Genomic DNA, 72,089 nt, shown 5'->3' with positions numbered 1-72,089 from the left:
GTTATGTGTGAACCTCATTTTCTAGCCACTGAAAGACTTAATTCAGAACATTAGTTTTGATTATTGTCTTGCTTTTACCTGTTAACATACATATGATTCTGTCACAATAACAGAAACAATATGAAGAACAATAAGTTGTTGAATTATTGCTCGCCTCAGCTGTGATGGCGGTGCAGATGTGTGGCAGCTGCAACAGCAGTGCAGAAGCATGGTCGAAGGAACTACCCCACGTTCAAATCAGGCGTGGCAGCCCAGAGGAGCTACCTTACTTCCAAGGTAAGGAGCAGTGGCTGCACTTTGCTGAAGCAGCTGTGAAGAGATAACCCACATCCAAGGTAATAGAAACCCAAGTAAGATGGTAGGAACTGAGAGACGGCATCTGAGGGCAGACAGACTGAAACCACAATCACAGACAACTAGCCAACCTATCACATGGATCACAGCCTTGTCTAACTCAAGGAAGCTAAGCCATGCCATGTGGGGCCACCCAAGATGGATGGGTCATGGTGGAGATGTCTGACAAAATGTGGTCCACTGGAAAAGGGAATGGCAAACCGCTTCAATATTCTTACTTTGAGAACTCCATGAACAGAATGATAAGGCAAAAAGATAGGGTACTGAAAGATAAACTCCCCAGGTCGGTATGTGCCCAATATGCTACTGGATAACAGTGGAAAAATAACTCCAGAAAGAATGACGGGATGGAGCCAAAGCAAAGACAACCCCCAATTGTGGATGGGACTGGTGATAGAAGCAAGATTCGATGTTGTAGAGAGCAATTTGCATAGGAACTTGGATTGTTAGGCCCATGAATCAAGGCAAATATGAAGTGGTCAAACAGGAGATGACCAGAGTGAAAATAGACATTCTAGGAAGCAGCAAACTAAGATGGACTGGAGTAGGTGAATTTAACTCAGATGACCAAATGTCAACTACAGTGGGCAGGAATCCCTTTGAAGAAATGGACTAGACATCACAGTCAACGAAAGAGTCTGAAATGCAGTACTTGGATGCAATCTCAATAATGACAGCATGATCTCTGTTCATTTCCAAGGCAAACCATTCAATATCTCAGTAATCAAAGTCTATGCCCCAATCAGTAACGCTGAAGTTGAACAATTCTATGAAGACCTACAAGACCTTCTAGAACTAACACCCCCAAAAAGATGTCCTTTTCATTATAGGGGACAGGAATGCAAAAGTAGGAAGTTAAGAAACACCAGGAATAACACGCAAATTTGTCCTTGGAGTACAGAATGAAGCAGGACAAAGGCTAATAGAGTTCTGCCAAGAGAACACACTGGTCATACCAAACACCCTCTTCCAACAACACAAGAGAAGACTCTATACATGGGCATCACCAGATGGTCGACACCAAAATAAGATTGATTATATTCTTTTCAGCCAAAGATGGAGAAGCTCTATAAAGTCAGTGAAAGCAAGACTGGGAGTTGATGGTGACTCAGATCATGAACTCCTTTTGCCAAAATCAGACTGAAATTGAAGAAAGTGGAGAAAAGAACTAGACCATTCAGGTATGACCTAAATCAAATCCCTTAGGACTATTCAGTGGAAGTGAGAAGTAGATTTAAGGGACTAGATCTAATAGAGTGCCTGATGAACTATGGATGGAGGTTCATGATGTTGTACAGGAGACAGGAATCAAGACCACGCCAAAGAAAAAGAAATGCAAAAAAGCCAAATGGCTGTTTGAGAAGGCCTTATAGATAACTGTGAAAATAAGGGAAGCAAAAAAACAAAGGAGAAAAGCAAAGATATAGCCATTTGAATGGAGGGTTCCAAAGAAGAGCGAGGAGAGATATGAAAGCATTCCTCAGCGATCAGTACAAAGAGATAGAGGAAAACAATAGAATAGGAAAGACTAGAGATATCTTCAAGAAAATTAGAGATACCAAAGGAATATTTCATGCAAAGATAAGCTCAATAAAGGACAGAAATGGTATGGACCTAACAGAAGCAGAAGATATTGAGAAGAGGTGGCAAGAATACACAGAAGAACAGTACAAAAAAGATCTTTACAACATAGATAATCATGATGGTGTAATCACTCACCTAGAGCCAGACATCCTGGAGTGTGAAGTCTAATGGGCCTTAGGAAGCATCACTATGAACAAAGCTAGTGGACGTGATGGAATTCCAGTTGAGCTATTGCAAATCCTGAAAGATGATGCTGCAAAAGTGCTGCACTCAATATGCCAGCAATTTTGGAAAACTCAGCAGTGGCCACAGGACTGGAAAAGTTCAGTTTTCATTGCAATCCCAAAAAAGGCAGTGCCAAAGAATGCTCAAACTACAGCACAATTGCACTCATCTCACAAGCTAGTAAAGTAATGCTTAAAATTCTCCAAGCCAAGCTTCAGCAATGCATGAACCATGAATTTCCAGATGATCAAGATGGTTTTATAAAAGGCAGAGGAACCAGAGATCATATTGCCAACATCTGATGGATTATCGAAACAGCAAGAGAATTCCAGAAAAACATCCACTTCTGCTTTACTGACTATGCAAAAGCTTTTTACTCTGTGGACCACAATAAAATATGGAAAATTCTGAAAGAGATGGGAATACCAGGCCACCTGACCTGCGTCTTGAGAAACCAATATGCAGGTCAGGAATCAACAGTTAGAACTGGACATGGAACAACAGACAGGTTCCAAATAGGAAAGGAGTACATCAAGGCTGTATATTGTCACTCTGCTTATTTGACTTATATGCAGATTACATCATGAAAACGCTGGGCTGGAGGAAGCAAGGATGGAATCAAGATTGCTGGGAGAAATATCAATAACCTCAGATATACAGATGACATCACCCTTATGGCAGAAAGTGAAGAAGAATGAAAGAACATCGTGATGAAGGTGAAAGAGGAGAGTGAAAATGGTAGCTTAAAGCTCAACACTTAGAAAACTAAGATCATGGCATCTGGTCCCATCACTTCATGGGAAATAGATGGGGAAACAGTGGGGACAGTGGTTGACTTCATTCTTCTGGGCTCCAAAATCACTGCAGATGTTGAGTGCAGCCATGAAATTAAAACACACTTACACCTTGGAAGGAAAGTTGTGACCAACCTAGACAGCATATTGAAAAGCAGAAACATTACTGTGTCAACAAAGGTCTGTGTAATCAAGGCTATGGTTTTTCCAGTGGTCATGTATGGATGTCAGAGTTGAACTATAAAGAAAGCTGAGCCCCGAAGAGCTGATGCTTTTGAACTATTGTGTTGGAGAAGACTCTCGAGTGTCCCTCGGACTAAAAGGAGATCCAACCAGTCAATCCTAAAGGAAATCAGTCCTGAATGTTCACTGGAAGGACTGATGCTGAAGCTGAAACTCCAATACTTTGGCCACCTGATGCGAAGAACTGACTCATTTGAAAAGACTCATATGTTGGGAAAGATTGATGGCAGGAAGAGAAGGGGATGACAAAGGATGAGATGGTTGGATGGCATCACAAACTCAATGAACGTGAGTATGTGTGGACTTCAGGAGTTGGTGATGAACAGGGAGGCCTTGTGTGCTGCTGTTCATGGACTCACAAAGAGTTAGACATGACTGAGCAACTGAACTGAACTGAAGTTGTTGAACATAGTTTCAGATTTCTTTCCTTATTTCTTTTGGTTTTCTTTGGTTTTGTTTTTGATGGGCAGTATTTTTGTTTTTCCTTCGAAGATATTCCACTCTGAATGTAGAGTCATAAGTCTGAATTTTAAAGCCACTTAAGCAATGTGTTGTTATAGGTAGCTAGTCAAAAACTTGATGCAATTAGATTTGTCTTTGTTCTCAATTTGTTCAGTTCAGTTCAGTCCTTCAGTTGTGTCCGTCTCTTTGCAATGCCATCGACTGCAGCATGCCAGGCTTCCCTATCCATCACCAACTCCCGGAGCTTGCTCAAGCTCATGTCCATCGACTTGGTGATGCCATCCAACTATCTAATCCTCTGTCTTCCGCTTCTCCTCCTGCCTTCAATCTTTCCTAATATCAGGGTCTTTTCCAATGAGTCAGCATGTTTAGTATGCATATATCTCTTTGTAAATCAACAAACATGAATCAAATTCCTCTCTGTCCCCACTGCACTCCCAACTCTAGGCCAGAAATAAAAACCTGCATAGACTGAAAGCTGATTCCAGCACATCGCTGTGGAGATTTCATTCCCACTGTTTTTTCAAGAAAAAAAAAAAAAGAAGAAGAAGTTGCTAACATTAAAATCAGTAGATTGTACATAAATATCCAAACTTCTGATTCTCTTGAAAGCATGGCCAACTGGCCTGCTTTCCAGCATGGGTGAAGTGGAGGTAAGGCTGCTCCCAGTGGTAAGGCCTGTGCTGCCCAGAGTCCAACATGGCCACCTAGTCTTAGTATCACATTGACTGCCTCCTTGGAACATGAGTCTAGGGAGAACTAGACTGCTAGCTCTCTTAAGCTAAAGACTACTTTTGTCTTGATCAACTTTGACTTTGAAACCTATAACCCAGAACCTAGCACACAGTTCTTCCTTGTACAGTTGTTGAATGATATAAAATATCTTATAGATCCTTATGACATTTCTTCCAATACTGAAACCAAACAATTGACATACTGCCCTGCCCTAAATCTTTGATGCAGACTGGCATCATAGGTGCCCCTGATGTCTGCCATTAGACCTACTAACTAAAGCCGGTTATATGTCCCTGAGCTGTCCCTGAAGTCTTCACTTTGCCATTGGACAATTTATCCTCCTAGCAATCTCCTCTTTAATGAAGACAGCAATGCGTATCTCATGAAGTGGCTAGGAAGATGACATGAAACCATGGGTGTCGAGCATGGCCTCTAGTATCCATTTTATGATATTCTTAGTTTTTCTCCAAGTAGTCAAGGTTCTCCATCTTTGTAGATGTCCATAGAGATCAGTTTGATTTTCCAGCCAAGCTTCAAGGAAGAGATTGCACTTCAATTCTCTCTAGTCTGAGAAGCTTCAAAGGCTACTCGCCAAAGACATTGATGAAGGTAAAGATTTTATCTAGAGCTTTGTGCTTTTTTCAGATCTTTTAGTGGCCTAAAGGGGAAAACTAAGGTAGGTCAGAGCATATATAACTAAGGACTACTGGTCACCACTACATTCTAAGAACCCAAACTTCCCTGAGTACTTGGAGCCAGGAAAGAAGCATGAAGTGGCTTGTGCTCCTTGGGCTGGTGGCCTTCTCAGAGTGCATAGTCAAGTAAGTATGGGGACAGTAAGCCACATCATATTCCTTTCTCGGATTTTTCTTTTCATCTGCTTATTCTTCCACCCATCAGGTTTAGAAGGGAATGGAATATCTCCCTAAGAATCTTAAAGTCCAACTCTTTCTTTTTGATAAGTAACTTGCTATAGGAACTGTGGGTCCCAAGATCTTGATGTAGATTTGCATGGTTGCACAACTCTTGGGTTCCAGTCTTTTCATGACCTGTTGAAAATGCAACTCCTTGCAACTGTTCAGTGCTCAGTCTATGCAGATGTCAGTGTGGCCCTGTGGAACAGCACTTTTCTACATTTTATTCAACATGTCCTCTTTTTTCCCTGTCTACTTCAGTGTGTATATGCCTATGTCTGCATCGCTGTATCACTGTCATTTATCTCTCCATCTCTTTGGAAGTCACTGGGAGTGTATTTCTCTCTATGTTGTTGTCTTTTAATTTCTCATTTGACTCATCCTTCCTTCCCAAGCCTCTGAATTTCCCTTACTTGTTCCCTATAACTTGGATTCTTCTTTCAACTCTCTCTTCTCTTTCAACTTGGGGAAAGATACATTGTTTCATATACACTGTTTTTTATCTGACAAACACTGTGACCACAGCCAACTCAGAAACCTCTTGCATTTCAAACTGCTCCCTTTTAAAAGAAGATGAGTCCCCCTTCTACCTCCTTCCTTGAGGTTCTATGAGACGGATAGAGTGGGATGGCAACAGCAATGCTAATGGCTGTCATTTTTGAAACTTTCTATTTATCAAGTACCTTATATCCGTCACTTTGCTTATCCCCAAGATATTCTATTTGTGGGTTTGTATTGTTACATTCCACCATTTTACCAAAGGGCAGACTGAGATACCACATGGTCATATAGCTTACCCAAGATTGCAGAACAGAACATGTATTCAAATCTATGTCCTTGCCATGGTATATACATAAAATTCTGATAATACTGTGTCTCATAAAAATGATTGGAAAGTATACATGGCCATTACAATGAGAGTTATACCTTAACACTGACAGCTTGTTGTAGCATATTCTTTGTTTTCTTTGTCAAATGCTCGGTGAAAGAATACCTCTAAGGAGAGTGAAGATCATGAGAAAAACCCTCAGTGGAAAAAACATGCTGAACAATTTCCTGAAGGAGCATGCTTACAGACTGTCCCAGATTTCCTTTCGTGGCTCAAATCTAACTATTCACCCCTTGAGAAACATCATGGATGTGAGTATTTTGGGAGGATAGTTCTCCACAGCTCCCCCAGTGCTCTAGCCTAGCACCGGGACTCATCTGGAGGTGTCAGGTGGGATGCTGGCTTTGGGGTTCCTGCAGGAGGTAGAGACACTGGAAAACAGGGACCCCACTCAGAGGAGAAGGACTCTTATCCTTAATTGTTGGTCTTTGTGACTGGGCCCAGCTATTACCAGGTGGCAGGTAAATATCCATTTCTGCATCAAAGATGTGTCATTAGTTTGAGGGCGATGGTTCCTTCTAAACTAAGTGAGCCACTCAGTTACAGATGAAGGGTGAACCATCACTTTCAAAAGGTAGAACCAACTGCAAAGCAATTGCGAATCCTGAGGCAGAGGAATTCAGTTTCCACAGATGCAAGAACCACAGCAGTAAAAATTTATTGAACCTGTATTGTGTTTAAGGCCATAAGAATCTAACACTGGGGTTACTGTTTTTAGATTAGCCAAAGGGCTTAGTTTGTCTTCAAGAATGCCCATGCCAGCCTAAGAGATAGGCAAAGAGTAAATACACGTCAAGTGAAAGGGTCACCTGTGTGGTGTTGATTGGATGTGGTCTGAGTTTAGAGGGAGTGGCTGGGGTTGATCAAGAAGGACCTCCGGGAGAAGGGGGTGCTAAGGCTGGGTTTGAAGAGACTACAGAGCTTCTCAAATGAAGGCACCAGGACTTCCCTGGGTGTCTAGCATTCCTGGAGGTGCAGTGGTTATGCCTCTGGGCTTCCCATGCAGGAGGTACCACTTCAATGCCTGGTCATAGAGTCAATATCCTGCATAAAATGTAGCACCGGAAAAATATATCAAATGCAGACTCCACTGTGACCAAAGTCTTTGAGCTGCACAGTGGCTAGAAAGTGGTCTCAAGAGATATGTGATACCCAGAAGGAGGTATCAGTGTGGGAACAGAGGGTAGCCAGTTCTGCACTAACCCACTTCCTTCTTTTCCCTGTAGAAGCTCTACGTGGGTAACATCACCATTGGAACACCTCCTCAAGAATTCCAGGTTATCTTTGACACAGGCTCATCTGACTTGTGGGTGTCCTCCGTCTTTTGCATCAGCCCAACCTGTTGTGAGTAGACATCCTGTTCCCGGACCATCTTTCACTTGCCCTGTGGCCCTGTTTCCTCTCTTGGCACCTGATGACACTCATCCCTTGTGTCTGCAGCTACACACATTAGGTTCAGACATCGTCAGTCTTCCACCTTCCGACTTGCCAATAAGACGTTCGGGATCATGTATGGATCTGGGAGAATGAAAGGAGTTGTTGTTCATGACACAGTTCGGGTAATGGTGTAAAAAATGCTGAGTCAGGACTGGCTATGGAGTGACCACTGCTTGCACAACAGATGCAGGACCATCTGACCCTCCCTAGCCTATCTCATATAGATATTGGCCATCTTATCCACAGGAACATGTCCCTGGGTAGGCAGTGCTTGTGGTGACACATGAGCAAACAGATTAGCTAACCCAGAGAGTGGCTTGAGGTGTGGACTTGCAGCTCCTCTGCCCATGAGCAGTTCAAGGTTCATTTTGCTGGGTGTGAGAAGAGGTGATAAAAGCACCCACTTTCATCTTCACAGACTGTTCCAGGCACTTTCAGGTGATAACTGGTTTAATTCTGCAACAACCCCACACAGCAGTTATTCTGATTAACTCATGGCATATGAGAAACTGAGGTGCAGACAGCAAGGACCTTGCTGAGGGCACACATGTGGTAAAAGGTGGAGTTAGGCTGGCTTTTCAAGACTGCAGTTGCTGTAAGACATTTGAGGACAGGATAAAACTGATCTGGGGACCCTGGGGGCAGACGAGGGCTTCAGGTATCCAGAATGGGAAACTGGAGGCCTGAGAATTCAAGGAGTCTGATAAATGAGTTCTCACTCTAGACGACCATTAAGAGTCTAATAAAGCTATGTCCTGCCTCTCCCAAAGTACTTGAGTAGTTCCCCCCTCTCTCTCTTTCTCTGTCATACACACTCATGGAAATACACACATATCCCCAAAAGGGAACTTACCAGGCAGTAATTTCATAGAACCCTGCAAGCAAGATTGAGTTTTCGGCTTCTGTCTTCCTGGACGGATGCAGAATTCCCAGTACATTACAGAGAATGCAGTCCATTCCTGTCATTAGGTCACAGTGATGCCAAAGAGAAGGCTATCTTGCTCTCGATTGTTTTGTCCATAAGGAGGCACCAATGGGACCTGGCCCGACTCTTGGTTGCCCCACCTGTACAGAAGCCATGAGGCCAATTTGACTCACTCAAGTGGTGTTTTTCAGAGGGGCAGATGTTTTAAAATTCACAGCTTCTCTCAAATGGAACCCAGATTCCCCTCCCAGCTTGGTCTAACCATCTGTGGGCCACCGAAGACAGAGCCCAGCCTCAATTCTTTTCCAAGGATCTTATGGCAATGCACCCCATCCCAGTCCTAGCCCCATTTCACATATCTGTAGTGGGAATACTCTTCTCTCCCACAGATTGGGGACCTTGTAAGTACTGACCAGCCGTTCGGTCTAAGTGTGGCGGAATTTGGGTTTGAGGGTATACCTTTTGATGGCGTCTTGGGCTTGAACTACCCCAAACTATCCTTCTCTGGAGCCATCCCCATCTTTGACAACCTGAAGAATCAAGGTGCCATTTCTGAGCCTGTTTTTGCCTTCTACTTGAGCAAGTAAGTCTGAGATGGATAATCCCTTTCTCCAAATTAGCTGTAAGATGCTTTCAGTTGCATGAAAATTATAGGATACTTGATAAAAAAGTATTCTGTGAGATAATCTAACCCAGGATAACTATGGCCCGAGGGCCCTACCTGGCTTCACCACTGGCTTTTATAAATAACTTTTTATTAGAACACAACCCTACTCTTGAGCTCAAGACCAGTAACTTGGTCTTGGGGTGGTGGGGGAGGGGCGGTGAGTGAGGAGGAAGACTAATGGAAGGTAACAGGAATAAAGTTGAAGGAAAACGCATTAGGATTTGCTTATGAATTTGATAAGGAAGGAGGGAGAAGGATGGTGGATATCTTTCCTTCCTCATTAGCATTTCACTGGGAGCCCAGGACCAGCTACCCAATTTGTAGGAGCCAGTGAAAAATGAAAGTGTAGGACACAAAATTGTGGGACCCCTTGTTCAAGAAATATTAAACATTTCAAGACAGGGAGAACAGAGGTGGGGTCCCTTCTAGTGTGGAGCCCTTTGGCTAGTAGAGGTCACAGGCCATGGGAGGCAACTCTGAGTGACCTGAACCCACACCGATAGAATTCCTGGGCCTTGATTTTCCTGAAAAATGACAAGGTGGACAAGGAGAAAGCCAAACACTTCAGCACCCTGTCCTCTGAGGGTTTCTGAGCACTCAGGTCACTGGAGGTCCAGAGCTTCTTCAGAAGACATAGTGGGTGGAGCCCAGCCAAGTGATTAGCTTCTAACCTCCTCTGTGCCACTCATTAGCCAGTTAGGGACCTCAGTCTGGATCTTAATTGCCCCTAGACTCTATTTCTGCATCTGTACATGGGGACCTTATTAGGACCTTCATGGGTAGAGAAGTACAGCTCTCAGACAGTGCTGTTATTAATGTCCTCCAAGGAGCAACCCCTCTCTTCTCTCTACAGAGACAAGTGGGAGGGCAGTGTGGTGATGTTTGGTGGGGTGGACCACCGCTACTACAAGGGAGAGCTCAACTGGGTACCATTGATCCAAGCCGGTGACTGGAGTGTACACATGGACCGGTAAGCCTGTCCCTCTGAGGATCAGTCCAAGTGATACTCCTGCTACTGTACGTGGACACAGGCAGACACACACAAATGCATTCTAGACACATAGTCACACAGACATATACACCACCCACAACGACACAGACAGACACACAGACACATGGAAACACTCAAGCAGACACGTATAAACCTACACAGAGACACATAAAAACATGCATAGCTAGTCAGAGACACACAAGCACACACAGAGATACATGCAAACACACATACAAACAAACACACAAGCACATGGATACACAAACAACACATGGGTTCATAATCCCCATGCTTTCTGAGCCAGGCTCAGACCAGGGAACTAAAAGGCACCAGAGAGGTCTGGGCTGCTGGTAGAGGGCTGCACCCACTGCCTTTTGAGGTGGGAAGCATGGTTAGAGGACTTTACAGATGGTGAACAGAGAATCATGGAGAATTTCACCAGCCTGAACAGAGTTATGATAAGAAGACCAACAAGGGCTACCTAAGACATACAGATAAATGTCTGTTTAAAAACAGGGAAGCCCTGAACAAATGGGGAAAACTGGTCTCCTTAGGGAGCAGCTACCCCGAAGTGGAGACAGGTTGGCTGCAGTCTAAAGCGATGAAAGCAACTAATAAAAAAGACACCCCATGTTCATGGGCACACAGTGGGACAGGGGCTATAACAGAGAATCAGGAAGGTGGGATCCAGGAGTGACCTGAGGACAAGAGGCATAATTGATAGGGTTCTGTGTGATACCCTCAGACAAAAGCTGACCTCTTTGGGGGGGGTTTCTGTATGCTAGTCATGTATTTCCTGACCAGGGTCTCAGGGTCTGAACTGGTTGTAGGAGTAGTGCTGGCAGACACCCTCTCCCAGAGGAGCCCCTCTCTCCCACCGCTATGAGAATCTGCTGCCCCGGTGAATCTCCATCTTTACTCTGTGTGTGACTCATATTTGTTCCCCACAAGATACAGCTCTCTGGATGTTTTTCATTGTTTTCTGTCTTCATTCACTCACTGAACAGACAAACATTGGGCATCCACTCTGTGTCAGGCACTTTAGCGAGGCAAGGAGAATAAAACTAGCCCTCACATCTAAGAAGGCAGATGTATATGAATTGACTCGCCCACATAGTGAATTGTCACTTTGGTACATGCTAGACATGAGGAGGAGAAGGCAATGGCCACCAACTCCAGTACTCTCGCTTGGAAAATCCCAGGGACGGCGGAGCCTGGTGGGCTGCCTTCTATGGGGTCACATAGAGTCGAACACGACTGAAGTGAGTTAGCAGCAGCAGCAGCAGCAGACACGAGGAAGGGTCTACAGAGAGTGACCAAGACAGGAGACTGATAAACACGAGGGGAAAGTCTTCCCGAAAACAATACAATTAAGGTGGTATCTGGAAAATGGGAGGAAATTTGCTAGTCAAAGGGAGTGGAGTCTTCTTAGAAAGAAGACCATTCTGTGTCAAGGTGCAAAAGAGCCTGGTGTATTCAAATACTGCCTTCGTGGATGTCAAGAAAGGTGCTGTGTCTAGAGCAAATGAAAAGAGGGCAAGAGATGAAGGGCTGTTTAGGAGACAGTCAGGAAGGGGGCAGCTCTGGGGAGACTCAGAGTGACCTTGATGCCCACTTTCTTCCATCGTCTCTCAGCATCTCCATGAAAAGAAAGGTTATTGCTTGCTCTGGTGGCTGTGAGGCTGTTGTGGACACCGGGACATCACTGATCGAAGGCCCAAGAAGACTGGTCAATAACATACAGAAGCTCATTGGTGCCACGCCACGGGGTTCCGAGGTAAAGGGTCATGCCCCAGGGTCACTTCAGGTTCCACACACCACAAAGGTCTCCAGGCCCAACCTCTCACCCTCTCTCTCTAATAGGACTACGTTTCATGTTTTGTGGTCAATACTCTGCCCTCTATCATCTTCACCATCAATGGCATCAACTACCCAGTGCCAGCTCAAGACTACATCCTCAAGGTGAGGGGACAATACTCAGGGTTGTTTCTCAAACTGGAGCTTGCAGGAACCCCTGGGCTGCTGCTGGGAGGAGGGTGGAGTCTGCAGGCCATGTCATACCATTTCAGATGCTGCTGAGCCCTGTGACTGGGCCAGGGCCTGCCAGAAAACCAACCACTTGAGATTAAAGGACAGTCTGGGAAAGTGATCTTCTTGAAGTAAATGTGGAGACGCCACACCATGCTGGCACGGTGGGAGTCACAAGGAGAGGGGAACACTAAGGTCCTCAGTCCTCAAAGAGCTTCAGTTCAATCTGAGCCCTAAGGTGCATGAACATGGAGGTCAGCTCTAGCAGTCCCTGAAATAGGCCATGTTACAAAGAGAATCGCTGGGAAAAGTCCCAGTCTGATATTCTAGCATAAGTTAATAGTCTCCCTTCCCTTTTCAAAGTTTTCCTGGTTTGGATGATAAATTACATGGTCACCCTAGTTCTCAGCTGCCATTTCCCCTTGCTCTGGCCAGGTGCCTCCTTTGTGAGTTGGGATACCCGACCCCTCTGTGGGGAGGCTGGATGCCAAGGTGAATAAAGGGTGCACTGCTCAACCCCGGCACAGGGTGGAGGCTTCATGTCAGCTTCCTATGGGAGTTCAGAGCAGGCTAATAGGCTCAAAGAAGGCTTTGAGGAAGAGAGGGAATTGCAGGAATTCTAAAACCACACACACATTCAGCCATATGGAGGGTTGCTTGGTTCTAGGCAAAACTGCACAGGATTCCATGCAAATGGCATCTCAAGGTGGTCTGCACTGGGGCACTGGGGCACTGGGGACTTACTAGGTGTGATGAGGGCTATGGACTGACCAGTGGGGATGGGGAACCTGAGTAAGTTACCCAGACAAGCCGAGAGTGGCCGAAGAGGGTGAGTGTGGCCCGAAAGAGGCTTCCCAGAGTTACTTAATTAAGTCTTCAAGAACGTGTTGTGGGCACTGCTATATTTAAGATGGATAACCAACAACAGAATGCTGTGTAGTACATGGAACTCCACTCAGTTATATTACAGCCTGGATGGGAGGAGGATCTTTGGGACCAGGATACATGGATACATATGGTTGAGTCCCTTTACTGTCCACCTGAAACTCAGAATATTGTTAATCAGCTATACTCCAATACAAAATGAAGTTGTTTTTAATAAAGTACAGATTGTGGGGATGCAGGAGGAGAACCAGCATTCTCTGCCAAGAAAACAAGGTGCAGGAGTCAGAAGGAAGGAAACAGGGAGTGAGGGGAACTATGGACACACTTGTTCTTTTTAAATAATTATATTGAAGTTTGGCTAATCTTCAGTGTGGTGTTAAGTTCTGCTGCACAGCAATGTGACTCAGTTATGCTTTCTTATTCTTTTTCATGTGTTTTATCAGTGGATACTGAATATAGTACCTCACGCTCTACAGAAGGACTTTGTGTTTTTCATTCCTCTGTTTCCCCAACTCCCAGTCCTCTGCTCACCACACCCTTCCACCTGGCAACCTCATGTCTTGGTCCTCTTTGGTTTTGGATGAACTCTCATATGCCCTGCTGCTGAGAAAACCCCTTGATACTTACCAAAAGTGGGAAATAAACAAAGAATTGTGCTAGGTCGGGATACTGGGGGGAGTCGCCAGTAAGGGCTCATGCTGACTGGTGTGTGTCTCTGACTCCCCCAGGATTCTAGAGGCCACTGCTATACCACCTTTAAAGAGAACAGAGTGAGTCCATCTAGAGAGACCTGGATCCTGGGTGACGTCTTCCTGAGGCGGTATTTCTCAGTCTTTGATCGAGGAAATGACAGGATTGGCCTGGCACGGGCAGTGTAAATGCTGGGAGTGGTTCAGGAATCAGTAAAGCTGCTTCTAACACAAACTCACTCACAGTTAGGGTACTCCTGCCCAGGATGCTGATGAACTGTATTTGGTGGTCTGCACACCCTATTCTCAGGAAAGAATAAAGTGTTTCACTCTTAATGGTGCTGAAACAAATCGGTGCCTCTGTTTGTGTTTCGGAGTGCAGTATCTAGAACCAAGTCTGAATCAAAATGGAGAGAAGCCCAACTGCAATTGGCTTCAAGAGATTCACTGAAATGATTCTGGGAAACCAGACACAAGAATCAGAGCAAAGACAAAGACCTCAGTGACTGCACCCAAGAAATCAGAAGTCATCAATCCTCTCTTACCCTCGCTCTTTCCCTTCACTCTTTTTCGATGGTCTTAGCCTGACAACTTTCCTCCTTCAGGCTTCTACACCTAGTGAGGGAGTCCAAGCTACCTGCCTTAGGGTTTTAAATCCCAAAGGCATCACTTAGTAAGGAAAGAAGATTGCATACATCAGAGTTCAAGGGTTTTTTCTGAATGACCCACCTCAGTTCACATGTACAGCCCAGATCAGCCATCCTGGCAGGGACAAGGGGTCTTATGACTGGCTTTACATTGTCTTTGGCCCTGACCCAGCAGCACATATGACTGTCAATTTCCTCCAGAACTACGTGACTGGAGCTGGGGAGAGGCAGCCCCAAGGATAGCGACTGGCAGATGGTCTAGGCCCTGGAAGAGTTTGTGATGACCCACCAACTCCAGCACCTACTCATTCAGAGGAATTATAAGGGGTGATGAAATAGACTGTCTTCATCCCATCTCAGACGATCTTATCACTTGGCTTCTCCTCCAGGGGAGTTTGGGTGAGATACTTCATACAAAGCTCGTTACCTCTTGTTCCCACACCCCAGTCACCAGCTCTCTGCCACATACGACTGCTCTGTCCTTTCCAGTCCTAGCTGGTAAGTGGTGGCCCCAGGGGATCCCTGAGCCATCCGCCACTTCCAGGGCCCAGGATGCCCCTTCCTTGGCCTCCAATGCTGCTGCAGAGAATGCAACACATATATCGAGGGACCCAGGGTACACAGAGCCTTCAGCCTTTCTGAGCTTCTTCCAGGGGTGGAGCTACAAACTATTTGCTTGAAGCTGCCATGGTTAGGCACTTCTGCAGTGGAAGCATCCGTTCTTTCCACCTGGAGGCCCTCAGTAGTTGCCTCAGCTGAGACAGCAGGGAGGTTGATTTTCTTTCCGATTGACTGGTTTGATCTCCTTTTTGTATAAGGCACTCTCAAGAATCTTCTCAAGCACCACAGTTCAAAAGCTCAATTTTTTCCCATTCACCCTTTCTTATGGTCCAGATCGCACATCTGTACATGATTACTGGCAAAATCATAGCTGTGTCACTGCAGACCTCTGTAGCAAAGTGAGTCTCTGCTTTTTAATACACTGTGCAGGTTTTTCACAGCCTTTCTTCCTTCCAAGGAGCAAGTGTCTTTTAATTTTGTGGCTGCAGTGAAGGTATGTAGTGCTTTTGGAGCCCAAGGAAATAAAATCTGCCACTGTATGTACTTTTCCCTCATCTATATGCCATGAAGTGGAGTGACATGAGGCCATGAATGTTGAGTATATTTTTGTAAGTAGTTTTTTAAATTTTGAGTTTTAAGCCAATTTTTGCATCTCCTCTCCTCATCAAGCGGCTCTTTAGTTCTTTTTTGCTTTCTGCTATTAGGTCAGTGTCATCTTCATCTCTGTGGATGTTGATATTTCTCCCAGCAATCTTTATTCCAGCTTGGGAATTATGCAATCCAGCATATCGAATGATGTATCCTATATACAAGTTAAAAAACCAGAGTGAGAATGTATATCTTGTCACACTTCTTTCCCACTTTTAAATCTTTCAGTTGTTCCATGTCTGATTCTAACTGCCGCTTTTTGACCTACATTCAGACTTCTCAGGAGACAGGTAAGGTGATCTGGTATTCCCATTCCTTAAGAATTTTCCACAATTTGTTGAGGTCCACACAAGGAAAGGCTTTAGCATAGTCAGTGAAGCAGACAGAAAGGTTTTCTGGGATTCCCTTCTTTCTATGATCCAATGGATGTTGGCAATTTGATCTCTGGTTCCTCAAACCAGTATGTACATCTGGAAGTTTTCAGTTCATGTAGTGTTGAAGCTTAGCTTGAGGATTTTAAACATTACCTTGCTAGCAAGTGAGATGAGCACATTGCATGACAGTTTGAACATTCTTTGGAATTGCCTTTCTTTTGGAAGGAATGAAAACTGACCTATTCCAGCACAGTGGCCACTGCTGTTTTCCAAATTTGGTGACATATTGAATGCAGCACTTTTACAGCCTCATTCTTTAGCATTTTTAAATAGCTCAGCTGGAATTCCATCACCTCTCCTAATATTGTTTGCAGTGATGCTTCCTAAGGCCCACTTCATATTCCAGTATATCTGGCTTTACGTGAGTGGCCCCAGCACCATTCCTATCCTGGTCATTATGACTGGTTTTTTTAACAGTTCTTCTGTGCATTCTTCCTACCTCTTCTTAATCTCTTCTGCTTTTGTTAGGTCTTTGACTTTTCTGTCCTTTCTTGTGCCCATCCTTGCATGAAGTGTTTCTCTGGTAGCTCCTATTTTCCTGAAGAGCTTTATACTCTTTACAATTCTATTATTTTCCTCTAATTCTTGCACTGTTGACTTACAAACACTTTCTTATCTCTCCTTGCTATTCTCTGGAATTCTGCATTCCATTGTGTATATCTTTCTCTTTCTCCTTTGTCTTTCACTTCTCGTATTTTCTCAGCTGTTTTTAAGGCCTCCTCAGGCAACTCCTTTTCCTTCTCACACTTGTTTCTCTTGGGGATGGTTTTGGTGACCACCTCTCATACAGTGTTACAAACCTCCACCCATAGATCTTCAGGCTACCAGCCCTAATCCCTTGAATCTACTTTTCATCTCCACTATAAATTCATAAGGGATTTGATTTAGGTCATAGCTTAATGGTCTAGTGGTTTTCCTTAATTACTTCAATTTAAGCCTGAATACTGTTTGCTTCTGCCTAACCATTGGTGCCAGATCTCCATCCACCACTCCTAGTAGGTATGGAGCAAAAACACACACTTTGAGGACTGTTACCCTGGGTTTGTGCTTGGCTTTTCATGTGCTTAGCTGTGTGACCTTGATCAAGTCCCTTAACCTCAGTTTTCTCATCTGGAAAATGCGCACTATGATGATAGTTCCACCTTCTAGATTGCGTGTGTGTCTGCTAAGAACAAATGGCCCTGAGAGGACTTCTTGGGTTTCTGAGTCTGGAACAATTAGGAATTGTACTGCCACATGGGGAGAAGGAAATCTTCTGTTTAGAGGATATGGCTGCCATCCCCAAGGCTAAATATTGATTCAAGCCAAATGACATCTATATCTGAACCCTGACACAGAACTCTGACTGAGTCGATGCTTCTGTTTTCTGGGCTGTCAAAAGAGCTACTGATTACTGGCTCAGATTACTCCCTTCCTCATACTTACCAGTCAGCCTTTCCTTATCAACTACTTCTAGCCTGAAATCACACTGCAAGGAGAATTGTAAGGTTTTTGGTCTCTTTTCAGATTCCCACATCTCCAGTGTAGCAATAAGTAGCTTTTATGGCTTCTTGTCATAGCAACAACTATGGCAACCTGTACAGTCCAATCTCAGCCTGTTAAATGAAACTGTCCCCATTTGGCCCCTCATGTTTAAATTACCTACAGTTGTCTTAGATACCTTCTTATGCTTGCTGTTTAAGGATGAAATATGTGTGAACCTGATCTAGTTTTCCTTCCCAAGCATGATTCCAAGCATTCAATGAAGTAATCAGACATTTAGTCATCTAACTACCCACAGGAATTGACCAAAGCAAACCACCCATCCTACATTTCTAGCTTGTGCTCCAAGACAACATTGAAGTGATCTGCTGAAACAATGTGATACATTAGCATGTAAACACCAGAAAGGACACTTTTTCTGGATTCATTTTCCACCTAGTGCAGAATGTCTACCACAAGCCTCACCCTCCAGAAGCCGGTCACCTGGTTTTTACAGACTCAGCCCACTCCAGATCCCTTCAACATCCCTCAGTAAAATCTAGAGAACAAACTCAGTCAAAGCTCTCTCTGCTGCAGAAAACAGTTTTTTGTTTTCTTAGCAAATAATGTTTGGTAACACATTCAAAATCTTGTGCTCCTTGCCTTGGTTTCAAGGACCTGCACCAGAGGATGGGAAGCCTCTCCTTCCACCTAAAACTTTCTCCAGTCCCACCAGGACCAGAGCCTTCATTAGACCGTGTGTCCTCATCGGTATCGTTCAGTTGCTAAGTCATGTCTGACTCTTTGTGATCACATGTTCGGCCATAAAGCTGGCTTCCCTGTCTTTCACTATTTCCTGGAGTTTCCTCAAACTCATGTCCTTTGAGTCTGTGATGCCATCTCACAATCTCATCCTTTTATTTCCTCTCCTTCTGCCCACAGTCTTTCCCTGCATCAGAGTCTCTTCCAATGAGCTGGGTCTTCACATCAGATGGCCTAAGTGTTGGAGCTTCATCTTCAGCATCAGCCATTCCATTGAATATTGCTCTACCACTTCCAAAACAAAACTCATGTTTCCAAACAGCTAACAATATTTAGCATTGATAAAGTTTAGTAGAATAGGGATCTTGTCCTCTGAGAAATCCCAGCACTTCCACCCTGCCTTTCTCTTACCATTCTCTCCACCTGGCATAGAATAACTTCCTTACAGTTTCTCCAGCCTTAAACCACTTGCCAACCCATCATTGTCAGCTGTCCAGAAATTGTTCCTTCCTCCTTCCTTAAATACTTCTGCCTGCTCCCTGATTGTCCTCTGTACATCAGTTCAGTTTAGTCTCTCAGTCATGTCCAACTCTTTGCTATATCATGGGGTACAGCACACCAGGCTTCGCTGTCCATCACTAACTCCCAGAGCTTGCTCAAACTCATGTTCAACATGTTGGTGATGCCACCCAGAATTTCGTCTTCTGTCTTCTGCTTTACCTCCTGCCTTTAATCTTTCCCCGCATTGAGGTCTTTTATAATGAGTCAGTTCTACCCATCAACTGGCCAAAGTAATGGAGGTTCAGCTTGAGCATCGGTCCTTCCAATGAATATTCAGGACTGATTTCCTTTAGGATGGACTGGTTTGATCTCCTTGCACTCCAAGGGACTCTCAAGAGTCTTGTCCAACACCACAGTTCAAAAGCATTAATTCTTTGGTGCTCAGCTTTCTTTATGGTCCAACTATCACATCCACTCATGACTTCTGGAAAAACCATAGCTTTGACTATACAGACCTTTGTTGGTAAAGTAATGTCTCTGCTTTTTAGTATGCTGCCAAGTTTTTTCATAGCTTTTCTTTCAAGGAGAAAACGTCTTTTTTTTTTTTTTTTCACAGCTGCAGTCACTATCTGCAGTGATTTTGGAGCACAGGAAAATAAAGTCCGTCACTGTTTTCATTGTTTCTCCGTGTATTTGCCATGAAATAATGGAACTGGATGCAGTTATCTTCATTTTTGGCTCTGTACATAACTCATCAAGACCATCCCCGAGAAAAGGAAATGCAAAAGGCAAAATGGTTGTCTGAGGATGCCTTAGAAATAACTTAGAAGAGAAGCAAAAGGCAAATCAGAAAAGAAAGACATACCAATCTGAATGCAGAGTTACAAAGAATAGCAAGAAAAGACTTTTAAAAAGCCTTCCTATGTGATCAGTGGAAAGAAATAGAGGAAAATAATAGAATGTGAAGGACCAGAAATCTGCTCAAGAAAATAAGAGTGAGGGAAGGATCATTTCATGCAAAGATGGGCCTTACAAAAGACAGAAATGCCATGGACTTAAAAGAAGCAGAATATATTAAGAAGAGGTTAAAAGAATATATAGAAGAGCTATACAAAAAAGATATTTTTGACCGAGATAACCACGATGGTGTGATCACTCACTTAGAGCTAGACATCCTGAAATGTGAAGTCAAGAGGGCCATAAGAAGCATACCTACGAGCAAAACTAGTGGGGGGTGATGGAATTGAAAAGCTATTTCAAATCTTAAAAGATGATGCTGTTAAAGTGCTGCACTCAATATGCTAGCAAATTTGGAAAACTCAGCAGTGGCCACAGAACTGGAAAGGTCGTTTTCATTGCAATCCCAAAGAAAGGCGATTTCAAAGAATGTTCAACTACTACACACTTGCACTCATCTCACATGCTACCAAAGTAATTTCTCCAAGCAAGTCTGCAACAGTACATGAACTGTGAAATTCTATATGTTCAAGCTGGATTTAGAAAAGGCAGAGGAACCAGAGATCAAATTGCCATCATCCATTGGATCATAGAAAAAGCAAGAGAATTACAGAAATATACCTACTTCTGCTTTATTGACCATGCTAAAGCCTTTGACTGTGTGGATCACAACAAACTGTGGAAAACTTACATAATGTGAATACCAGACTATCTTATCTGCCTTCTGAGAAATCTGTATGCAGGTCAAGAAGCAACAGTTAAAACTGAACTTGGAACAGCAGACTGGTTCCAAATCGGGAAAGGAGTACATAAAGGCTGTATATTGTAACCCTGATTATTTAAGTTATATGCTGAGTAAATCATACAAAATGCCCAACTGGATGAAGCACAAGCTGGAATCATGGTTACTTGGAGAAATCTCAGTAACCTCAGATATGCAGAAGACACATGGCAGAATGTGAAGAGAAACTAAAGAGCCTCTTGGTGAAAGTGAAAGAGGAGAGTGAAACATCTGGTTAAATTCCACATTCAAAAAATGAAGATCATGGCATTTTTTCCCATCGCTTCATGGCAAATAGATGGGGAAACAATGGAAACAGTGAGAGGCTTTAATTTGGGGGTCTCCAAAACCACTGCAGATGATGACTGCATCCATGAAATTAAAAGATGCTTGCTTGTTTGAAGAAAAGCTATGACAAACCTAGCAGCATTTTTAAAAACAGAGATATTACTTTGCAGAAATAGTTCAGTATTATCAAAGCTATGATTTTTCTAGTTGTCATGTATGGATGTGAGAGTTGGACCATAAAGAATGGTGAGCAATGAAGAATCAATGGTTTTCAACTGTGGTGTTGGACAAGACTCTTGAGAGTCCTTTGGACTACAAAGAGATCCAACAAGTCAATGCTGCAGGAAATCAATCTTGAATATTCATTGGAAGGACAGATGCTGAAGCTGAAGCTCCAATACTTTGGCCAACTGATGTGAAGAACTTCCTCATTATAAAAGACCCTATTACTGTGAAAGGTTGAAGGCAGGAGGAGAATAGGACAATAGAGGATGAGAATGTTGGATGGCATCACCGACTCGATGGACATGAGTTTGAGCAAGATCCAGGAGTTGGTGAAGGACAGGGAAGCCTGGCGTGCTGCAGTCCATGGGGTTTCAAAGAGTTGGACATGACTGAGGGACTGAACTGAACTGAACTGAACTGAACATACACCATAGCAAATGCTAGTTGTAATTGCCATGTTTCTCCCACAAACCAGGGCTCCCCAAGGCCCCAACACATATTCCTAGTTAGTCTGCACCCATGCACAGTGCCTAGCATCCACAAGGCATTCAGAGAGCTCTGATTGCAGGGGGACGTCCATTTTGGTAGGCATAGAGGATCAAAGGCCACATTTATCCTCTTGTCTCAAACAACTTGAAAGTAGAAGAGATAAATGAAAGAACATTTTTTTACATCAAACATCAGGCAGCAGAGTATGAATTCCTGAGGTGGGGAGCAAGCAAGGTGAGTTCTACAATTGCCCCAACTCTAGAAATAATTTCCAACACATACATGGAAGGGCTATCTATGCAGAGACAAATGGTCTCCTCAAGAAGAGAGATTTGAGACTGTAAATAGGGTTCACAGGAGAGAGCTACACACAGAGAACTGTGCAAGTGTACAGGTGATACCACTTCAGTTCTCAGGAGAGAGTTATAGTACTGGTCAGAATTATAGGGAACAATCCTTGAGTCTCAAATTGAGCCAAGTTTAATGATGTCCCCACCCACCAGCATGGAAATTACTCATAATTCCCATGACATCAGTATAGCCCTGAAGACAATATTGCCTTACTAGTGGGGAATAGTAACCTGGTCTAAAGGCTGGTCTCACATCAGCTAAAAAACCTGAACAGCAAGCCTTCAAAAAATACAATTGTTTCCAAGATATTAACAGTGTTTGCAAATAGTGCCAGAAATAATCTATAAAAATTTAAAAATATCCAGCAGCCAAAGGGAAAATTTACCACATCCAATATCCAACTTAAAATTTCCATATGAATTGTGAATATATTTGTCCTAGGTCAATCACAATATTGTAAAGTAATTATCCTCTAGTTAAGATAAATATATAAATTTAAAAAGAAAAACATTTCTGATGTATAAAGAAGCAAGAAAATATTCATAATGAGGTAAAAATCAATTAGTAAAAACACAGTTAAAATATAAATTACATAATTAGCGGGGAAGGACATTAAAATGTTTACTACATCAATAATCCTTATATTCATGAAGCTGAAGAATATTGAATATGTTAAATAGAGACATGGAAAATAGGAATGAAAAGACTGTGGGAAAAAATTAATAGTGCATCACAGAGATTTGAAACAACTTTAAGAATACTAAAATATATGTAAATGGAACGCTACAGAAAGTGAAAGAAGGAGAATAGAGAAAAGAACTTCATAATTACTGCCTGAAAAATTTCCAGATATGATGAAAGCTTTAAACCCATTAACACAGAAGTTCAATTAATTCAAGGACAAGAAATATGACAACTATTCAAAGGTGCATGATAATTCATTGTTAAAAACAATCAACCAGAGAAATGTAACCAGAAGGAAAAACAAAGTAGAACAAAAAATAGGAAAGACAGCAGATTAGGCATATGAAACAATGTTAGCCAGAGGACACTGGCACCACATCTTAAAATGCTGAGAGAAATCTACTTGACTCAGAATTCTATACACAAGAAAAATACATATCATAAAAAAGATAAAATGCTTTCTCAGACACACAACAAGATTGCATCACCACCAACAGACCAATGTAACAAGAAATGTTTTTTAAAAAGGTCTCAAACGTGAGATCTCCATAATTCTAGCCATCTCAGTCCTTCAGAAGATCTTGATAAAGACAAACACTAAAGTAGAAATAGTCATTGTGTTTCTACCCACTTCTAGAAAGTGTTGCTAACTCCTCAGTACTAGATCTTGCAATGTTGGTGGACTAGATGGAGAAGTGATGTGAACAGAAATAAGGAAGGTGAGACAGGTAGGTCAGAATGTGAGGTAACAAAGACAAGGTATTTAGAAGCTGAAGAATTGAAAGAGATTTGGGACCTGAGTTGGAAATGCAGTTTTCAAACAAAATAGGGTTATGTGGTGTGTGTAATCCTCACTTCAGTCCTTAGAAGATCTCTACTGGCTAGTCTGCCTCTTTTTTCTGGAGCACTGTTCAGGTCCATCTAGCTGTTTCTCATTGCTGTTCCTTCCGCCTAACTCCCACACTGTGCCCAGCCGTTCAGCCTAATCCATTCATAAAAGGTTTGTTCTTTAAGGCAGGTGCTGCAGGCTACCTACAAAACTTCCTTCTCTTTCAAAATTGAAAATAGTTTGTTATATAGCCATGAGCCCAGTAGCTATAGGACTGCATTTCCTGCCCACCTGTGCTCTTAGTCATGACTGGTGACTTAGAGATGCAAGCAGAACTGTAAGAGGGATTTCTTGGAAATCTGCTTTCAAGGAGTTGATTTAGCTGAAAGATGGGACTCTTCCCTCCCCTACTTTCTTCCTAACTGTTGTCTGGATTTTAGTTGTGATGGCTGGAATTCCTGCAGTTGTATTGGACCATCATGTAACCTTGGAGACTGATACCACCCAAGCTCTGGCTGGCCCACCTAAAGCTTTGTTCCAGTGGGAGAGAAAAATCAAGTTTATCTTGCTAAAGTTACTGTTGTTTTAGCTTTTAGCAATGTGCATCCAAACTTAATCCTGATACTACTATGTGTTTAATATGATATAGCCTTTTTATTTTGTTGGGTTTAGTGAATATATTTATATTTTACATTTCTCTAAATTTTTATTTTATAAACTGATTCATCAACCATTATACTTAAATTGTATAAATGCAAAATTATGATTATAAGCATGGTTTCCTTTAGATTTTGCATTTTTAACTTTCTTATCTTCTTTCCTTTCTTGTTTTCTCCATATTTGTACAGCCTGGGCCATGTCCTCTCTTATAACCTCACCCATATCCATATCTGCAGGCTAAAAAAGACTGAGAGCTGTGTGAAGGGAACCAAGAAGAATTAATTAAAGGGACATGAATGAAGGGTGGTGGCCCTTGTTACTCATAGTGAACGTTCTTCAGTAGGATCACATTCCCCTGCCCTTTTGTGTGCCCACCACCTCCAGGTTTGCCATGACCATGGAAGATACTTGGGCCAGTGGAATTTGAGTAGAGGTGATATCTCACTTCCAAATGGAAGTATTATTTTCTGTCCCACTAGCTGGAATGCAGATATAATGACAGGAGCTAGAGCAGCCATGTTAGACCAGAGGTAAGCAGCACTGGGGGAAGATGTGACAAGAAAAAAATGGGCCCTCATCTCTGTGGAGAGACCTGCACTAACATTATATGAAAGAGAATTGAAATTGTGTTATATTTAATACAATGTTATTCAGGGTTTGATTACAGTCGTTGAACCTGTAACCTAACACTCATAATAGAATAACTGATCTTTGTGTTAGCCCTGTCTTGACATTAGGGTCTGAATGAGGCAAAATCTACTGGCATATACTTAGAAGTGAGTCAAGTGACATCCCTGCCCTCTGGAAGCTATGCTCTAGTGTGGGATTCAGAAACTGAAGCAAGAACAAAGCCACATGGCAGGACAGCTTCAAGATCCTATAGGAACCCTTGGGAGGGGACCCTCAATCAGTCCTCATCTCAGGAGGTTGCTTGAAGCAGGGACAATCCTCTCTCAGTCTCCTCATAAATAGGCCATGGTGCCAAGTTTCATGTAAAAGTGATTTATTTCTAATTCCTTCTGGGGTGTTTTCCCTTTTGATCCAGTGCTTAAGATATGCGTTTGAGACCTGGTTTGGAAAGATCGCAAATGCCCCAGGGCAACTAGGCCAGTGGGCCAAAACTGCTGAGCCCAAGTGCCCAAGAGCCTGTTGTCTACATCAAGAGAAGCACAGGATTGAAAAGCCAGTGCACTGCTATTACAGAGTAGTCCCTGCTCGCTGCAAATAAAGAAGTCCTGAGCAGCAATGAAGACCTAGTACAGCCAAAATTATTTTTAATATAAAGTTACTTATTTTAATTAATTGGACAAAAACTTTTTTAAAAAAATTCTCCCAGAGAAACCAGTGAGGTCTCACGGGAAGCAGGACATGAAAAAGGATGAATTCAGTCTGGGTCTGTTTTCATGCAAGTCATGAAGATGGAAGCTATAGCCTGTTTTCACAGGGAAATTGGGACATAAGTTGTGCCTCAAACGTGCCCCAACCCAAGGCTGGGAGCTGGGCTTTCACTCTCCCACTAGTGCCTCCCTCTCATCCTTCAACTAACACCCAGCTGGTGTCTCCAAGCCCTTGTATTAGATCCTCCAAAGACAAAACAAAGGTGCCACTAGAAGCAAAAGATACCAAAGCTCAGGAAAATGTAACCTCAGATAATGTCTGTAATTTCTGCACCCGTTCTGCCATATCCAGCATCATATCTGAAGTCCTGCGAGTCTAAAGAACTCCATGGATGTCTACATGTAAGCATTTTTTTAATCAGCTTTTAATTTATATAGGAATATAGTTGATTTACAGCATTGCGTTAATATCAGCTGTATGAGAAATTAATTCCCATATACATAGGCATGTATCCCTTCTTTCCTAGATTCTTTTCCCATACAGGATATTACAGATTATTGAGCAGAATTCCTGTGCTGTACAGTAGGTCTTTGTTGATTATCTATTAAATAAAGTAGTATATATATATTAATCTCAAACTCTCTATTTATCCTTAGCCCACCTTTCCACATTGGTAACTCTAATTATTGATTTGATGGAGGGAAGTGTCTAGGCACTTTCTGGATGAGGGTCTGTGCTTGTGAGAGTGCAGTGGCCAGGGAAACAAGCCTGACAGAAACTCATTTGAGATGATGCTAAATGTTGAGAAGGATTTGGCCATGCAAAAAGCTGTGAGAAAAACATTCTAAATGTTGAAAGTAGCCCCTGCTAAGGACCAAGGTAACCAAGTTTAATAAATGGCTACCGTTCCATTGCCAATCTTCCTCCCATGCTTGGAGCTTGTACTACAGGTCAACCACCATGGCCTTATCCCATGCTTCACTTGTGAGTTAGCAGCGATGATCCATGTCAGCCTTCCCAAGAAAGGAGAACCTGGGGCTATCATGAGGCTGAATATGCTCTGGATTCAGGGGCATGTCCATAAACTGGTTATCACCAAAAGCATCAGGTGCCAGGGGCACCACCAATGCCTCTGGCTATCTCCATGTACTTGTTCTCAGGAGTAGAAACGCCAAGGAACTGAGAGAGCAAAGAAACAAGTAATGACTCTTGTTTCATCTTGCCCCATGTGATTCCCACTGCCCTTTGACCACACTGCTCTCTGCCCAAAAACTCTTTCCTCTTTTGCTTCCTCAAAGGTGGCTTGTGAATTACATAAGCACCTGACTGTGAAGCCTGGAGGCTGGAACTCAACTCACAGTCAGCTGGGACCCAGAGATGTCCAGCCTTGTCCTGAGTTTCTGTCCTTTTTCTCCAACCAGATTCATAAAGCAAAGTATCTAAAAAACATAAGAGTGATTGTAATTCACTCAAGGCCTTTGAATCTCCAAGGTCTATTTTGAGCATCAAAGAGGGAACACATCCTCTAATCCAGGCTAGTCTCAGACCTCAGCCTTCCTCAGCCAGGGGTTCCCTGAGGAAACATAAAACCATTATCTAAGTTGCCAGAAGGTTGAGAAAAGAATGCTTCTCACTGTGAATGCAGGTTCATGTTACCCAGTCACCCAAGGGTCTGTGTTGTCTGAATGAGGATTTGGAGCTCCTGGGATTCTGAGTTGGGAATGAGTCAGTCACCACCTGCATGACTGCCTCCTAGGGTCACTACAGCTGGGGCTCCCCCACTGTGCCTGGAACCCAAAGAAAGAGCATGCAGTATTGCTTTCCGGCTACTACAAGAAGGCATGTCTGCTAATAAAATCAGAACCAGAGTTGAGGGGCAACGGGAAAGGAACTTCCACTCTGGTGCCTTCAGAAATCTGTGAGCTGCCCAGCAGTGGATGCAATTGAGCTTTCTCTCATTTTTCCCTTCCTAGAAGTCTCCTGGTCTGAGAACCAGAGTTCCTGGGTCCCAACTCTTCTCTAACTTACCTGCAGCTTTAGAGTGAGTCATACACCCCAGGGAGAAGGCAATGGCACCACACTTTTGTACTCTTGCCTGGAAAATCCCATAGATAGAGGAGCCTGGTAGGCTGCAGTTCATGGGGTCGCTAAGAGTCGGACATGACTGAGTGACTTCACTTTCACTTTTCACTTTCATGCATTGGAGAAAGAAATGGCAACCCACTCCCGTTTCCTTGCCTGGAGAATCCAAGGGACTGGGGAGCATGGTGGGCTGCCATCTATGGAGTCACAGTGTTGGACACGACTGAAGCAACTTAGCAGCAGCAGCATACACCCCAGAGTTCACTTTCCCAACTCTTGGATGAAGGAGACTGGACTTGCTCCAGAACACTTGTTCCAGACTGAAGCTCAGTGCCAATCAGTGGACAAGTGGCTCTGAGGTGTGTGTTCCTCAGGATGCCGAGGATGCCTCTGGTGGGCCTGGGGCTATAACTGTCTGGTGATGTTCATGGGTCAGGGATCAGAACTGGGAATGGTAGACCACTTGGCACAAAGCTGCTGTGACACTGAGGACCTTAGGGGTCTTGCCCACTGGAACATACCATCATTTGGGTTCTGCAGGATGAGATTGGGTACTTAAAAGTCAGAAGTTACCCATGGGGAAGTTTGTAGATTCCTCAGCAGAAACCTGAATTAGGCTGATCAATCATCTCTGCTAAAAAACTTGGGGAACTAGATATACCAGGACTCTAAGACAAATTTTGTAGTATTTTAAATACTATTTAAAGTAGGTCATCTTTTGGATGACCTGCCATTTGCTCTCTGGCTTGGGATGATACCCGCAGTTAGAGTGGAATCAAAGGGCGCTGAGGGAGGCTGCCCTGTGACTCAGTAGGAGTGAATACAGCTCTCTCCCATCCACATCTGGAGCAGGAATTCCAGCAGGAAGGATGTGACCTCCAAGTTTAAATGGAAGACTCAGGTAGGTCTGGCCCTCAGGTAGGCACTATTCTTTTCCCAGTGCTTCTTCCTTCCCTCCTGGGTCCTGTGCAAGCTGCCCACCTCCTGGTTTCTGGGTTCTGAATTCCTCCTCCCTTCTCTTGCAAATATCCATGCAGTGCCACTTGTGGCTTCCTCTCTACCCGGGCCCTCCCTCACCTGCAGATGGCCCTAAGGAAGGGAAATCCAAGGACAGGTCTTCCCAGTTCATTCTTTCTAAATGTCCGCATTCCTTCTGCTTCCAGACCTTGTCCTTAATCATCAACATCTCCAGCTAAATGACTCAGCTTAGCAGGGCAATGGACATGCAGATGGTGGGGGTGGGGGGGGGGGCGTAAGGTTCTCAGGTGTGGGGGACTGTTTTCAGATGACAAGAGATGAGTTGGAGTAAGGAGCATGTTGTCCTCCAACCACTCATTCATTGGGGACCTCCCAGAATCTGCTATCTTGGGCTCCTCAGGGTATCTCTAAGACAGAAACTTCAAAATGGACTTTGTATAAACTTCTACTACAAAACTATTTCAAACATAACATAAATAATAAAGAAGAGTGTCATAAGCCCTATATTTTATCATTTGGCATCAAAAACTACAAAACTAACCTCTTAGTCCCACAAGTTGTCATAGACTGGAGACTATGCAACATCAAGGTGATGGCCAAGTGAGTTTCTGGTGAAGGCATTCTTGACTTGCCTCAGTCTTTCTCTTCTGGCTATCTTCTCACATATGTTGGTTGAAGGGAAGGGGGAAGAGGGAGAATAAGAGAAAAATAGGGAGAGGCTAATCCCATCATGAGGGACCACCATCAAAACCACATGTCAACTTGGTTACCTCCCAAAGGCCCTACTTTCTAATACCATCACATTGGGAGTCAAGGGTGGACACAATTCAATCCATAGCAGCTACACAGATCTGTTCTTAAATCAAGACGGACACTCATTTCATTCTCTCTTTTACTTCTTATTCATTTTTCAATAAGTATTTTAAGGATGAGATGAGCATTTCACAAAATGTACATAATGAGTATTAGGGGTAAAATAATGGGATGGCATCTGGTCCCATCACTTCATGGGAAATAGATGGGGAAACAGTAGAAACAGTGTCAGACTTTATTTGTGGGGGCTCCAAAATCACTGCAGATGGTGACTGCAGCCATGAAATTAAAAGACTCTTACTCCTTGGAAGAAAAATTATGACCAACCTAGATAGCATATTGAAAAGCAGAGACATTACTTTGCCAACAAAGGTCCACCTAGTCAAGGCTATGGTTTTTCCTGTGGTCATGTATGGATGTGAGAGTTGGACTGTGAAGAAAGCTGAGCACCGAAGAATTGATGCTTTTGAACTGTGGTGTTGGAGAAGACTCTTGAGAGTCCCTTGGCCTACAAGGAGATCCAACCAGTCCATTCTAAAGGAGATCATCCCTGGGTGTTCTTTCAAAGGAATGATGCTAAAGCTGAAACTCCAGTACTTTGGCCACCTCATGCAAAGAGTCGACTCATTGGAAAAGACTGTGATGCTGGGATGGACTGGGGGCAAGAGGAGAAGGGGACGACAGAGGATGAGATGGCTGGATGGCATCACTGACTCAATGGACGTGAGTTTGAGTGATCTCCAGGAGTTGGTGATGGACAGGGAGGCCTGGCATGCTGCGATTCATGGGGTCGCAGAGTCGAACACGACTGAGACTGATCTGAACTGAACTGAATGGTATGTTAAAAAAAATGCTCTTTGTTCCCAATAAAATTAACATTTAACATCCAGTCCATGTGCACATTTCCCTTATTCTCAAAAAGCAGATGTCTTTTCACGGTTTATTGAGAGAGTGCAGTCATATGGTGCACTTGGTTGTTCTCCTTTAAGATGAAATAACTGTTCCTCTCCCAATTTTAATGCCATTTATTTGTTCAGAAACTGGGAGTAAGCAGGGTGGTTTGTCTTACAGAATGTCCCACTATTGGTGTGTTTTTTTTTAACTTTATTTTACTTTACAATGCTGTATTGGTTTTGCCATACATTGACATGAATCTGCCACAGGGGTACATGCGTTTCCAAACATGAACCCCCCTCCCACCTCCCTCCCCATAACATCTCTCTGGGTCATCCCCGTGCACCAGCCCCAAGCATTGTGTATCCTGCATCAGACACAGACTGACGATTCGTTTCTTACATGATAGTATACATGTTTCAATGCTATTCACCCAAATCATCCCACCCTCTCCCTCTCCCTCAGAGTCCGTAAGTCTGCTCTACATATCTGTGTCTCTTTTGCTGTCTCACATACAGGGTCATCATTGCCATCTTTCTAAATTCCATATATATGTGTTAGTATACTGTATTGGTGTTTTTCTTTCTGGCTTACTTCACTCTGTATAATCGGCTCCAGTTTCATCCACCTTATTAGAACTGATTCAAATGTATTCTTTTTAATGGCTGAGTAGTATTCCATTGTGTATATGTACCACAGCTTTCTTATCCATTCATCTGCTGATGAACAGCTAGGTTGCTTCCATGTCCTGGCTATTATAAACAGTGCTGCGATGAACATTGGGGTACATGTGTCTCTTCAATTCTGGTTTCCTCGGTGTGTATGCCCAGCAGTGGGATTGTGGTGTCATAAGGCAGTTCTATTTGCAACTTTTTAAGGAATCTCCACACTGTTCTCCAAAGTGGCTGTACTAGTTTGCATTCCCACCAACAGTGTAGGAGGGTTCCCTTTTCTTCACACCCTCTCCAACACTTATTGCTTGCAGACTTTTGGATCGCAGACATTCAGACTGGTGTGAAGTGGTACCTCATTGTGGTTTTGATTTGCATTTCTCTGATAATGAGTGATGTTGAGCATCTTTTCATGTGTTTGTTAGCCATCTGTATGTCTTCTTTGGAGAAATGTCTATTTAGTTCTTTGGCCCATTTTTTGATTGGGTCGTTTATTTTTCTGGAATTGAGCTGCATAAGTTGCTTGTATATTTTTGAGATTAGTTGTTTCTCAGTTGCTTCATTTGCTATTATTTTCTCCCATTCAAAAGGCTGTCTTTTCACCTTACTTATAGTTTCCTTTTGTTGTGCAGAAGCTTTTAATTTTAATTATATCCCATTAGTTTATTTTTGCTTTTATTTCCAGAATTCTGGGTTGTGGATCATAGAGGATCCTGCTGTGATTTATGTCGGAGAGTGTTTTGCCTATGTTCTCCTCTAGGAGTTTTATAGTTTCTGGTCTTACATTTAGATCTTTAATCCATTTTGAGTTTATTTTTGTGTGTGGTGTTAGAAAGTGATCTAGTTTCATTCTTTTACAAGTGGTTGACCAGTTTTCCCAGCACGACTTGTTAAAGAGATTGTCTTTTCTCCATTGTATATTCTTGCCTCCTTTGTGAAAGATAATATGTCCATATGTGTCTGGATTTATCTTTGGGCTTTCTATTTTGTTCCATTGATCTATATTTCTGTCTTTGTGCCAGTACCATACTGTCTTGATGACTGTGGCTTTGTAGTAGAGCCTAAAGTCAAGCAAGTTGATTCCTCCAGTTCCATGTTCTTTCTCGAGATTGATTTGGCTATTCGAGGTTGTTTCTATTTCCATACAAATCTTGAAATTATTTGTTCTAGTTCTGTGAAAAATATCACTGATAGCTTGATAGGGATTGCATATAAAAGCCATATGATTATCTCATAGATGCAGAGAAGGCCTTTGAAAAAATTCAACATCCATTTATGATAAAAACTCTCCAGAAAGCGGGAGTAGAAGGAACATACATCAACATAATAAAAGCTATATATGACAAACCCACAGCAAACATTATCCTCAATGGTGAAAAATTGAAAGCATTTCCCCTAAAGTCAGGGACAAGACAAGAGTGCCCACTTTCACCACTACTATTCAACATAGTTCTGGAAGTTTTGGCCCCAGCAATCAGAGCAGAAAAAGAAATACAAGGAATCCAAATTGGAAAACAAGAAATAAAACTCTCACTGTTTGCAGATGGCATGATCCTCTACATAGAAAACCCTAAAGACTCCACCAGAAAATTACTAGAGCTAATCAATGAATATAGTAAAGTTGCAGGATATAAAATCAACACACAGAAATCCTTTGCATCCTATACACTAATAGTGAGAAAGTAGAAAAAGAAATTAAGGAAACAATTCCATTCACCATTGCAATGAAAAGAATAAAATACTTAAGAATATATCTACCTAAAGAAACTAAAGACCAATATATAGAAAACTGTAAAACACTGATGAAAGAAATCAAAGAGGACACGAATAGATGGAGAAATATACCATGTTCATGGATCAGAAGAATCAATATAGTGAAAATGAGTATACTACCCAAAGCAATCCACTATTGGTTTTAGAGCAGGAGTCCACAATACCAGCACAGTGGGTCAGGACCAGTACCAGTACCAGTCCTTGGTCTATTAGGAACCAGACCTCCATAGCAGGAGGTGAGCTGCAGGCCAGTGAGTGAGCCTTCATCTGTATTATAGTTGCTCCCTACCACTCTCTCATCACCCCTAGAAGGGACAGTCTAGCTTGTTTTCCCGGAACTGTTTGTAGTTACATAACCTATGCTTAATAGAAACAAAAATAGCATAAATACTGATGATTATTTTCCTTTCTCAGTGCTCAGAATGGTGAGTTGGTGCCCTCGCAGTGACAAGTTAGATGTTCCTTATTAACATTTGGACACCAAAATTAAATATTAAAAAACTAAGATCATGGGATCCAGCCCATCCTTCTTGGCAAATAGAAGGAGAAAAGGTGGAAGCACTGACAGATTTCTTCATCTTAGCCTCTAAAACCTCTGTGGATGCTGCCTGCAGCCATGAAATCAGAAGGTTTTTGCTTCTTGGTAGGAAAGCTATGAGAAACATAAACAGTGTGTTGAGAAGCAGAAACCTCATTCTGCCCAACAAACTGATAGATGTTTGACCTTTTCATTTGGATTCCTAAAATTTCTGTCCAGTCCCCATTGGTCTTTGAAGTCCCTCAGCTTTCTGGTCCTTCAAGATTCCCAAGATTATTTTCTGCATTTCTTTACCTGGTCCAGAAATCAGCCATCTCTTTAAGAATCCATGCATCGTCTGATGGAAAATGTATTTAGAAGCTCCATGTTAGACCTCAGAATAGTCACTGTTATCAAGTTGTCATTGTTTGTAGGCTTTCCTTTGGTCAGAGCAGGAAGGACACATTTTCCTTAAAAAATAAAATAAAAAGGAATTTAATTATTTGGTACAAACTTATGCTTTCAGTTCAAGATTTAAGACAGCAGGGTTTGAATTAAAGTTCTTCATGTTAGTAGTGAACCTCTTTTTCTAGCCACTGAAAGGCTTACTTCAGAACATTAGTTTTAATTATTGTCTTGTTTTTCATGTTAACATATATATGATTTTGTCACAATAACAGAAACAATATGAGGAACAATAATTTGTTGAATATAGTTTCAGATTTCTTTCCTGTATTTCTTTTGATTTCCTTTGGTTTTTCTTTGGATGGGCAGTATTTTTGTTTTTCCTTAGAAGATATTCCACTCTGAATGTAGTCATAATTCTGAATTTTAAAGCTACTTAAGTAATGTGTTGTTATGGGCAACTAGTCATCAACTTGACGCAATTAGATTTATCAGCCTTTGTTCTCAATTTGTTCAGTTCAGTTCAGTCCCTCAGTCGTGTCCATCTCTTTGCAACGCCATGGACTGCAGCATGCCAGGCTTTCCTATCCATCACCAACTCTCGAATCTTACTCAAGCTCATGTCCATCGACTTGATGATGCCATCCAACTATCTCATCCTGTCTTCCCCTTCTCTTCCTGCGTTCAATCTTTCCTAACATCAGGGTCTTTTCCAATGAGTCAGTTCTTCCCATCAGGTGGGCAAATAATTGGAGCTTCAACTTCAGCATCAGTTTTTCCAGTGAATATTCAGGACTGATTTTTTTTAGGGTGGACTGGTTGGATCTCCTTGCAGTCCAAGGGACTCTCAAGAGTCTTCTCCAACACCATAGTTCAAAGAGTATATATGTGTGTCATTTTTCAGTGGCACCATATTCCCCCATTAGGATTTAACTGCCAAAACTGAATTTAAACAATGTGAAAAACTGAGTGTTAAGACACAGTGCCTGATCTACACATATCTGGTGACTAGGAGAGGCTCCTGTTGTATTCAAGGGACAGTCATTGATAGATCTCATGCAGGAATGGCCCTGGGAGTCCTGGATGAGTCATTAAACATGATTGTCTTTACTTGGCTGCCACATTTGTTTTGTCTTCTTTGATTGGGAAGATATTTCACAATTATTTTTTTGTATGTTTGGTTTGGCAGACAAAATCTATCATGGCATAGACCCTATGGGGAAATTATATCAGAAGTATATCCATTTATCTTCAGCAGTTAAATTCGTTGGTTTGTATGTGCCCAGTGATCTTTCTTTATAAATAGAAAGGAAACACGCATGTTCAGTATGCATTCAGTCTTTTTGTAAATCAACTGACATGAATTAAATTTCTCTCTGTTCCCACTACACTCCCAACTCTAGGTGAGAAATAAAACGTGCAGAAACTGAAGGCTGATTCCAGCACATCGCTGTGGAGTTTTCATTCCCACTGTTCTTTGGGAGAAAAAAAAATTAGTACATAAATATCCAAACTTCTGACTTCTCTTGAAAACATGGCCAACTGGCCTGCTTTCCAGCATGGGTGAAGTGAAGGAAAGGCTGCTCCCAGTGGTAAGGCCTGTGCTACCCAGGGTCCAACATGGCAACCTAGTCCTAGTATCATTTCTCTTGCCTCCTGGGGCCATGAGTTTGTAAGAACTAGACTGCTAGCTGTCTTAAGATAAAGACTACTTTTGTCTTGATCAACTTTCACTTTGAAGCCTTTAACCCAGAACCCAGCACACAGTTCTTCCTTGTACATTTGTTGGATGATATAAAATATCTTGTGGATGCATATGGCATTTCTTCCAATACTGAAAGCATGCAATTGAAGTAGTGCTCTGCCCTAAATCTTTGATGCAGACTGGCATAATAGGTGTCCCTGATGTCTGCCATTAGACTCACTAAATAAAGCCAGTTGTTTATCCCTGGGCTGTCCCTGAAGTCTTCACTTTGCCATTTGACAACTTATCTTCCTAGCAATCTCCTCTCCAACAAAGACAGCAATGCATATCTCATGAAGTGGCTAGAAAGATGACATGAAACCAAGAATGTCGAGCATGGCCCCTAGTATCCATTTTCATGATGGTCTTAGCAGTTTTTTTCTCCAAGTAGGCAAGGTTCTCCATCTTTGTAGATGTCAAAGCAGATCGGTTTGATTTTCCAGCCAAGCTTCAAGGAAGAGATTAAAGTTCTATTCTCTGTATTCTGAGAAGCTTCAAAGTCCACTCACCAAGGACACTGATGGAGGTAAAGATTTTATCAAGATCTTTGTGCTTTTTTCAGACCTATTAGTGGCCTAAAGGACTAAACTAGGGCATGTCAGAGCATATATAACCAGGGGCTTCTGGTCACCACTACATGATAAGAACCTGAACTTCCTTGAGTACTTGGAGCCAGGAAAGAAGCATGAAATGGCTTGTGCTCCTCGGCCTGGTGGCCTTCTCAGATTGCAGAGTCATGTAAGTATGGAGACCGAAAGCAACACCATATTCATTTCTGTGATTTTTCTTTTCACCTGATTATTCTATTCATCTGGTTTAGAAGGGAATGGAATATTTCCCTCACAATCTTAAAGTTCAACCCTTACTTATTGATAAGTACCTTGCTATAGGAACTGTGGGTCCTAAGGATCTTGGTGTAGATTTGCATAGCTGCACAACTCTTGGGTTCCAGTCATGTCATGACCTATTGAAATTGGAACTCCTTGCAACTGTTCAGTGCACAGTCAGTGCAGATGCAGGTGTGGTCCTGTGGAAGAGCACTTTTCTACATTTTATTTAGCATGTCCTCTTTGTTCCCTCTCTAACTCAGTGTGTATATGTCTATGTCTGCATCCCTGTATCACTATCATTTATCTCTCCATCTCTTTGGAAGTCTCTGAGTGCATTTCTCTCTGTGTTGTTTTCCTTTAATTTTTATTTGACTCATCCTTCCTTCTCAAACCTCTACATTTCCCTAACTTGTTCCCCATCCCCTGGATTCTTTTTTCAGCTATCTCTTTTCTTTCAACTTGGGGAGGATTGGGAGAGTTACTTATACACTGTTTTATATCTGACAAGCAGTGTGACCACAGCCAACTCACAAGTTCAGTTCAGTTCAGGTGCTCAGTCTTGTCCGACTCTGCGACCCCATGAATCGCAGCATGCCAGGCCTCCCTGTCCATCCATCTCCCGGAGTTCACTCAGACTCATGTCCATCGAGTCAGTGATACCATCCAGCCATCTCATCCTCTATCATCCCGTTCTCCTCCTGCCCCCAATCTCTCCCAGCATCAGAGTCTTTTTCCATTGAGTCAACTCTTCGCATGTGGTGGCCAAAGTACTGGAGTTTCAGCTTTAGCATCATTCCTTCCAAAGAAATCCCAGGGTTGATCTCCTTCAGAATGGACTGGTTGGATCTCCTTGCAGTCCACGGGACGAATCTTCTCCAACACCACAGTTCAAAAGCATCAGTTTTTTGCTGCTCTGCCTTCTTCACAGTCCAACTCTCACATCCATACATGACCACAGAAAAAAACCATAGCCTTGACTAGACGGACCGTAGTCGGCAAAGTAATATCTCTGCTTTTGAATATACTATCTAGGTTGGTCATAACTTTTCTTCCAAGGAGTAAGCGTCTTTTAATTTCATGGCTGCACTCACCATCTGTAGTGATTTTGGAGCCCCCAAAAATAAAGTCTGACACTGTTTCCACTGTTTCCCCATCTATTTCCCATTAAGTGATGGGACCAGATGCCATGATCTTCGTTTTCTGAATGTTGAGCTTTAGGCCTATTTTTTCACTCTCCACTTTCACTTTCAAATCTCTTGCATATTAAATTCCTCCCTTGTAAAAGAGGACAGGAATCCCCCTTCTACCTCCTTCCCTGAACTTCTATGAGAAGTATACATTGGGAAGGCAATAGCAATGCTAGTGGTTGTCATTGTTGAGACTTTCTATTTATCAGGCACCTTATGTCCATCACTTCACTATCCCCAAGATGTCCTATTTGGAGGGTTTGAATCATTACATTCCACCATTTTACTGAGAGGATACTGAGACCCCACATGGTCTTATGGCTTATCCAACATTACAGAATAGAATCTTTATTCAAACCTATGTCTTTGTCATGGTATATGCATAAAATTCTGATAATATGGTGACTCATAAAAATGATTGGAAAATACACAGGGCCATTTCAATGACAGTTATACCTTAACACTGAAAGCTAATTGTAGCTTCTTTGTTTTCTTTGTCAAATGTTCAACGAAAGAATACCTCTAACAAAAGTGAAGACCATGAGAAAAACCTTAAGTGAAGAAAACATGCTGAACAATTTCCTGAAGGAACATGCTTACAGACTGTCCCAGATTTCTTCTCGTGGCTCAGTTATAACTATTCACCACCTAGGCAACATCATGGATGTGAGTGTTTTGGGTGGATGGTGCTCCACAACTCCCCCTCGTGCTCTAGCCTAGCACTGGGGCTCATCTGGAGGTGACAGATGGGATGTTGGGGCTGGGGCTTCTGCAGGAGGCAGAAACCCTGAGCAAAAGATGCCCAACCCAGAGGAGAAGACACTATCATCCTCAACTCTTGGTCTTGGTAACTGGGCCCAAAACTTACCAGGTGGCAGGTAAACTTCCATTTCTGTGTCAAAGATGTGTTATTAGTTTGATGGAGATTGTTCCTTCTGAGGAGAAGGCAATGGTGACCAACTCCAGTGTTCTTAACTAGAGAATTCCAGGGACAGGGGAGCCTGATGGGCTGCTGTCTATGGGGTTGCATAGATTCAGACACGACTGAAGCAACTTAGCTGCAGCAGCAGCAATTCCTTCTGAACTAAGGGAGTCACTCAGTTACAGATGAAGAGTGAACCATCTCTGATCAAAAGGTAGAACCAACTGCAAAGCAACTGTGAATCCCCAGACAGAGGAATTCAGTTTCCACAGATGCAAGAACCACAGCAGTAAAAAGTTATTGAACCTGTATTCCATGTAAGGCCATAAGAATCTAACACATTGGTTACTGTTCTTAGATTAGAAAAAGGGCTTATTTTGCCTTCAAGAATGCCCATGCCAGCCTGAGAGATAGGCAAAAAGTAAATACATGTCAAATGAAAGAGTCACCTGTGTGGTGTTGATTGGATGTGGTCTGAGTTTGGAGGAAGTGGCTGGGGTTGATCAAGAAGGACCTCCTGGATAAGGCTGGGTTTGAAGAAACTACAGAGCTTCTCAAATGAAGGAACCAGGACTTCCCTGGGTGTCCAGCTTCCTGGAGGTCCAGTGGTTATGCCTCTGGGCTTCCAGTGCAGGAGGTACCACTTCAACACTGGGTCATAGAATCAATATCCTGCATACAATGTAGCACAGGAAAAAATATCAAATGCAAGCACCTCTGTGATCAAAGGCTTTGAGCTGCACAGTGGTTAGAAAGTGATCTCAAGAGATATTTGACACCCAGAGGGAGGCAGCAGTGTGGGAAGAGAGGGTAGCCAGTTCTGCACTAACCCACTCCCTCCTTCTCCCAGTAGATGCTCTATGAGGGTAACATCACCATTGGAACACCCCCTCAGGAATTCCAGGTTGTCTTTGACACAGGCTCATCTGAGTTGTGGGTGCCCTCCCTCTTTTGCCCCAGTTCAACCTGTGCCCTGCCACTCTGTTTTCCACCCTTGGGACCTGATGACACCCATCTCTTGTGTCTGCAGCTACACAAGTTGGTTCAGACATTACAAGTTTTCCACCTTCCCGCCTACCCAAAAGACCTTCAGCATCACCTATGGATCTGGGAACATGAAGGGATTTCTTGCTTATCACACTGTTCGGGTAATGTGTTAACAGAAGCTGAGTCAGGACTGGCTATGGAGTGACCGCTGCTTACAAAACAGATCCAGGACCATCTGGCAGGACCCATCCTAGCTTACCTCCCATAGACATTGGCCATCTTACCCACAGGATCCTGTCCCTGGGGAGGCAGTGCCCATGGTGACACATGAGCAAACAAATTAGCTAACCCAGAGAGTGACTTGAGGTGTGGACTTGCAGCTCCTCTGCCCATGAGAAGTTCAAGGTTTATTTTGTTGGAAGCGAAAAGAGGGGGGAAAAGCACCTACTTTTATATTCACAGACTGTGCCAAGCACTTTCAGGTAGTAACTGGCTTAATCCTGCAATAACCCCACACAGCAGGTGGTCTGATTAGCTCTAGAGACATATGAGGAAACTGAGGTACAGACAGCAAGAGCCTTGCTGAGGTTACACAAACAGTGGAACTGGGCTGGCTTTTCAAGACTGAAGTTGCTGTGGGGTGTTTAGGGACAGTATAAAACTGATCTAAGGACCCTGGGGGCAGTCAAGAGCTTCAAGTATTCAGAATGGGAAACTGGAGGCCAGACATGTCAGGGAGCCTGATAAATGAGTTCTCACTCTAGGATGCCTTTGAGAGTCTAACAAAACCTATGGCCTGCCTCCCCAAAGTACTTGAGTAGTTCCCGTCTATCTCTTTCTCTCTCATACACACTCATACAAATACACACATATCCCCAAAAGTGAATTTCTCAGGCAGTAATTTCATAGATCTCTGCAAGCAAGATTGAGTTTGCAGCTTCTGTCTTCCTGGACAGATGTAGAATTCCCAGTACATTACAGAGAATGCAGTCCATTCCTGTCATTAGGTCATAGTGATGCCAAAGAGAAGGCTATCTTGCTCTAGACTCATTTTCTCCACAAGGGGGCATGAATGGGTCCTGGCCTGATGCTTGGTTGCCCCACCTGTACAGAAGCCATAAGGCCAATTTGATTCACTCAGGTGGTGTTTTTCAGAGGGGCAGCTGTTTTAAAATTCACAGCCTCTCTCAAATGGAACCCAAATTCCCCTCCCAGCTTGGTCTAACCGTCTGAGATCGACCAAAGACACAGAACAGCCTCAATTCTTCTCTGAGGATCGAATGGCAATGCATGCCAGCCCAGTCCAAGCTCCAATTCATGTATCTGTAAGTGGGAACACTCTTCTCTCCCACAGATTGGGGACCTTGTAAGTATTGACCAGCTGTGCAGTCAAAGCATTGTAGAATACGGGTGTGAGGGTGCACCTTTTGATGGCGTCTTGGGCTTGAACTACCCCAACATATCCATCTTTGGAGCTATCCCCATCTTTGACAACCAGAAGAATCAAGGTGCCATTTCTGAGCCTATGTTTGCCTTCTACTTGAGCAAGTAAGTCTGAGATGGACAATCCCTTTCTCCATATTAGCTGTAAGATGCTTTCAGTTGCATGAAAATTATAGAACACTTGATAAAGAAGTATCCTGAGAGATAATCTAACCCAGGATATATAGCCTAAGGGCCATACCTGGCTTCACCACCGGCATTTATAAATAACATTTCATTGGAACACAACCCTGCTCCTGGTCTCAAGACCAGTAACTTGGTATAGCAGGAAGAGTGAGGAGGAAGGCTAATGGAAGGCAACAGGAAAAAGTTGGAGGAAAAGGCAATAGGATTTGCTTATGAATTTGATAAGGAAGGAAGGAGAAGGATGGTGGCTATCTTTCCTTCCTCATTAGCATTCCACTGGGAGCCCAGGACCAGCTACCCAACTTGTAGGAGCCAGTGAAAAATCAAAATGTTGGACACAAAACAAACGGGTGGGACCCCTTGTTCAAGAAATATTAGGCATTTCAAGACAGGAGAGCAGAGGTGGGGTCCCTTCTGAGTGTGGGGCCATTTGAACAGTAGAGGTCACAGGCCAGCGGAGCCAACTCTGGGTGACCTGAACCCACACCCTTAGAACTCCCAGGCTTTGACTTTCCTGAAAAATGACAAGCTGGACAAGGAGAAAGCCATTATGCTTCAGCACCATGTCCTCTGAGTGTATCTGAGCACTCAGGTCGCAGGAGGTCCACGGCATCTTCAGAAGACAGAGTGGGTGGAGCCCAGCCAGGTGACTCAGCTTCTAACCTCCTCTGTGCCACTTGTTAGCCAGTAACCAACCTCAGTCTAGATCTCAATCGCTCCTAGACTCGATTTCTTCATCTGTACATGGGGACCTTATTAGGGCCGTGATGGGTGGACCAGCACAGTTCTAAGACAGTGCTGTTGTTACTGTCCTCCAAGGATCCCCACCCCCACCCCCCAGCTCTTCTCTATACACATGCAGGGCAAAAGGCAGTGTGGTGATATTTGGTGGGGTGGATAAATCCTACTTACCAGGGAGTGCCCAACTGGGTACCATTGATTGAAGTGGGCAACTGGAGTGTACACATGGACTGGTAAGCCTCTCCCTCTGATGGTCAGCCCAAGTGATGCTCCCGCTACTGTACATGGACACAGGCAGACACACACAAATGCATTCTCAGACACACAGTCACACAGACATATACACCACCCACAACGACACAGACAGACACACAGACACATGAAAATACACAAGCAGACACATATAAACATGTGCAGAGACACATATAAACATGCATAGCTAGTCAGAGACACAAAAGCACACACAGAGACACATACGAACACACATACAAACACATATACAAACAAACACACAAGCAAATAGATTGCAAACAACACATGGTTTCATAATTACCCCAGGCCTTCTGACCAGGGCTCTGACCAGGGTCCTAAAAGGGTCTGGAGAGGTCTGTGCAGCTGGGAGAGGGCTGCACCCACTGCCCTGTGAGGCGTGGAGCATGATTAGAGGACTCTACAGTGTGGTGAACAGAGGATCAATGAGAATTTCTCCAGGCTGAACATAGTTATAAGATGACCAACTGTCCAGGGCTACTTGGGGCCAAGGAAGTTCTCAGTACAGATAAATATGAATTTAAAAACACAGAAAGTCCTGAACAAATGGGTAGAACTGGTCTCCTAAGGGAGCAACTTTCTCAGCACTGTAGAGAGATTTGCTGAAGTCTCAAGACGTGAAAGCAACTAATAAAAAAGACACCCCACGTACCTGGGCACACAGTAGGGCAGGGGCTATAACAGAGAATCAGGAAGTTGGGATCCAGGAATGACCTGAGGACAAAAGGCAATAATTGATAAGATTCTGTGTGATACCCTCAGACAAAAGCTGACCTGTCCTTTGGGGTTACTGTGGGCTAGTCATGTATTTCCTGACCAGAGTCTCAGGGTCTGAGCTGGTTGTAGGAACAGCGCTAGGAGACACCCTATCCCAGAGGCACCCCTCTCTCCCCCTACTGTGCGATTCTGCTGCCCCTGCGAATCTCCATGTTCACTCTGTGGTTGACCTGTTATTTGTTCCCCACCAGACACAACTCTCTGGATGTTTCTCATTCATTATTTTCACAGTCTTCATTCACTCACTAAACACACGAGCATTGGGCATCCACTGTGTGCCAGGCACTTTAGAGAGGCAACATGAATAAAACTCGCCCTCACATCTAAGAAGGTAGATGCACAGGAAATGACACACACACATAGTGAATTGTGACTTTGGTACATGCTAGAGAGTACTCTTGCCTGGAAAATCCCATGGGCAGAGGAGCCTGGTGGGCTGCAGTCCATGGGGTTGCTGAGGGTCGGACATGACTGAGCGACTTCACTTTCACTTTTCACTTTCATGCATTGGAGAAGGAAATGGCAACCCACTCCAGTGTTCTTGCCTGGAGAATCCCAGCTACAGGGAAGCCTGGTGGGCTGCCGTCTATGGGGTCGCACAGAGTCGGACACGACTGAAGTGACTTAGCAGCACCAGCAGACATGAGGAAGGGTCTACAGAGACTGTCAAGAAAGGAGACTGATAAACACCGAGGGAAAGACTTCCCTGAAACCATGACAACTAAGCTGGAATCTGGAAGATGAGAAGAAATTTGCTAGTCAAAGGGGTGGGGGCTCCTCTAGGAAGGATGACCAGCTTGTGTCAAGGTGCAAAAGATCCTGGTGTATTCAAGTACTGCATTCAAGGATGGAAAGGAAGGTGCTGTATCGGGAGCAAAGGAAAAGAGGGCAAGAGACAAAGGGCTCTTTAGGAGACAGTCGGGAAGGGGGCACCTCTGGGGAGACTCAGAGTGACCTTGATGCCCTCTCTGTCACACTGTCTCTCAGCATCTCCATGAAAAGAAAGGTTATTGCTTGTTCTGGTGGCTGCGAGGCCCTTGTGGACACTGGGACATCACTGACCTTGGCCCAAGAAGACTGTTCAATAACATACAGAAGCTCCACGCTATGGGTTTCCAAGGTGAAGAAGGGTCATGCCCCAGGGTCACTCCCAGTATCCACACACAAGAAGGATCTCCAGGGCCAACCTCTCTCCTTCTCTCTCTAACAGCACTACATTTCATGTTTTGCCGTCTATACCCTGCCCTCTATTATCTTCACCATCAATGGTATCAATTACCCAGTCCCAGCTCAAGCCTACATGCTCAAGGTGAGGACAGAACCCTGAGGGGTGGTTCTCAAATAGGAACTTGAAATAACCCTTGGCCCGCTGCTGGGAGAAGGCTGCCCTCTGCAGGCCATCTTCCACTGTTGCAGATGCTGCTGAGCCCTGTGGCTGGGCCAGTGCCTGCCAGAAAGAAAAAAAAAAAAACCACTTGAGAGTAAAGGGCTGTCTGGGACACTAATCATCCTAAAATAAATGTGGAGACACCACGCCATGCTGGCATGGTGGGAGTCACAAGGAGAGGGGAACACTCAAGTCTTCAGTGTTCCAAGAGCTTCAGTTCAATCTGAACCCTCAGATGGATGAACACCGAGAGTCAGCTCTAGCAGTCCCTGAAATAGGCCACATTACAAGGAGAATGGCTGGGGACAGTCCCAGTGTGCTATCCTACCATAGGGATTAATAGTCTCCCTTCTCTCGCAGTTTTCCTGGTTTGGATGATAAATTACATGGTCAGCCTAGTTCTCGGCTGCCGTTTCGCCTTGCTCTGCCAGGTGCCCCCTTTGTGATTTAGGTTACCGGCCCCTCTGTGGGGAGGTTGGATACTAAGGTGAATAAAGGGTGCACAGTGACTGCTCAGCCCCAGCACAGGGTGGAGGCTTCATGTCAGCTCCCTGCGGGAGTTTGTAACAGACTGATGAATTCAAAGAAGGCTTTGAGGAAGGGAGGGAATTTCAGAAATTGTAAAGTCACAAACTCATTGAACCATATGGAAGGTTGTTTGGCTCTAGGCAAACTTCACTGGATTCTATGCAAATGGCATCCCAAGGTGCTCTGAGTTGAGGGACTTACTCATGGTGATGAGGGCTAGGACTGACCGATGGGGATGGGGGACCAGAGTATGTTACCGAACCAAGCCTGGAGTGGCCAAAGAGGGTGAGTGCGGACTGAAGGAGGCTTCCCAGAGTTCCTAAGTTAAGTCTTCAAGAACTTGCTGTGGGCACTGCTCTATTTAAGATGGATAACCAACAACGAGTTACTGTGTAGCACAGGGAACTCTGCTCAATTATATGACAGCCTGAATGGGAGGGGTATTTTGAGGACCAGGATTCATGCATACATATGGGTGAGTCCCTTTACTGTCCACCTGAAACTCAAAATATTGTCAATCAGCTATATTCCAATTCAAAATAAAGTTGTTGTTGTTTTTTTTAAAAATTGTGGATTGTGGGAAGCAGGAGGCAAACAGGCATTCTCTGCAGAGAAAACAAGGAGCAGGAGTCAGAAGGAAGGAAACAGGGAGTGAGAACTATGGACACTCTCATTCTTTTCTGAAGATTTTATTGAACTCTGGCTAATCTTCAGTGTTGCATTAAGTTTTGCTGCACAGCAAAGTGACTCAGTTTTAAACATAAAAATTAAATATTATTTTTCTTATTCTTTTCATGTGGTTTATGACTGGATATTTAATATATTTCCTAATACTCTACAGTAGAACTTTGTTGTTTATCATTCTTCTGTATCCACAACTCACAGTCCTTTCCTCCCCCACACTCTTCCTCATGGAAACTGCATGTTTTGGCCCTTTTTGGTTGTGGATGAACCCTCATATTCCCTGCTAATGAGAAAATCCCTTGATACTTACCAAAAGAGGGAAATAAAACCAACAATGTTGCTGGATCTGGATATTTGTGGAAGTCCCACAAAAGGGCTCAGGCTGACTGGTTTGTGTCTCTGACTCCTACAGGATTCTAGAGGCCACTGCTATACCACCTTTAAAGAGAACACAGTGAGGACATCTACAGAGAACTGGATCCTGTGTGACGTATTCCTGAGGCTGTATTTCTCAGTCTTTGACTGAGGAAATGACAGGATTGGCCTGGCATGGGCAGTGTAAATGCTTGGTGTGGTTCAGGAATCAATAAGGCCGCTCTGAGCAAACACTTACTCAGACTTAGGGCACTCCTGCCCAGGATGCTGGTTAACTGTATTTGGTGGTCTGCACACCCTATTCTCATGAAAGAATAAAGGGTTTCACTCTTAATGGTGCTGAAACAAACGGGTGCCTCTGTTTGTGTCTGGGAGGTGTACTAAGATTGGGAAGGATCTAGAACAAAGTCTGAATCACATTTGAGAGGAGACTACTCAAACTGGCCTCAAGGAATGGGGAGACTCATTGAAATGATTCTGGGAATCCAGAACACAAGAATCAGAGCAAATACAAAGATCTCAGTGTCTGGACCCAAGAAATCAGAAGTCATCAGTTCTCAATTTCACACCCTCATATTTCATTCCGTCTTCTTTGATGGTCTTAGCCTGACAACTTTCTTCCTTAAGGCTTCTATACCTAGTGAGGGAGTCCAAGCTACCTGCCCTAGGGTTTTATATCCTTAAGGCATCTCCAATAAGGAAAGAAAAGATTACAGACATCAGAGTTCAAGGGTGTTCTCTAAATGACCCACTTTAGACCACATGTACAGCCACAGCTCAGTCATCTTGGCAGGAACATGGGGTCCTATGATTGGCTCTACATGGTCTTGTGGCCCTGACCCAGGAGCACACATGATTGTCAATTTCCTCCAGAACTACATGACTGAAGCTGGGGAGAGGCAGCCCCAAGGATAGCCACTGGGTGATGGTCTAGGCCATGGAAGAGTTTGTGATGGTCCACCAACTCCACCACCTCCTCATTCAGAGGAATTATAAGGGGTAATGAAACAGACTCTCTTCATCCCATCTCAGATGATCTTATCACTAGGCTTCTCCTCCAGGGGAGTTTGGGTGAGGTACTTCATGCAAAGCTCATTACCTCTTGTTCCACATGCCAGGCACCAGCTCTCTGCACATATGCCTGCTCTGTCCTTTCCATTCCTACCTGGTAAGTGGTGGCCCCAGTGGATCCCTGAGCCATCACCCACCTCCAGGGCCCAGAATGCTCTTCCTTGGCCTCCAGTGCTGCTGGGGAGAATGCAACTCAGGTATCGGGGGACCCAGGGTACACAGAGCCTTCAGCCTTTCTGAGCTTCCTTCAGGGGTGGAGCTACAAAGTATTTGCTTGGAGCTGCCATGGTTAGGCACTTTTGCAGTGGAAGCATCCGGTCTTTCCACCTGGAGGCTCTCAGTAGATGTCTCAGCTGAGGTAGCAGAAGTCAGACGTTGATTTCCTTTCCGAATGACTGGTTTGATCTCCTTGTTGCATAAGGGACTCTCAAGAATCTTCTCAAGCACCACAGTTCAAAAGCTCAATTTTTTGACATCCACCCTTTCTTATGGTCCAGATCGCACATCTGTACATGATTACTGGAAAAATCATAGCTTTGACACTAGAGACCTCTGTAGCAAAGTGAGTCTCTGCTTTTTAATGCACTGTGCAAGTTTTTCATAGCCTTTCTTCCTTCCAAGGAGCAAGTGTCTTTTAATTCTGTGGCTGCTGTCAAGGTCCATAATGATTTTGGAGCCCAAGAAAATAAAATCTTCCCACTGTTTCCACTTTTCCCTCATCTATATGCCATGAATGGGTGGGACTGGATGCGATGAATGTTGAGTATCTTTTTATGAATAGTTTTTTGAACGTTGAGTGTAAGCTAGTTTTTTCATCTCCTCTCCTCATCGAGAGACTCTTTAGTTCTTCTTTGCTTTCTGCTGTTAGGGCAGTGTCATCTTTATATCTGTGGATGTTGATACTTCTCTCAGCAATCTTGATTCCAGCTTGCGATTTATCCAGACCAGCATATTGAAAGATGCATCCTACATATAAGTTAAATAACAAGAGTGACAATGTATACCTTCTCATTCTCCTTTCCCAATTTTAAGTCTTTCACTTGTTTCGTGTCTGATTCTAACTTCCGGTTTTTTAGCTACATACAGACTATTCAGGAGACAGGTAAGATGATCTGATACTCCCATTTCCTTAAGAATTTTCCACAGTTTGTTGTGGTCCACACAGTGAAAGGCTTTAGCATAGTCAGTGAAGGAGATGAAAATGCTTTTCTGGTATTCCCTTGCTTTCTCTATGATCCAATGGATGTTGGCAATTTGATCTCTGGTTCCTCAAACCAGTTTGTATACCTGGAAATTCTCAGTTCATGTACTGTTGAAACTTAGCTTGAAGAATGTTGAGTATTACCTTGCTAGCAAGTGAGATGAGCACAATGGCATGATAGGCTGAACATTCTTTGGAATTGCCTTTCTTTTGGATTGGAGTGAAAACTGACCTTTTCCAGCACTGTGGCCACTGATGAGTTTTCCAAATTTGATGACATATTGAATGCAGCAGTTTTACAGCCACATTCTTTAGAATTTTAAACAGCTCAGCTGGAATTCCATCACCTTCCTTAGCTTTTCTTATAGTGATGCTTCCTAATGCCCACTTGACTTCATACTCCAGTATATCTGGCTTTATGTGAGTGACCCCAGCATCATGCCTATCCTGGTCATTATGATCATTTTGTATAGTTCTTCTGTGCATTCTTGCCACCTCTTCTTAATCTCATCTGCTTTTGTTAGGTCTTTGACTTTATGTCCTTTATTGTGCCCATCTAAGCATGGAGTGTTCCTCTAGTAGCTCCAATTTTCTTGAAGAGATCTATGCTCTTTACAATCCTACTGTTTTCCTCTAATTCTTGCAGTGTTGACTTACAAAGACTTTCTTATCTCTCCTTGCTATTCTCTGGAATTCTGCATTCCATTGGGTATATATTAACCTTTCTCCTTTGCCTTTCACTTCTCTTATTTTCTCAGCTGTTTTTAAGGCCTCCTCAGGCAACCTTTTTCCTTCTCACATTTGTTTTTCTTAGGGATGGTTTTGGTGACCACTTCCCGTACAATGTAACAAACCTCCATCCATTGTTCTTCAGCCTACCAGACCTAATCCCTTGAATCTATTTTTCATCTCCACTATATAATCATAAGGGATTTGATTTAGGTCAAAGCTTAATGGTCTACTGGTTTCCCTTACTTTCTTCAGCTGAAGCCTGAACATTGCTTGCTTCTGCCTAAGCAATAGTGCCAGATGACACCCACCACTCCCAATGGGTATGGAGCAAAATCACACAATTTGAGGACTGTTACACTGGGTTTGTGCTTTGATTTTCACATGCTTAGCTGTGTGGCCTTGATCAAGTCCCTTAACCTCAGTTTTCTCATCTGGAAAATGGGCACCATGATTTTTTCACCTTCAAGATTGGATGTGTGCCTGCAAAGAGCAAGTGGCCCAAGAGAGCTTTCTGGGTTCCTGAGTCCGGAACAAATATGATTTATTCTACCACTTGGAGAGAAGGAAATCTTCTGTTTAGAGGTTATGGCTGCCATCCCAGAGGCTAAATATTGATTCAAGCCGAATGACATCTATTTCTGAACCCTGACACAGAACTCTGACTGAGCCGATGCTTCTGTTTTCTGGGCTCCCACAAGAGCAAATGATTACTGGCTCAGATTACTCCCTTCCTCAGTCTTACCAGTCAGCCTTTCCTTATCAATTACTTCTCCCCTGAAGTCACACTGCAAGGAGAGTCGTAAAGGCTCTTGGTCTCTGGTCAGTTTCCCACATCGCCAGCATAGCAACAAGTAGCTGTTATAGTTACTTGTCATAGCAACAGCTATGGCAACCTGTACAGTCCAATCTCACCCTGTTAAATGAATCTGTCCCCTTTGGCCCCTCATGTTTAAATTACCTACAGTTGCCTTAGATACCTTCCTATGCTTGCTGTTTAATGATGAAATATATGTGGGCCTCATCTTGTTTTCTCTCCCAAGCATAATTCCGACCATGCAATTAAGTAACCAAACATTTAGTCATCTAACTACCCACAGGAATTGACAAAAGCAAACCACCCATCTTGCATTTCTTGCTTGCCCCAAAACATGATTGAAGTGATCTTCTGAAACAATGTGATACATTGACATGTACACTCCAGAAGAGACCTTTTTCTCTGGATTTGTTTTCCATCTAGTGTAGAATGTCTACCGTAATCCTGGCCATCCAGCAGCTGGTCACTTAATTTTTGCAGATTCAGCCCACTCCATATTCCTTCCACATTGTTCAGTAAAACCTAGAGAACAGACTCAGTCAAAGTTCTCACTCCTGCAGAAAACAGTTTTTGGGTTTCTTTTTTTTTTATGGAAAACAATATTTGTTAACACATTCAAAATCGTGTGCTCCTTGCCTCGGATTCAAGGAGCTGCACCAGAGGATGGGAAGCCTCCCTTTCCACCTAAATTTTTCAGCATTCCAACCAGAGTCACAGGCTTGACTGGATCCCGAGGCTTCTGCCTACACCCTAATGTCCTCTGTACATCAGTTCAGTTCAGTCTCTTAGTCATGTCCAACTCTTTGCTGTATCATGGGGTGCAGCACGCCAGGTTTCCCTGTTCATCACCAACTCCCGGAGCTTGCTCAAACTCATGTTCATCAAGTTGATGATACCACCCAGCAATTTCATTTTCTGTCTTCCTCTTTCCCTCTTGCCTTTAATCTTTCCCTGCATCAGGGTCTTTTCTAATGAGTCAGTTCTTCCCATCAGATGGCCAAAGTATTAGAGGTTCAGCTTCAGCATTGGTCCTTTTAATGAATATTCAGGACGGATTTCCTTTAGGATGGACTGGTTGGATATCCTTGCAGTCCAAGGGACTCTCAAGAGTCTTGTCCAACACAACAGTTCCAAAGCATCAATTCTTTGCTTCTCAGCTTTCTTTATGGTCCAACTCTCACATCCACTCACGACTTCTGGTAAAACCATAGCTTTGACTCTACAGACTTTTGCTTCTAAAATAATGTCTCTGCTTTTTAGTATGCTGTCAGGTTTTTCATAGCTATTCTTCCAAGGAGCTAGTGTGTTGTTGTTGTTGTTGTTGTTGTTTTCCACAACTGCAGTCACTATCTGCAGTAATTTGGAGCCCAGAGAAATAAAGTCTGTCACTGTTTTCATTGTTTCTCTAGATATTTTCCATGAAGTGATGGAACTGAATTCCATGATCTTTGTTTTTTGATCCGTACATTCCACATCAAGACCATCCCCAAGAAAAAGAAATGCAAAAAAGCAAAATGGTTGTCTTAGGAGGACTTACAAATAACTTAGAAAAGAAGAGAAGCAAAAGGCAAAGGAGAAAAGAAAGACATACCCATCTGAATGCAGAGTTCCAAAGAATAGCAAGAATACATTAAAAAAAAATTTTTTTAAGCCTTCCTAAATGATCACTGCAAAGAAACATAGGAAAACGTTAGAATGGTAAAGACCAGAGATTTTTTTCAAGGAAATTAGAGATAGGGAGGGAATGTTTCAGGCAAAGATGGGCACAATAAAAGAGAGAAATGGTATGGACCTAACAGAAGCAGAATATATTAAGAAGAGGTTGAAAAAATACATAGGAGAACTGCACAAAAATGATATTAATGACCCAGATAACCACGATGGTGTGATCAGTCACCTAGACCTAGACATCCTGAAATGTGAAGTCAAATGGGCCTTCAGAAGCACCACTATGAGCAAAGCTAGCGGAGGTGATGGCATTGCAATAGAGCTATATCAGATTCTAAAAGATAATGCTGTTAAAGTGCTGCACTCAATATGCTAGCAAATTTGGAAAACTCAGCAGTGGCCACAGGACAAGAAAAGTCGTTTTCATTGAAATTCCCAAGAAAGGTGATCTTCAACAGTACATGAACTACAAAATTCCATATGTTCAAGCTGGATTTAGAAAAGGCAGAGGTACCAGAGATCAAATTGCCAATATTCGTTAGATGATAGAAAAAGCAAGAGAATTCTAGAAAAACACCTACTTCTGTTTCATTGACCATGCAAAAGCCTTTGACTGTGTGGATCACAACAAAATGTATAAAACTTACATAGATGGGAATACCAGACCATCTTACTGCCTTCTGAGAAATCTGTTTGCAGGTCAAGAAGCAACAGTTAGAGCTGAACATGGAACAACGGACTGGTTCCAGATCGGGAAAGGAGTAGGTAAAGGCTGTATACTGTCACCTCACTTATTTAAATTATATGCAGAGTACATCATGCCAAATGCCCAACTGGATGAAGCACAAGCTGGAATCAAGATTGCTGTGTGTAATATCAATACACACAAAACTAAGGACATGCTGAAGACACTACCCTAATGGCATAAATTGAACAAGAGCTAAAGAGCCTCTTGATGAAAGTGAAAGAGGAGACTGAAACATCTGGTTTAAACTCCACATTCAGAAAATAAAGATAATGGCATTTGGTCCCATCAGTTCATGGCAAATACATGGGGAAACAATGGAAACAGTGAGAGACTTTATTTGAAGGGGCCCCAAAATCACTGCAGATAATGACTTCAGTCATGATATTAAAAGATGCTTGCTCATTTCAAGGAAAGCTGTGACAAATGTATACAATTTTTTAAAAAAACAGAGACATTACTTTGCTGAAAAAGTTCAGTATAATCAAAGCTATGATTTTTCAAGTTGTAATGTATGGATGTGACAGTTACACCATAAAGAATGGTGAGCGATGAAGAATTAATGGCTTTGAACTGTGGTGTTGGACAAGGCTCTTGAGAGTCCCTTCAAGTACAAGGAAATCAAACCAGTCAATCCTGAAGGAAATCAGTCCTGAATATTCATTGGAAGGACTGATGCTAAAATTGAACCTCCAATATTTTGGCCACCTGACGTGAAGAACTGACTCATTAGAAAAGACCCTGTTACTGGGAAAGATTGAAGGCAGGAGCAGAAAAGGACCACAGAGGATGAGATGGTTGGACGGCATCACCGACTTGATGGACATGAGTTTACCCAAACTCTAGGAGTTCATGAAGAACAGTGAGCCCTGGCGTCCTGCAGTCCATGGGGTTGTGAAGAGTGGGACATGACTGAGAGACTGAACTGAACTGAACATACCACATAGCAAATGCTATTTGTAATTGGCATGTTTCTCCAGCAAGACTGGGGCTCCCTAAGGCCCCAACACTTAACCCCAGTCAAGTATGCACCCATGCACAGAAGTCAGTGCCTAGCATTCACAAGGCATTCAGTGAGTTCTGATTGCAGGGGGACCTCCATTTTGGTAGACATAGAGGAGCAAAGGACACATTTATTCTCCTGTCTCAACTCCAAAGTAGAAAAGACTAAAGAAAGAGCATTCTTTTACATCAAACATCTGACAGCAGAGAATGGATTCCTGAGGAGGGGAGCAAGCAAGGTGAGTTCTACAATTGCCTCAACTCTAGAATTAGTTTCCAACACATACATGGAGCGGATATCTAGGCAGAGACAGTCTCCCCAAGAAGAGAGATTTGTGACTCTATATAGTTAGAGCTCACAGGAGAGAGCTACATACATAGAACTGTGGGAAAGTACAGGTGGTACCCCTCCAGTTTTAAGCAGAGAGTTGATAGTACTGGTCAGAATTATAGGGAACAACCCTTGAGTCTCAAATTGCACCAAGTCTAATTGTGTCCCCATCCACCAGCATGGAAATTACTCATAATTCCCTTGAGATCAATAAGGCCCTGAAGACAATATTGCCTTGCTAGTGGGAAATTGTAAACCTGGTCTAAAGGCTGGTTTCATCTCAGCTTAAAAAACTGAACAGCATGCCTTCAAAACATGAAATTGTTTCCAAGAAATTAACAGTGTTTGCAAACAATGAAAGGAATAATTTATAAAAATTTAAAAATATCCAGCATCTAAAGGTAAGTGACCACATCCACAATCCAATTTAAGATTTGATTCATGCTGATGTTTGGCAAACCAATACAGTATTGTAAAGTAAAAAAAATAAATTAAATAAACATAAATATAAAAAAATAAAATTTCCCTATAAATTGTGAAAGTATTTGTCCTACTTTCATCTCAATATTGTGAAGTAAGTATCCTCTGATAAAGATAAATAAATTTAAAAAGAAAAAAAATCCAGATGTCTAAGGAAGCAAGAAAATATCCATAATGAAGGAAAAAACAATTAGTAAAAACACAAGTAAAATATATATTATATAATTAGCAGGGAAGGGCATTAAAATTCTTCAGTTCAGTTCAGTCACTCAGTCGTGTCTGACTCCTTGTGACATCATGAATAGCAGCACGCCAGGCCTCCCTATCCATCACCAACTTACTACATCAATAACCCTTATATTCACGAAGCTGAAGAATATTGAGTATGTTAAATAGAGACATGTAAAATAGAAATGGAAAGACAGTGGGAAAAAATTATTTGTGCATCACAGAGATTTGAAGTAACTTTAAGAGTGCTAAAATATATGTAAACGGAATCCCACAGGAAGTGAAAGACAAGAGAATAGAGAAAAGAACTTCATAATTACTGGCTGAAAAATTTCCAGATATGATGAAAGCTTTAAACCCATTAACACAAAAGCTCAGTTAACTCAAGGACAAGAAATATGACAACTATACAAAGGCACATCATAATTCATGGTTTAAGACAATCAACCAGAGAAATGTAACCAGAAGGAGAAACAGACACAGTAGAACAAAAAATGGGGATGACAGCAAATTAGGCATATGAAACAATGTTAGCCAGAGGACAATGGCACCACATCTTAAAATGCTGAGAGAAATATAATTGACTCAGAATTCTATACCCAAGAAAAATACATATCAAAAACAAGATAAAATACTTTCTCAGACATACAACAACTACAAGACTGCATCACCACCAACAGACCAATGTAATAAAGGTTTTTTAAAAGGTCTCAAGTCAGAAGGAATTTAAGACGAAGTGAAAATCTGGATCTACAAGGGGAATGAACAGTACCCAAAATGACACGTATGTAATATGTACTAAAAGGTAAATACTTCCTTGGTGGTCCAGTAGTTAAGGATCTACTTTGCAATGCAAAGCATTTGCAAATGGCAAAGTTTTGTTCCTTTCCCAGATAACTAAGATCCCACATGTCAATAAGCAGCTAAGCCTGCATGTCTCAAATAGAGTTTACACGCTGCAAGTACTGAGCTTGCCATCCTAAAATAGAGAGTCCCTACCACAAAGAAGATCCTGCATGCCATGCTAAGACCCAGTACAGACAAAGAAATGATAAATAAATAAATAATTTAATGATTATCATAATTAATAATGATAGACTGGCAAGTTAAAGATGCATACCATGGATCTTAAAACTACTTTTAAAACATTTCACACCAGTCAGAATGGCTGCAATCCAAAAGTCTACAAGCAATAAATGATGGAGAATGTGTGGAGAAAAGGGAACCCTCTTACACTGTTGGTGGGAATGCAAACTAGTATAGCCACTATGGAGAATAGTGTGGATATTGCTTTAAAAACTGGAAATAGAACTGCCTTATGACCCAGCAATCCCAGTGCTGGGCATACACACTGAGGAAACCAGAATTGAAAGAGACATATGTACCCCAATGTTCATCACAGCACTGTTTATAGTAGCCAGGACATGGAAGCAACCTAGATGTCCATCAGCAGATGAATGGATAAGAAAGCTGTGGTACATATACACAATGGAGTATTACTCAGCCATTAAAAAGTATACATGTGAATCAGTTCTAATGAGGTGGATGAAACTGGAGCCTATTATACAGAGTGAAGTAAGCCAGAAAGAAAAACAGCAGTACAGTATACTAACACATATATGTGGAATTTAGAAAAATGGTAACGATAACTCTGTATGCGAGACAGCAAAAGAGACACAGATGTATAGAACAGTCTTTTGGACTCTGTGGGAGAGGGAGAGGGTAGGATGATTTGGAAGAATGGCATTGAAACATGTATAATATCATATAAGAAACGAATTGCCAGTCTAGGTTTGATGCAGGAAACAGGATGCTTGAGGCTGGTGCACTGGGATGACCCAGAGAGATGGTATAGGGAGGGAGGTGGGAGGGGGGTTCAGGATTGGGAACACGTGTGCACCCATGGTGGATTCATGTTGATGAATAGCAAAACCAATACAGCATTGTAAAGTAAAATAAAGTAAAATTTTTTTAAAAAACAGTTACAGTTAATAAAGTGGCAAAGGATATAAAAGGGAATCATAAAAACTTCTCAGTCACAAAGAAGTCAGGCATAAAAAGAGAAATGGAAAGAAAGAACATGGGACAAACTGAAGATAAAGAGCAAGATGATAGAATTAAACCCAACTAGAGTTAACCCCTCAGATGTGAACCCAGACTGAAGATATAACCCAGGGCCCAGACGACAGCAGATCCCCATACACTGTACTCTGAGCAGAAACAGAGCCTGCAAGGCCCCAGGGCCCCATGTGCCTGGGCACAGAACAGCACCAAAAGTTTATATGGAACAGTAAATTAGAAGACTTAAATCATACAAAGTGCCTCCTCTATTTATAAAGAAATGGCATTAGAAATCAATGTTCACTGGACAGAAGAAGAATAAGGTGCTAGCATAGTGAAGACCTTTCCTTTTTGACAACTCTAATTCTTTGCAGAATGGAGCAGATAAATTGACAGGACTTACATCCCTTCAATACTAGGCATACTTGACCTGGGATACATTTCACTTTCATGGTTCAGTCTCCTCTCTCTTCTCCTCTCTTGCTCATCCGGGGCAACAGGGACTGCTCCTCTAATCCACAGCTCAATCACTACACAGAAATCCAGATATTTGCTAAGTCTTTCACATAAACCAGTGAAAACTTGTTTCCTCCTATTTTGCACTCTTGGCTGTTTTCAACCAACCACGGCTCTTGTCCTACCGCCTGGGATCCTGGTCCTCTGTCACTTGCAGCCATGTTCCCATACACCAGGCCTCAATTACATCCAGTGAAATTCCTATTCAGAGTGGCCATAATACATGCAAAAAGGGAAAGAACAGGCAGCTCCTTACTCTCCTCTCTTGTTCCTTCACTATATACATTCACTGAAAACCTGTGTAGCAAGTTTGTTACATATAAACATTCAAGTTGAAAACTGTCAAACATGTAAAAGTGCATTTGCAAGTGCATTCACATCAGTTAGTTCACAGATCTGACACACATTGTCATGGGCACATCCAAACAAGAGGGTGTGATTTTGTGTACTTTACTATGCAGAACTGTATGGAGTACAATAGTGCAGGACTTTTAGTTCAAGCCTTCACTATCTGAAAGAAAGTATAAACGCAGTGGTAATGTAGACAGTACTACTATTCTATTTTTAAAGGTGTTTTTAGTTGCTTGGCTGTATCTGACTTTTGAAACATATGGACTGCAGTCTGCCAGGGTCTTATTTCCATGGTGATTCTCCAAACAAAAATAGTGGGGTAGGTTGCCATTCCCTATCCAGGTACTACAAGATTAAAAATGATTCTTTTATTGTTTGTGTTTGTTTTTTATGTATTATTTGTGTGAAAAGTGTCATAAACCTATTAATCCACAACAATATATAGCCAATTGTCTTAGTTGGCTACGTAAGTAACTTTGCTGGACTTATGAAGAAATTGGGATTTTTGAACACCCTTTTCAAATGTAATTTGTTCGTACACAAGGGGACTTACTGTTATGCTAAGACCTGTGGATCCAAAAGTGAACACATCCCCTCCAGGTCCAAGGAAATCACATTCCTGGTTGGGATTTTAAGAATGGGATTTTAGAGGAAACGTGAGATGTCCATAATTCTAGCCATCTCAGTCCTTTCAAACAACCTTGATCAGGACAAACAAATACTAAAGTAGAAAGAGTCACTGTGTTTCAACCCACTTCTAGAAAGTGTTGAAAAGTTCTCAATACTGGATTTTGTAATGGTGGTGAACTAGATGAATAAGTGATGTGAACAGAAATAAGGAAGGTGAGACAGGTAGGTCAGGATGTGAGGTAACAAAGGCAAGGTATTTAGAAGCTGAAGATTGAGAGAGATTTGGGACCTGAGTTGGAAAAGAAGTTTTCAAAACAAATTGGGTCATGTGGTATGTGTAATCTTCATTTCAGTCCTTAGAAGATCTCTACTGACCAGTCTGCCTCTTTTTTCTGGAGCACAGTTCAGATCCATCTAGCTGTTTCTCATTGCTACTCCTTCCTCCTGGCTCCCACACTGTGTCCAGCTGTTCAGCCTAATCCATTCAGAAAAGGTTTGTTCTTTAAGGCAGACACTGCTGGCTACCTACAAAATGATCTATTCTCTGCTTCTCTTTCAAAACTGAAAATAGTTTGTTATATAGCTATGAGCCCAGTAGCTACAGGACTGCATTTCCTACCCACCTGTGCTCTTAGTCATGACTGGTGACTTTGAGATGCAAGCAGAGAGATGAGACTCTTCCCTTCCCCACCTACTTCCTAACTGTTGTCTGGATTTTAGTTGTGATGGTTGGAATTCCTGAAGTTGTATTGAACAAACATGTAACCCTGGAGATGGACACCACCCAAGTTCTGGCTGGCCCACCTCCAGCTTTGTTTCAGTGGGGGAGAAAAGTCAAGTTTATCTTGCTAAAGTTTTGGTTGTTTTACTTTCTTGCAATGTGCATCCAAACTTAATCCTGATACTATTATGTGTTTAATATGATCTAGCCTTATTTTGTTAACTTCCCTGGTGGCTCAGATGGTAAAGCATCTGTCTACAATGCGGGAAACCCGGGTTCGATCCCTGGGTTGGGAAGATCCTCTGGAGAAGGAAATGGCAATCCACTCCAGTATTATTGCCTGGAAAATCCCATGGACAGAGGAGCTTGGTAGGCTACAGTCCATGGGGTCGCAAAGAGTCGGACATGACTGAGCGACTTCACTTTCACTTTATTATTTTGTTGGGTTTAGTTAATATATTTATATTTTACATTTGTCTTATTTTTTACTTTATAAATTGATTCATAAACCACAAGTATACATAAATTGCATAAATGAAAAATTATGACTACAAGCAGGCTTTTCTATAGATTTTGCATTTTTATATTTTCTTATCTTCTTTCCTTTCTTGTTTTCTCCTTATTTGTACAGCCTGGGCCATTTCCTCTCTTATAGCCTCATCCATATCCATATCTGCATCCCAAAACAGACTGAGAGCTGTGTGGGGAGAACCAAAGAACAATGAATTACAGGGACATGAATGAAGAGCGGTGGCCCTTGTTACTCATCATGAATGTTCTATAGTAGGATCACATTCCCCTGCCCTTCTGTGGACCCACCACCCCCAGGTTTGCCATGACCATGGAAGATACTTCGGAGACTGGAATTTGAGTAGAGGTGATATGTCACTTCCAAATGGAAGTATTATTTTCTGTCCCACTAGCTGGAATGCACATGTAATGACTGGAGCAGCCATATCAGACAAGAGGTAAGTAGCAGAGGTGGAAGATGTGACACGAAAGAAGTGGGTTCCCACCCCTGTGGAGAGACCTGCACTAACATTGTATGAGAGTGAATTGAAATTGTCTTGTATTTAAGACAGTGTTATTTAGGGTTTGATTACAGTCATTGTACCGGTAACCTAACACTCATAATAGAATAACTGATCTTTGTGTTAGCCTTGTCTTGACATTAGAGTCTGGTATAATGAGATAAGATCTACTGACATATACTTACAAGTGAGTCAAGTGACAGGCCTGCCCTCTGGAAGCTGTGGTCTAGTGTGGATTTCAGAAACTCAAGCAAGATCAAAACCACATGGCAGGGACAGCTTCAAGATGCTGTAGGAACACTTGGGAGGGGAAACTAAATCACTCCTGATCTCAGGAGGTTGCTTACAGTAGGGGACAACACTCTATTAGTCTCCTCAAAAATAGGCCATGGTGCCAAGTTTCATTTAAAAGTGATGTATTTCAAATTCCTTCAAGAATGTTTTCCTTTCTGATCCAGTGCTTAAGATATGGGTTTGAGACCTGGTTTGGGAAGATTGCAAGTGCCCCAGGAAGCAACAGTTAGAACTGGACATGGAACAGACTGGTTCCAAATAGGAAAAGAAGTACGTCAAGGCTGTATATTGTCACCCTGCTTATTTAACTTATATGCAGAGTACATCATGAGAAACACTGGACTGGAAGAAACACAAGCTAGAATCAAGATTGCTGGGAGAAATATCAATAACCTCAGATATGCAAATGACACCACCCTTATGGCAGAAAGTGAAGAGAAACTAAAAACCCTCTTGATGAAAGTGAAAGAGGAGAGTGAAAAAGTTGGCTTAAAGCTCAACATTCAGAAAACGAAGATCATGGCATGAGGTCCCATCACTTCATGGGGAATAGATGGGGAAACAGTAGAAACAGTGTCTGACTTTATTTGGGGGGGCTCCAAATTCACTGCAGATGGTGATTGCAGCCATGAAGTTAAAAGACGCTTACTCCTTGGAAGGAAAGTTATGACCAACCTCGATAGCATATTCAAAAGCAGAGACATTACTTTGCCAACTAAGGTCCGTCTAGTCAAGGCTATGGTTTTTCCTGTGGTCATGTATGGATGTGAGAGTTGGACTGTGAAGAAGGCTGAGCGCCAAAGAATTGATGCTTTTGAACTGTGGTGTTGGAGAAGACTCTTGAGAGTCCCTTGGATTGCAAGGAAATCCATCCAGTCCATTCTGAAGGAGATCAGCCCTGGTATTACTTGGGAAGGAATGATGCTAAAGCTGAAACTCCAGTACTTTGGCCACCTCATGCGAAGAGTTGACTCATTGGGAAAGACTCTGATGCTGGGAGGGATTGGGGGCAGGAGGAGAAGGGGATGACAGAGGATGAGATGGCTGGATGGCATCACTGACTCGATGGACGTGACTCTGAGTGAACTCCGGGAGTTGGTGATAGACAGGGAGGCCTGGCGTGCTGCGATTCATGGGGTCGCAAAGAGTCGGACACGACTGAGCTACTGAACTGAACAGAACATTAAAATCAGTAGATTGTACATAAATATCCAAACTTCTGACTTCCCTTGAAAACATGGCCAACTGGCCTGCTCTCCAGCATGGGTGAAATGTAGGAAAGGTTGCTCTCAGTGGTAAAGCCTGTACTGCCCAGAGTCCAACATGGCAACCTAGTCCTATTACCATTTCTCTTGCCTCCTGGGGCCAAGAGTTTTTGAGAGCTAGACTGCTAGCACTCTTAAGATAAAGACTAGCTTTGTCTTGATCAACTTTGACTTTGAAACCTTTAACCCAGAACCCAGCACACAGTTCTTCCTTGTACGTTTTTTGGATGATATAAAATATCTTGTGGATGCGTACGACATTTCTTCCAATACTGAAAGCATGCAATTGAAGTACTGCTCTGCCCTAGATCTTTGATGCAGACTGGCATAATAGGTACCCCTGATGTCTGCCATTAGACCCACTAACTAAAGCCAGTTGTATATCCCTGGACTGTCCCTGAAGTCTTCACTTTGCCATTTGACAACTTATCTTCCTAGCAATCTCCTCTCCAACAAAGACAGCAATGCATATCTCACGAAGTGGCTAGGAAGATGACATGAAACCAAGAATGTCGAGCATGGCCCTTAGTATCCATTTTCATGATGTTCTTAGCATTTTTTCCTCCAAGTAGTCAAGGTTCTCCATCTTTGTAGATGCCCATGCAGATCAGTTTTATTTTCGGGCCAAGCTTCAAGGAAGAGATTATAGTTCAATTCTCTGTATTCTGAGAGGCTTCAAAGTCCACTCACCAAGGACACTGATGGAGGTAAAGATTTTATCTTGAGATTTGTGTTTTTTCAGAACTTTTAGTGGCCCAAAGGGGAAAACAAGGCATGTCAGAGCATATATAACTAGGGGATTCTGGTCACCACTACATGCTAAGAACCTGAACTTCCCTGAGTACTTGGAGCTAAGAAAGAAGTATGAAGTGTCTTGTGCTCCTCGGGCTGGTGACCTTCTCAGAGTGCATAGTCATGTAAGTATGGGAACTGTAATCCACATCATATTCCTTTCTCAAATTTTTCTTTTCATCTGACTATTCTTCCACCCATCAGGTTTAAAAGGGAATGGAATATATCCCTGACAGTCTTAATGTTCAACTCTTACTTATTGATAAGTAACTTGCTATAGGAACTGTGGATCCCAAGGGTCTTGGTGTAGATTTGCATGGTTGCACAACTCTTGGGGTCCATTCATCTCATGATCTATTGAAAATAGAACTCTTTGCAACTGTTCAGTGCACAGTCTATGCAGATGTCGATGTGGTCCTGTGGAATAGCACTTTTCTACATTTTATTCAACATGTCTTCTTTTTCCCCCATATACTTCAGGGTGTATATGTCTATGTCTGCATCTCTGTATCACTGTCATTTATCTCTCCATTTCTTTGGAAGTCTCTGTGAGTGTATTTCTCTCTGTGTTGTTTTCTTTTAATATTTCATTTGACGCATCCTTCCTTCTCCAGCCCCTAAATTTTCCTAACTTTTTCCCTATCTCCTTGATTCTTCTTTGAAGTCTCAATTCTCTTTCAACTTGGAGATAGATACACTGTTTTATATACACTGTTTTATATCTGACAAACAGTGTGACCCAAGCCAACTCAGAAACCTCTTGCATTTCAAACGGCTCCGTTGTAAAAGAGGATAGGAGTCCCCCTTCTACCTCCTTCCCTGAGCTTCTATGAGAAGGACACATGGGATGGCAACAGCAATGCTAATGGCTGTCATTGTTGAGATGGATGTCATTGTCATCCATTTCCTATTTATCAGGTACCTTATATCCATCACTTCACTTATCCCCAAAATATTCTATTTGGACGGTTTGAATTGTTACATTCCACCATTTTACCTAGGGGGAGACTGAGATCCCACATGGTCATATGGCTTACCCAAGATTGCAGAAAAGAACCTGTATTCAAACCTATGTGTTTACCATAGTATACGCATAAAATTCTGATAATAAGGTGACTCATAAAAATGATTGGAAAATACACAGGGCCATTACAATGACGATATACCTTAACACTGACAGCTAATTGTAGCTTTTTTGTTTTCTTTGTCAAATGCTCAATGAAAGAATACCTCTAACAAAAGTGAAGACCATGAGAAAAACCCTCAGTGAAAAAAGCATGCTGAGAAATTTCCTGAAGGAACATGCTTACAGACAGTCCCAGATTTCTTCTCGTGGCTCAAATATAACTATTCATCCCCTGAGGAACATCATGGATGTGAGTGTATTGGGGGTGGTGCTCCACAGCGCCCCCTGGTGCTCTAGCCTAGCACTGGGGCTCATCTGGAGAGGCCAAGTGGGATGTTAGGGTTGGGACTCCTACAGGAGGCAGAAAGCCTGGGAAACAGGTACGCCACCCAGAGAAGAAGGCACTCTCATCCTCAACTCTTGGTCTTGGTGACAGGGCCCGGCAATGACCAGGTGGCAGGTAAACATCCATTTCTGTGTCAAAGATGTGTCATTAGTTTGAGGGAGATTGTTCCTTCTGAACTAAGTGAGCCACTCAGTCACAGATGAAGAGTGAACCATCACTGATCAAAAGGTAGAACCAACCAACTGCCAAGCAATTGTGAATCCTCAGGCAGAAGAATTTAGTTTCCACAGATGCAAGAACCACAGCAGTAAAAATTACTGAACCTGTATTTCATGTAAGGTCATAAGAATCTAACACTGTGTTTACTGTATTTAGGTTAAAAGGGGGTCTTATTTTGTCTTCAAGAATGCCCATGCCAGCCTGAGAGATAGGCAAAGAGTAAATACATGTCATGGAAAGGGTCATCTGTGTGGTGTTGATCGGATGTCTTCTGAGTTTAGAGAGAGTGGCCGATGTTAATCAAGAAGGACGTCCTGGAGAAGGGGATGCTGAGGCTGGGTTTGAAGAGACTACAGAGCTTCTTAAATGAAGGCACTAGGACTCTCCTGGGTGTCCAGTGGTCCTGGCAGCTCAGTGGTTATGCCTCTGTGCTTCCAATGCAGGAGGTACCACTTCAACGCCTGGTCATAGAGTCAATATCCTGCATACCATGTAGCACACACACACAAAAAAATCAAATGCAAGCACTACTGTGATCAAAGGCTTTGAGCTGCACAGTGATTCAAAAGTAATCCCAAGAGATATGTGACACCCAGAGGGAGGCAACGGTGTGGGAATAGAGAGTAGCCAGTTGAGCAATAACCCACTCCCTCCTTCTCCCTGTAGATGCTCTACGTGGGTAAAATCACCATTGGAACACCCCCTCAGGAATTCCAGGTTGTCTTTGACACAGGCTCATCTGAGTTGTGGGTGCCCTCCGTCTTTTGCCCCAGTTCAGCCTGTTGTGAGTACAGACACCCCATACCCGGACCATCCTTCACTTGCCCTGCCACCCTGTTTCCACCCTTGGCATCTGATGACACTCATCTCTTGTGTCTGCAGCTACACACGTTAGGTTCCGACATCATCAGTCTTCCACCTTCCGGCCTACCCAAAAGACCTTCAGCATCACCTACGGATCTGGGAGCATGAAGGGATTTCTTGCTTATGACACCGTTCGGGTAACGTGTAAACGGAAGCTGAGTCAGGACTGGCTATGGAGTGACCACTGCTTGCAAAACAGATGCAGGACCATCTGGCAGGACCCTTCCTAGCCTAACTCCCATAGATATTGGCCATCTTACCCACAGGATCCTGTCCCTGGGGAGGCAGTGCCCATGGTGACACACGAGCAAACAGATTAGCTAACCCAGAGAGTGGCTTGAGGTGTGGACATGCAGCTCTTCTGCCCATGAGCAGTTCAAGGTTCATTTTGCTGTGAGCGAGAAGAGAGGGGGAAAGCACGCACTTTTATATTCTGAGACACTGTTCCAGGCACTTTCAGGTAATTACTGGTTTAATCCTGCAATAACCCCACACAGCAGGTGGTCTGATTAGCTCATGAGACATATGAGGAAACTGAGGTGCAGACAGCAAGGGCCTTGTTGAGGTCACACATGTGGTAAGTGGTGGAGCTGGGCTGGCTTTTCAGTACTGAAGTTGCTGTGGGGTGATTGGGACAGGACAAAATTGATCTGGGGACCCTAGGGATAATCAAGGGATCAGGTATCCAGAGTGGGAAATTGGAGGCCTCAGATGTCAGGGGGCCTGATAAATGAGTTCTCACTCTAGGGGACCCTTAAGAGTCTAATAAACCTATGGCCTGCCTCCCCGAAAGTACTTGAGTAGTTCTCCTCTCTCTCTTTCTCTCACACACACTCACACAAATACACACATATCCCCAAAAGTGGATTCCCCAGGCAGTAATTTCATAGAACCCTGCAAGCAAGACTGTGTTTTCAGCTTCTGTCTTCCTGGACAGATGCAGAATCCACAGTAGCTTACAGAGAATGCAGTTCATTCCTGTCATTAGGTCAGAGTGATGCCAAAGAGAAGGCTACCTTGCTCTCGACTCATTTTCTCCACAAGGCGGCACCAATCAGTCCTGGCCTGACTCTTGGTTGCCACACCTGTACAGAAGCCATGAGGCCAATTTGATTCACTCAGGTGGTGTTTTTCAGAGGGGCAGATGTTTTTAAATACACAGCCTCTCACAAATGGAACCCAAACTTCCCTTCCAGTTTGGTCTAACCGTCTGAGGTCCACCAAAGACACAGAACAGACTCAATTATTTTCTGAGGATCTAACGGCAATGCACCCCAGCCAGCCCAGTCCTAGCCCCACTTCATGTATCTGCAAGCAGGAACACTCTTCTCTCCCACAGATTGGGGGCCTTCTAAGTACTGATCAGGAATTCGGACTAAGCGTGGCGGAATACGGGTTTGAGCATGTACCTTTTGATGGCGTCTTGGGCTTGAACTACCCTGACATGTCCTTCATAAGAACCATACCCATCTTTGACAACCTGAAGAATCAAGGTGCCTTTTCTGAGCCTGTTTTTGCCTTCTACTTGGGCAAGTAAGTTGGAAATGGACAATCCTTTTCTCCAAATTAGCTGTAACATGCTTTCAGTTCCATGAAAATTATAGAACACTTGATAAAGAAGTATCCTGAGAGATAATCAAACCCAGGATAACTATGGCCCCAGGGCCCTACCTGGATTCACCGCTGGCTTTTATGAATAAAGCTTTATTGGAACACAACCCTGCTCCTGGGCTCAAGACCAGTAACTTGGTCTAGGGGGATGATTGAAGGGGATGGCTAATGGAAGGCAACAGGAAAACTGTTGGAGGTTAAGGCAATAGGATTTGCTTATGAATTTGATAAGGAAGGAAGGAGAAGGATGGTGGATATCTTTCCTTCCTCATTAGCATTTCACTGGGAGCCCAGGACCAGCTACCCAATTTGCAGGAGCCTGTGAAAAATGAAAGTGTGGGACACAAAACCAAAGCATGGGACCCCTTGTTCAAGAAATATTAGGCATTTCAAGACAAGGAGAGCAGAGGTGGGGTCCCTTCTGAGTGTGGGGCTGTTTGGACAGTAGAGTTCACAGGCCAGCAGAGCCAACTCTGGGTGACCTGAACCCACACACTTAGTGCTCCCAGGCCTTGATTTTCCTGAAAAATGACAAGCTGGACAAGGGGAAAGTAAAAATGCTTCAGCACCCTGTCCTCTGAATGTATCTGAACATTCATGTAACAGGAGGTCCAGGGTCTCTTCAGAAGACATAGTGGGTGGAGCCCAACCAGATGATTCAGCCTCTAACCTCCTCTGTGCCACTCATTAGCCAGTAACCGACCTCAGTCTGGATCTCAATCACTCCTAGCCTCGATTTCTGCATCGGTAAATGGGGACCTTATTGGGTAGACAAGGCTTTGATGGGTAGACAAGCACAGCTCTAAGACAGTGCTGTCATTACTGTCCTCCAAGAATCCCTGCCCCCTCTTCTCTCTACACATGCAGGGCGAAGGGCAGTGTGGTGATGTTTGGTGGGGTGGACCACCACTATTACAAGGGAGAGCTCAACTGGGTACCATTGATCCACGCAGGCGACTGGAGTGTACACATGGACCGGTAAGCCTCTCCCTCTGAGGGTCAGCCCAGTGATGCTCCCACTATTGTACATGGACACAGGCACACACACACAAATGCATTCTAAAACACACAGTCACACAGACATATACACCACCCACAGCAACACAGACAGACACACAGACACATGAAAACACAGAAGCAGACACATATAAACATACACAGAGACACATAAAAATATGCACAGCTAGTCAGTGACACAAACACACACAGAGACACATACAAACACATATACAAACACATAGATACACATGGGTTCATAACCACTGCAGGCCTTCTGACCAGGGCTCTGACCAGGGTCCTAAAAGTGTCCGGAGAAGTCTGTGCAGCTGGGAGAGGGCTGCACCCACTGCCCTTTGAGGTGGGGAGCATGGTTAGAGGACTCTACAGTGTGGTGAACAGAGGATCAGAGAGAATTTCACTAGCCTGGACAGAGTTATAAGATGATCAGCTGTCCAGGGCTACCTGGGACCAAGGAAGTTCTCAGCAGAGATAAATGTCTGTTTAAAAACAGGGAAAGCCCTGAGAAAGTGGGGAAAACTGGTCTCCTTAGGGAGCAGCTACCCAGCATTGGAGAGAGGTTGGCTGCAGTCTTATGACATGAAAGCAACTAATTAAAAAGACACCCCACATACCTGGGAACACAGTGGGGCAGGGGCTATAACAGAGAATTAGGAAGGTGGGATCCAGGACTGACCTGAGGACAAGAGGCATACTTGATAGGATTCTGTGTGATACCCTCAGACAAAAGCTGACCTGTCCTTTGGGGTTTCTGTGGGCTAGTCATGTATTTCCTGGCCAGGGTCTCAGGGTCTGAGCTGGTTGTAGGAACAGTGCTGAGAGACACCCTCTCCCAGAGGAGTCCCTCTCTCCCCCTACTATGAGATTCTTCTGCCCCTGCGAATCTCCATCTTCACTCTGCAGTTGACCCATTGTTTGTTCCCCACCAGATACAGCTCTCTGGATGGTTCTCATTCATTATTTTTACAGTCTTCATTCACTCATTCAACACAGAAACATTGTGCATCCACTGTGTGCCAGGCTCTTTAGGGAGGCAATGAGAATAAAACTCGCCCTCACATCTAAGAAGGCAGATGTACAAGAAATGACTCACCCACATAGTGAACTGTCATTTTGGTACATGCTAGACATGAGGAAGGGTCTACAGAAAGTGACCAAGACAGGAGACTGATAAACACCGAGGGAAAGACTTCCCTGAAAACAATACAATTAAGCTGGAATCTGGAAGATGAGAAGAAATTTGCTAGTCAAAGGGGAGGGGACTGTTCTAGGAAGGAAGACCAGTTTGTGTCAAGGTGCAAAAGTTCCTGGTGTATTCAAGTACTGAATTCAAGGATGTCAAGAAAGATGCTGTGCTGAGAGCAAAGGAAAAGAAAGCAAGAGACAAAGGGCTGTTTAGGAGACAGTTAGGAAGGGGCCAGCTCTGGGGAGACTCAGAGTTACCTTGATGCCTGCTTTTTCCACTCTCTCTCAGCATCTCCATGAAAAGAAAGGTTATTGCTTGTTCTGGTGGCTGTGAGGCCGTTGTGGACACCGGGACATCACTGATCCTTGGCCCAAGAAGACTGGTCAATAGCATCCAGAAGCTCATCGGTGCCACACCACAGGGTTCCGAGGTGAAGGGTCATGCCCCAGCGTCATTCCCTGTCTCCACACAAACAAGGATCTTCAGGGCCAACCTCTCTCCCTCTCTCTCTAACAGCACTACATTTCATGTTTTGCCATCTATACCCTGCCCTCTATTATCTTCACCATCAACGGCATCAACTACCCAGTGCCAGCTCAAGCCTACATCCTCAAGGTGAGGGGACAACCCTGAGGGTTGGTTCGAAACTAGGAACTTGCGGGAACACTTGGGCTGCTGCTGGGAGGAGGGTGCCCTCTTCAGGCCATGTCACACCATTGCAGATGCTGCTGAGCCCCTGACCCCCTGAGCCCCTCTGGCTGGGCCAGAGCCTGCCACAAGACGAAGCACTTGAAAGTAAAGGGTGGTCTGGGACATTGATCATCCTTAAATAAATATGGAGATGCCACACCATGCTGGCATGGTGGGAATCACAAGGAGAGGGGAACACTCAGGTCCTCAGTCCTCAAAGAGCTTCAGTTCAATCTGAACCCTTAGATCAGTGAACATGGAAAGTCGGCTCTAGCAGTCCCTGAAATGGGCCATGTGACAATGAGAATGGCTGGGACAATCCCAGTGTGATGTCCCACCATAGGGATTAACAATCTCCTTTCCCTTCTGGAAGTTTTCCTGGTTTGGATGATAAATTACATGTTCACCCTAGTGCCATCTTCCCCTTGCTCTGGCCAGGTGCCTCCTTTGTGAGTTGGGGTACCCTACCCCTGTGCAGGAGGTTGGATGCTAAGATGTTAAAGGGTGCACAGGGACTGCCCAGCCCCGGCACAGGGTGGAGGCTTCATGTCAGCACCCTATGGAAGTTGAGAGCTGGCTGATGGGCTCAAAGAAGGCTTTGAGGAAGAGAGCGAATTTCAGGCATTCTAAAACCACAAACTCATGGAGCCATACAGAGGGTTGCTTGGTTCTAGGCAAAACTGCCCTGGATTTCATGCAAATGGCATTCCAAGGTGCTCTGCATTGGGGCACTGGGGACTTACTAGGGGTGATGAGGGCTACAATTGACCAGTGGGGATGGGGAACCAGAGTAAGTTACCCAACCAACCCTGGAGTGGCCAAAGAGGGTGAGTGTGGGCCAAAGGCGGCTTCGCAGAGTTGCTGAGTTAAGTCTTCAAGAACGTGTTGTGGGCACTGCTCTATTTAAGATGGATAAACTACAATGAGTTACTGTGTAGCACAGGGAACTCCGCTCAGTTATATGACAGCCTGGATGGGAGGGGTATCTTTGGGACCAGGATACATGGATACATATGGTTGAGTCCCTTTACTGTCCACCTGAAACTCAGAATATTGTTAATCAGCTATACTCCAATGCAAAATAAAGTTTTTTAATAAAGTATAGATTGTGGAGATGCAGGAGAAAAACCGGCATTCTCTGCAGAGAAAACAAGGAGCAGGAGTCAGAAGGAAAAAAACAGGGAGTGAGGAGAACTATGGACACTCTTGTTCTTTTCTAAAAATTATATTGAAGTGTGGCTGATCTTCAGTGTTGCCTTAAGCTCTGCTGCACAGCAATGTGACTCAGTTATACACATATAAAATATATAGTATTTTTCTTATTCATTTTCATGTGGTTTATCACTGAATATTGAATACAGTTCCTTACGCTCTACAGTAGGACTTTGTTGTTTTTCATTCCTCTGTTTCCCCAACTCCCAGTCCTCCTCTCCCCCACAGCCTTCCTCATGGCAACCTCATGTCTTGGCCCTTTTTGGTTTTGGATGAACTCTCATATCCCCTGCTGCTGAGAAAACCCCATGATACTTACCAAAAGAGGGGAATAAAATGAAGAATTGTACTGGGTCTGGGTATTGGAGAAGTCCCAGGTAAGAGCTCAGGCTGACTGGTGTGTGTCTCTGACTCCCCCAGGATTCTAGAGGCCACTGCTATACCACCTTTAAAGAGAACACAGTGAGGACATCTACAGAGAACTGGATCCTGGGTGACGTCTTCCTGAGGCTGTATTTCTCCGTGTATGATCGAGGAAATGACAGGATTGGCCTGGCACAGGCAGTGTAAATGCTTGGAGTGGTTCAGGTATCAGTAAGGCTGCTCTGAGCAAACACTCACTCACACTTAGGCCACTGCTGCCCAGGATGCTGGTGAACTGTATTTGGTGGTCTGCACACCCTATTCTCAATAAAGAATAAAGGGTTTCACTCTTAATGGTGCTGAAACAAATGGGTACCTCTGTTTGAGTCTGGGATGTGTACAATGATTGGGAAGGATCTAAAACAAAGTCTGAATCACATTTGAGAGGAGACCACTCCAACTGGATTTACAGAAAGTGGAGACTCATTGAAATGATTCTAGGAATCCAGGACACAAGAATCAGAGGAAATACAAAAATCTCAGTGACTGGAACCAAGAAATCAGAAGTCATCAGTTTTCTCTTTCTCACCCTCACTCTTTCCCTTTCCTCTTCTTTGAAGGTCTTAGCTTGACAAATTTCTTCCTTAAGGCTTCTACACCTAATATGGGAGTTAGCTACCTGCCTTGTGTTTTATATCCCGAAGGCATCTCCTAGTAAGGAAAGAAGCTTGGAGCCATCAGAGTTCAAGGGTGTTCTCTGAATGACCCACCTCAGTTCACATGGGCAGTTCTAGATCAGCCATCCTGGCAGGGGAATGGGGTCCTATGATTGACTTTACATGGTCATTAGCCTGACCCAGCAGCACACATGATTGCAGTTTCCTCCAGCACTACATGACTGAAGCTGGGGAGAGGCAGCCCCAAGGATAGCGACTGGCAGATGGTCTAGGCCAGGGAAGAATCTGTGATGACCCACCAACTCCACCACCTCCTCAGTCAGAGGAATTATAAGGGGTAATGAAATAGACTCTTTTCATCCAGTCTCAGATGAACTTAGACTCTTTTCATCCAGTCTCAGATGAACTTATCACTGGGCTTCTCCAGGGCAGTTTGGGTGAGGTACTTCATGGAGAGCTGGTTCCCTCTTGCTCCCAAACCCCAGTCACCAGCTCTCTGCCACATATGCCTGCTCTGTCCTTTCCAGTTCTATTTGGTAAGTGGTGGCCCCAGTGGATCCCTGAGCCATCCCCCTCCTCCAGGGCCCAGAATGCCCCTTCCTTGGCCTCCAATGCTTCTGGGGAGAATGAAACGCTTGTATCAGGAACCAAGGGTACACAGAGCATTCAGCCTTTCAGAGCTTCCTCCTGGGGAGGAGCTACAAACTGTTTGCTTGGAGTTGCCATGGTTAGGCACTTTTGCAGTGGAAGCATCCGTTCTTTCCACCTGGAGGCCCTCAGTAGATGCCTCAGCTGAGTCAGGGGTCAGAGGTTGATTTCCTTTCCGATTGACTGGTTTGATCTCCTCGTTGTATAATGGACTCTCAAGAATCTTGTCAAGCACCACAGTTCAAAAGCTTCATTTTTGGCATTCACCCTTTCTTATGGTCCAGATCACACATCTGTACATGGTTACTGGAAAAATCATAGCTTTCATACTACAGACCTCTGTAGCAAAGTGAGTCTCTGCTTTTTAATACACTGTGCAGGTTTTTCATAGCCTTTCTTCCTTCCAAGGAACAAGTGTCTTCTTTTAATATAAATTTATTTCGTGGCTGCAGTCAAGGTCCATAGTGATTTTGGAGCCCAAGAAAATAAAATCTGCCACTGTTTCCACTTTTCCCTCATCTATATGCCATGAAGTGGTAGGACTGGATGCTCTGAATGTTGAGTG

At 43.4% G+C, this 72,089-nt stretch overlaps 2 protein-coding genes and 1 pseudogene across 2 annotated transcripts; all 3 read left to right on the top strand.

Moving 5' to 3' along the window:
* The first annotated feature begins 5,123 nt into the window (after positions 1–5,123).
* Positions 5,124–14,011, top strand: LOC128069085 (pregnancy-associated glycoprotein 1-like). Its single transcript, XM_052662373.1, has 9 exons — positions 5,124–5,218; positions 6,301–6,451; positions 7,427–7,544; positions 7,641–7,759; positions 8,952–9,145; positions 10,083–10,199; positions 11,856–11,997; positions 12,084–12,182; positions 13,862–14,011. The coding sequence occupies exons 1-9, from the start codon at positions 5,166–5,168 to the stop codon at positions 14,009–14,011; spliced, it is 1,143 nt and encodes a 380-aa protein (XP_052518333.1). The 5' UTR covers positions 5,124–5,165.
* A 23,981-nt stretch (positions 14,012–37,992) lies between these two features.
* LOC128068554 (pregnancy-associated glycoprotein 1-like) lies at positions 37,993–45,783 on the top strand. Its single transcript, XM_052661679.1, has 7 exons — positions 37,993–37,998; positions 39,108–39,187; positions 39,285–39,402; positions 40,596–40,789; positions 43,646–43,778; positions 43,869–43,967; positions 45,670–45,783. The coding sequence occupies exons 1-7, from the start codon at positions 37,993–37,995 to the stop codon at positions 45,781–45,783; spliced, it is 744 nt and encodes a 247-aa protein (XP_052517639.1).
* A 15,806-nt stretch (positions 45,784–61,589) lies between these two features.
* LOC128069050 (pregnancy-associated glycoprotein 1-like) lies at positions 61,590–70,406 on the top strand (annotated as a pseudogene).
* Positions 70,407–72,089: the final 1,683 nt, after the last annotated feature.

The sequence above is a fragment of the Budorcas taxicolor genome, chromosome 25 (assembly GCF_023091745.1).
Source record: "Budorcas taxicolor isolate Tak-1 chromosome 25, Takin1.1, whole genome shotgun sequence".
Taxonomy (NCBI): Eukaryota; Metazoa; Chordata; class Mammalia; order Artiodactyla; family Bovidae; genus Budorcas; species Budorcas taxicolor.
Note: the sequence above shows the minus strand (reverse complement) of the source record. Positions and strands in the feature narration are given on the sequence as shown.

What these genes read in the sequence shown, in the direction of transcription:
- LOC128069085 (XM_052662373.1), top strand. Translation starts at nt 5,166, where the DNA reads ATGAAGTGGCTTGTGCTCCTTGGGCTGGTGGCCTTCTCAGAGTGCATA. An exon ending in TGGAGTGTACACATGGACCG is followed by an intron (nt 10,200 to 11,855) that starts GTAAGCCTGTCC and finishes ATCGTCTCTCAG; the next exon opens with CATCTCCATGAAAAGAAAGG. An exon ending in CCACGCCACGGGGTTCCGAG is followed by an intron (nt 11,998 to 12,083) that starts GTAAAGGGTCAT and finishes TCTCTCTAATAG; the next exon opens with GACTACGTTTCATGTTTTGT.
- LOC128068554 (XM_052661679.1), top strand. An exon ending in GACACAGGCTCATCTGAGTT is followed by an intron (nt 39,188 to 39,284) that starts GTGGGTGCCCTC and finishes TTGTGTCTGCAG; the next exon opens with CTACACAAGTTGGTTCAGAC. An exon ending in CCACGCTATGGGTTTCCAAG is followed by an intron (nt 43,779 to 43,868) that starts GTGAAGAAGGGT and finishes TCTCTCTAACAG; the next exon opens with CACTACATTTCATGTTTTGC.